This window comes from Saccopteryx bilineata, chromosome 6, assembly GCF_036850765.1.
Source record: "Saccopteryx bilineata isolate mSacBil1 chromosome 6, mSacBil1_pri_phased_curated, whole genome shotgun sequence".
Classification (NCBI taxonomy): domain Eukaryota; kingdom Metazoa; phylum Chordata; class Mammalia; order Chiroptera; family Emballonuridae; genus Saccopteryx; species Saccopteryx bilineata.
In genome coordinates, this window is record NC_089495.1 from 159,583,081 (window position 1) to 159,655,169 (window position 72,089).

A 72,089-nucleotide genomic window follows, 5' to 3' on the forward strand; every position below is an offset into this window, starting at 1 on the left:
AGTGGATGGCTCTTCCTCTAGGGGTAAAAAGTGGAATTTACTAATTTAATAGAGACCTAATTTTAAATGCGAAAAGGAGACTTTGATAGAATGAAAGAATTCATTTCCATTTTGTAGTGTGATCTTATTTGAGTGTTATCATTCCCATTTGTTACAAAAAATAACAGAAAAAATGCTTATAGAAGAAAACACAAATATTTCTAGGTTTCTAAATTTGGATTTTAAGAGTTTGCAAATTTTTAAAAAACACAGTTAAGTTTCTAGTAATTTTTGGAAGATGATCTTTTGCTCCAGTGCATTAGGGCCTCCTGGAGTTCCTGAACATATTTCTATTCACATGTATCTACAGTCATGGTCAGGATGGAGTTATAATCCTGGCATAGAGGACAGAGACTATGTACTCCTGCCATGCTTCCTCTACAGACTCAGGTATCTGACACCCAGTTTGTCTCTTTGGCTCTAATTATGGTGATATATTTCTAGTTTTCTAAATATAATGTATTGTTTCAAATTTATTAGCCAGTGCTCATTGTGTTTCCTTTCCTAGTAATGTTCTTCCCCCTCTTAGTTTTGTCTGCCTAAGAACATACACACATGTTTTGAGATTCAACTCAAGTGCCATCTACTGACATGAAGAACCAGGACTAGAATACCAAAAAGTCTTTGAAGAATTTTAGTGACAAGCCTCCTGTCCCCACCCGACATCCAGCCAAACCTGAACCCATTTTTTTTCCTATGCTATAACTATTATACCTGACATTCTTCCCCTGGAACCTGTCCATGTTTCTCCCCATAAATCTATAAACCTCTCAAAGACAGAGGCTGTTTCTGTTGACTTTTTTATCCTGGGCATATATTATTATACAACATGAAGCACATATTAGGTGCTCAGTGAAGATTGTTGAACAAACACATAGACATCTTTCAGTCCAAACATCTGCCAGATCTGCTTACATGTATGATATATGCATAAAATCAGTATTCTGACTTACATAAAATGATAAACACTGAGATGGAACCCAGAAATCTTAGTCCATGACCACTGGGGGAACTGATTTTTTAAGATAACTTGATACAAATAGTGTGGTTTAGGGGATAGATGTGATATAGAGACTAAATGTTATTATCTTGTTTTGAATTATAGTTGATTTGTGCTTTTAGCAGCATAATTTTTAAAAGAAGCATTGTTAAATTAGCTCTACTGACTATACAAATATAAACTGGTTTTTATTTCCACTAATGTAATATTTTAACTAAACAACGTGGTATTTTATGCTTAAGAAGATACCTGGTTTTATGTCTGGGGCAAAGCATGTTTTGATATATATATATATAATATATATATATATATATATATTATATATATATATAGTTTGATATATATATAGTTTGATATATATATATCTTGAATTAATGAATGAATAAACTCATAAATGAATGAAAGTAAATAAGTTCAATCCATTCTTTTCAGTTTGCAGATGATAACATTGATATCCTAGTAGTTATGGAACAATGACAAATCATCCAACATTGTGGCTCTTGGATCAGTATCCACTATGTTGAATATATGTCATAAATATTATAATACATATTGACATTGGATGGATGGAACACACAGTCAAGGGCATAGAACCATTCTAAAGACACGAAACATTCATCATAAAGCTAATATGAAACTCACATTTTGCCATATCCTGTAGATACAAAGAAGAAATGAATATTGATCGTGTTCAATACTATTATAATCAAAACCTCCCATGAGTACAGACTCATAGAGGAGAAAGACAATAAATATTTATAGTGTAATATGAAACTTTAGGAAAATACAAATGAAGAAACATTTCTAAGTATATCATATTTAGAAAGCTACAAGAAATGTATAATTATTGGAGCTGCTTCTTGAGGAATATTTGGCATTCATCCAAGTAGATGAGATGGAGAAGAGCATCTCAAACACAATCACAAATGCCAGTTCATCTGGCATCACTGAGATAATAGAACCATAGAACAGAATGCTTTAAGAACAGAACCAAAGCTGACCTCAGCAGAGGGTACAACTACCACGCAAATAGAGAAAAACATTTAGTTCCTTCACAAGCCATTCCAGAGTGGGAAGCCAACATGTCAGGAGACATAAAGAGCCTCAGGAAAATAAGAACAAAGAAAAGCCATCTGTTAGAAGGGGATATGTTCTTTCCTATGTTTAAAGTGTTAATCCTAATCCAGAGGGACCCGAAACATTGAAGACACGAACAAGGTCCGTTGATTCCACACCAAAGCTTTATTGTCTAGCTTGGCCAAGCGGTGGCAACTCTAACAGTGGTCTGAGGGAAAGCGCGCCGGCCCTTCGTTCTACTTAGTTTTTATAGTTTTGTAAGTGGGAAGTACAGAAGCAAAAATTGTAATTAGGAACCCCTTACCGCTATTGGGTATAGTCATACGTCCTTTAACATGATAGGACCACGTTCAATTTGAAAGCCATACATTATTTTGGAGAAAACAAAATTTACATACAAGCCAACACAATGGTAGAAAGATGTCTCTTTACATATTAAAAGGCATTCCTATATTATCTAGTGTTTATCTGCCATTTCTCTGTCCAGAGTCACACGTGTTAACCACACGCATTTACATAGGAGAGGTAGTTTCTGTGGGGACAAATGCCTGCAAATGGTTCATTGTTATAAGAAAAGGTTTATTTTGGCTTTTCTCTCCCTGGCTAGCCATTCACCCCTTGGCATTTACAATACAATGCCAAGGGCTATCCTGGTCATGCCAATCATACAGTACAGAGACTATTTCTCACAATTTCTCTGCACACCTTAACCCAAATTAATAAAATGTTCTTCAAGCCTCCTAAAATATTAATATTAATTCTGTAGCTTTTGGTACTTTACAACACCTGCGGGTGAGGTGGCGCAGTGGCTCCTCAAAAGCATTACATACCAACAACACTTGGTTAGAAATATCACAACCCAAGCTGATATGAGAAAACAGTCAGTAATGCACTATAAGTTCCAGGTTAATATCCTATAAAAGCTTACTTGCTAATTTGCTTGTTTTATTTACTCTGTCAAATTCATTTTTGCATAGGTTCTTTTAATATTGTGGTGGAGATATTATTATTTTAATTTACAGAAGCATTCTTTATTCCAAGGGATAATAAAAAGAAATGAGGTTTCAATGGTATCTATATGTACCTGAAATCAAAATTCATGTTTCACCACAGCCTTAGAGAAAAATCACACCAATATGGGTTGCTTTTCAGACTTGATCACATGCAACATTAGAAATTGAGAAACGCATCACCAAACTGATGTTGTGTATTGACCATATATAAGTAAGCTCCTGGAGTTCAGTCTCAGTGATGCCCTCATAGTCATGAAATATAGGAGCCTGTCAGTGAACTGTCTTATGGAGCAATTACTGAGAAAGGGTTCACCACCCCATTTTACCCCACCCAAGTCAATTTCTTAATAACCACACAGTGTGAGAGATAGGAGAAAAAAATAATAGATTAGGATGAAAAAAAATCAAAATAGGCATTAGAATAAAGAAAACAGGCCCTGGCCGGTTGGCTCAGCGGTAGAGCGTCGGCCTAGCGTGCGGAGGACCCGGGTTCGATTCCCGGCCAGGGCACACAGGAGAAGCGCCCATTTGCTTCTCCACCCCTCCGCCGTGCTTTCCTCTCTGTCTCTCTCTTCCCCTCCCGCAGCCAAGGCTCCATTGGAGCAGAGATGGCCCGGGCGCTGGGCATGGCTCTGTGGCCTCTGCCTCAGGGGCTAGAGTGGCTCTGGTTGCAATATGGCGACGCCCAGGATGGGCAGAGCATCGCCCCCTGGTGGGCAGAGCACCGCCCCTGGTGGGCGTGCCGGGTGGATCCCGGTCGGGCGCATGCGGGAGTCTGTCTGACTGTCTCTCCCTGTTTCCAGCTTCAGAAAAATGAAAAAAAAAAAAAAAAAAAAAAAAGAAAACAGACATCTGAGATAGGTAAGAAAAGGAAAGGAAAGGGCTCAGATTCAGGAGGAAAGAGAGTTATTTACCAAAAAACATATAAGAGATTGAGAAGCAGGCTCCCCATTTCTCTTATTATTACCTTTCACTTCTTTATTACCACCACCATCATCACCATCTTCATTATCATCACAATTATCATCACCACTATTATCATCACCATCATCATCATTACCATGACCATTGGCATAATAATCATCACCATCATCATCTTCATCGTTGCTATCATCATCATCATTTCCATCATTACCATCATTATCACGTAGTACTGCATATTGTTTCCAGCCTTAAGAATAGTTTTCCAAAGCACTGATCTAGACTTACTACTGTTATCCCTAAAACCCTCTAATTATTAGACCTTCTAACTCTCAATTTTCTCATCTATAAATGAGGAAAATATAGTACTGAATTCAAGAGATGTTGAGGAGAATTAAATAAGATCATCCACATAAAGTTTTAACACAGTAACCAATCACAGCATAGATGCAATAAATCTCACTGTCATCATATTCGTACAGAAAAAAACTTCTGATTACTAGTTTTGTGTAGCACGAGGCAGCTCAAAGAGAGATTCGATTGTGTCAGACCATCCATCTGGTGATGGTCAACAAACAGGTAAAAGGACATGAATGATCAATTGGACTGCTTTTTCATCATGTGGAAATTGTCTTTAAATGACAAGATGGTCATAGTCTCCAATGTAGTTCTAGAATTTTCTACAAAATGCCAATGAGAGGCATTTTTTTTTTTCTTGGTGAAACAAAATCCTGGTCCCTTTGAGAAATTAAAGAAATTGTTTTTGTTTTGTCCACTCTGCCTCACTCGATTATTTTTTTAACTCTAATACACCCTTCTTCTTGGGCAAGCTCCAGCCAGACAGATATTTGCCATTCCATTATTGTTTTAAAGTGTTCGCCCCAGACACATAAGCATTGTTGGAATGCAATGGAAAAAAAAATGTTTTAAATCTCAAATGGGGTAATAAACTGCAGCCAGAAGCTAATTGTCCTGAAACTTGAGCTTTTATAACATGTTACTACTGTAGAGGGACCACTCAGCACTCCTTTGGTGGGGTTGTTGTGTAATTGGTAGTAGATTACATTGCAGACATATTAAAAAAAAAAAAAGATGTCAAATCAGACATTTCTTCTTATTACTAAGACCTCAGCATAATTCTCAAAGCAATCAATGCATTTCATCCATTAAACTATTGATGGAGGGTATTAATTCATATAATGTTTAACTACTTACTGTGGACTTTCCCTCTGCCAACTTTCTTCCACCCAAGAAGTCCTGAAATGTTGTCGCTCCTGTCAAAAGAAATGAATCGTTAATAAGAACCAGCAAGGCCAGGGGCGAGCAAGAACCTGGGCCGTGATATATAAGGCTTCACATTCTTCTAATTCGGTGCTGAATTGTGTATGTGCAAAGGAGCCCAGTAGGGTTTTATCGAGTCTGAAAGAAACAGGGGCATATCCATCAAATCTATTTATTGAATGTTTAGGGATCTGAGAATAGGTTTTGTTTTAAAACGATACATTTGGTAGACACGTTAGAGTCAACAGTAAGAAGGACTTATGAGTAACACTCCAAACCAAACTCTTAATCCGCAGGAGGCCAGGAAAATGCAGGAAAATGACCACACTCGCCTGCCCAAGTCCAGGTAAGAATAGTCCTCCGTCCAAAGAAAATTTTGTGATTAGAAATAGTTTGTCTTTCAAGTTTTAATCTTGGTGTTATGCTCATTTCTATTGTATTTTTATTACTTTTATTTTGAGACTCCCTACCTTTTGGGAAACTCCATATCAACAGGGTTTACAAAATAAAGGCGTCTGGAGATTAGAAAAGACACCGGCACAATCACTAAACCATGAGCTCTGAAGTCAGATTCGAGTCCGATGTCCAGTTCAGTCACCTCCTTATTGTAAAATAATTTCAGCCCCCTGTGTTTCAATGTCCCCCTTTGAAAAGACGGACAGTAACACTGACCTCATGGAGACTTGATAAAAGTACAAAATGAACAGCATATGTAAATTGCTGGGCAGAATTCTTGGCACTAAGTTGCCAACCAGTGATGGGTAAGTGATTAGGACAATCATAATAAGGAAAAAAAATAAAACTCACTTGGATCACTATGGACAGTTATTTTAGTTTAAGTCCCAAAGCCGATTTGAAGCCTAGGTCAATATCACTATCCTTAACTTTCCTTCAGTCTTACGTGTGTTTTTTGTTTTAACCACTGGTTGGGCACATTCCAGACTAATTTTTAAAGATGTGCAGGAGTAAGCCTGGTTGGAGGAGGAGGGGAGAAGCCTTGATCTGACTTGTAGCTGGAAAGCACAGCTCATTTAGAGAACTTGGAAATAATGTGGGAAACCTAAATAGTATCAAAACATTTCCAGTCTATCTAAGGATTTTCTAAGACAGGTTGGAACAGTTTCTTCAGTCAAGTTTTGAGTAAATCTTAAAGATAGTAAGAGAATCATAGAATTGAACTTCTTTTGATATGTTTTCCTGTTAGCCTGAAAACAGGGTCCTTATCCTTCTGTTGGTACCTCCCCACCCCCAACCGAGGTTGCTTATATTTGTAGCACTTTTAACATTGTTTAAAAACATGTCCAGATTCTCAGCTGATCCTCACCACAGCCTTGTGAGATCCTTATTATTATTTCATCACCAATTTACAGCTTAAGCTCAAAGTGGATTAAGCAAGTTGCCCAGTTATCTCATCATGGGTATGTTGCAAAAACACACGTACAACACTGCACTACAGCTACCGAGGCCAGAGATATTCACCAGAGGATTAGAAGTGGTTTCTAATCACACTCATAAAGGCCACAGATCAATCTACGCGGGCACTCTTTAATCCTGACCTCTGAGGGAAGTATATTTTGGCTCTGGAAATGTTTCATAGAAAAGCATCTCCTGGTTTGTGACAATCTTCTGGATCTAAAATATTTTTAAATATGTAAAATATAACTGATTTATTAGTAACCACACTCATGTAACCTTAGGTGTATACTGTTTCTCACAAGGAACACTTTGCAAGTATTCCAGACATACTGCCATTCCCTCGTGCATACAAAAACACTTTAAGCCTTTATTAGGTTCTGGGCACTATTCTGAGATTGGTAGATACAATAGTGGGGGAAAGAAAGCAGACAAAAAACTCCGCTCTTTGAAAGCTCGCATTCTAAGCAGGGAGGAGACAAATATACAAACAAGTACACTGTAATATGTATTTGTCTAATGGTATAAAGTTTAAAGAAGAACACAGAGTGAGGATTGGGGATTAGAAAGTGCTAGGATGCTATTTTCAATAAGGTTGTTTGGGAAGACCTCACTGATAAGATCATATGTGATCAGAAACCTGAAAACATGACCAAGTAGGTTGACCTTTTAGAAGGCTATTGTGCCCTGGATGGTTGGCTCAGTGGTAGAGCATCGACCTGGCCTGTGCAAGTCCCGGATTCGATTCCCAGTCAGGCCACATGGAAACATGACCGTCTGTTTCTCTACCTCTCCCCCTCCCCTTTTTTCTTTCTCTCCCTTCCCCTCCTGCAGCCATGGCTCAATTAGTTTGAGCAAAGTTGGCCCTGGGCACTGAGGATGTCTCCATGGCCTTGCCTCAGGTGCTAAAATAGCTCAGTTGCAGAGTAATGGAGCAATGGTCTCAGATGGACATAGCATTGCCCAGTAGGGATCTTGCCAGGTGGATCCCAGTTGGGGTGCTTGCAGAAGACTGTCTCTACCTCCCTGCTTCTCACTTAATAATAATAAAATAAAATAAGGCTACGTAAAAAACTGAGTCAGAGATGATGGTGGCTTGGACAAAAACAGGGACAGCACAAATAGTGAGAAGTGTCAGAATCAGAATATATTTGAAAGTTCTAGCCAGTAGAATTTTCTAACAGATTAAATGTGGGTGTCAGAAGAAGACATCATACTTGGCTTAGACTTTGAAAGGTGAATGTCCACCAACTAAGACAGTGAAGACAGAAGTTTGGGAAGGAAAAACAGGTGTTCACAGTATTGAATATATTTAGTGTTTTTAAGTGTCAGCTGGATACCCAAGTAGGAGAGTCTTGATGCAGGCAGATATTACTAGAGTTTACAGAAGTCCTGGTTAGAGAGAAAAAGTTGAGAGTTGTCTGATAAAGCCATGGAACTTAAAGAGTCCAAGGAGTATTTGTAGATAGAAACAAGACTGAGGTAAATCCTGGGACATTCTCCTGGTTAGGAGTCGGGGAAATGCAATTTGCAGCCAGGGAGACTGAAATAAAGATTGAGAAAGCCGTCGCTCAAATATGTTGGGCCTACTTCGCTATTTCCTCAAGGAGAAACTACTTACCTTCTTTTTTGTTGGAGGTTGGGAGTGAAGAGGAGATGGGTCAATCAGGTAGGGGTGAACAGCTTTGAGAGAATAGTGGATACCATTTGCAGCCAACTCCAAAGCAACAGATAGTCGACCAAACCGAGAAACGTGAGAAGTGTGCTTACGTTGCTTCTGTGGGTTTCCTTCTGTCGCTTTCACCATGACTCAGAAAGTAAGCAGGTTTGCAAATGTGTGAGACCTTGCTAATCACAAAAACCTCATCCTTGACCTCTGATCACTCATTTTCTTTGTTTGGAGCTCCTGTGTCCTTCAGAAGCAGTGACGTCTTTCCAGGTTCCTTTATCTCCACCTCTCTTAAGTCATCGTTTTTCTAATTTTCCCCCAAATCTCCTAATACTGAAATAAGAATTCCTTGAGTGCTCGGTACAGGTTTCAGCGAACTCTGTCTATTCCTCCCAGGTCCCGCTGATGACGTTTGTGTGAACAACTTCTGAATGTACAACTACTGACATTCGGAGACCATCTCTGCAATATGAGTTCACCTGTCTCACCCCTAACACCAAGTATAAGTAGGAAAAAGACAATTGCCCAGAAAGCGAAACACAGAATTTCCCTATGACCCCGCAGTTCCACTCCTAGGTACAGATCCTCAATAATTGAACAGTAGCTCTCAAACACATGTTTATATACAAATAGTCACAGAAGCATGATGCACCATAACCGAAAGGAGGAAACAACCCAGGTACCCACCAGGGGATGAAGGAGGTGCCAATGCAGTACAGGCATACAGGAGAGTGTTATCCAGCCATCAAAAGGAATGAAGCATATTGCAACAATAGGAACCACAAAACACTAAGCCAGACACAAAGAAGCCAGAGTCCATTTACATGAAATATTCCAAATAAGCAAACACACAGAGGCAGAAAGCAGACTGACTGTAGCCAGAGCCTTGGAAGTGACTGTTTAATAGGAATGAAGTTTGGGAGTGTCTGAGGTGGAAGGGAGTTGACATTTTCGCTCTTGATGTGTATGACGGCCGTATGAGACAGTGGAAGAACTGTGTAGTGGTTCTCAATGCTTGGGGGCCTGTGAAAATAGGAGAATTATTTTGAGGACTGCTAAGGAAGAAATCACCCCGAGCATAAGCAAATCTGACTAAGATCACTGGGTCTGTAACCTTTGTACAACATCAGGGTGGTAGACTCCTTCGCAGACCAGCACGAAATTTCTCACAAACCGGCAGTTGAAACACACTACCCACCACCAGATTACATATGTTAAAACAATCACTTTTGTTCTGTGAATTTTACCTCAATTAAAAAATGAGCGGGCCAACTCTAGATGAGAATTATGTGAGCATGTATATAATATACTTGTGAATAAAATAAGATATATATAGTCCTTACTTTGTGTGCCTAAGCTTCTTTTCATTGCTTTCCCTACACGACTCTCACAGACTTGCTGGCAGAAGCCAGAAATGTGAATGGAGTCTCGAAAGCATAAGTTTCCTCCATGAGAAGCCAGGGCCTCTGTGTGGGTTCAACCTTCACCTGACTCCACAGCACCTGGGGGAATGCAGTTTTCTCAGGAGGCTTTCAACTATTTTCAATGTCAAATTTATTATTTTTATTATATTAACTGAGAAGCAAGGAGGCAGAAACAGAATCCTGCATGTGCCCTAACCGGGATCCACCTGGCAAGCCCCCTATTAGACAATGCTCTACGCATCTGGGACCATTGCTCCATTGCTTGGCAACCAAGCTATTTTAGGGCCTGAGGTGAGCCCACACAGCTATCCTTAGCTCCTGGAGCCAACTTGCTCAAACCATTTGAGCCAAGGCTGTGGGAGGAAAAGAGGGGGTGGAGAAACAGATGTTCACTTCTCCTGTGTGCCCTGACTAGGAATTGAACCCAGGACTTCCACACACAAGGTTAACACTCTACCACTGAGCCAACTGTCCAAGGCCGAATGTCAAATTTAAAAGTGCCCTCAGACATCTAAAGCAGTTTCCAAACAGTGAAAAGAACTCTTATAGGTCAATCAGTATATTTCTCAAATGCCAACATTTTTATGTAAAGTATAAAAATGTAAAGCATATTCTAGTGATAAAACTAATGGGTAAAATATGCATACATAGGCACATTCATATATATATTCATATATGCTAGATATGAATAAACTATTTATTTTTGCATGTATGTGTATTCATATGTCTTTATATGTGCAAATATGTCTGCATGCATGTAGGCATGCACATACTTGTATGTAGATGTGTATACGTAACTCATGTATGCGTGTATATGTGTACATGCACAGGCATACATCATATGCATATGTACATGTATACATATATATGTATGAATATATATGCATTCTTTCTGAACCATTTGAAAGACACATAGCCCCTTCACTCTCATGCACAATGTATTATTTCTTAAAACCAAAGACTATTGTATAAATGCATCACAATGATTAAAATCAGGATGCTAATATTGACAGTACTAAAATCTATAGCTTTTTTCAAATTTCTTATACTATACTACTTATACTAATAATGTACTTTTTAGTCAAAGCATCAAGTTGAAATATATAAGAGAAGTTGAAATAAAATTGGAAACCAGAAGTTTTTGAAGATCTTCTCTTGTATCTAGCTCATTGTATTTTTAACCAGCAAGATAATATATTATGCAGCACGCCTGGGGCACAAGAGGATTAAATTCAGGAATTAACTGCATTCAATAACTTAATCCCAAATGTGGGTGCATTTATATTGTGAAACTATTAATCACTCTTTTAAGAACGGAAGGAGAGCCAACAAAAAATATCACGAGGGTCTAAATATCTCTAAGCCTGAAAGTGTTCTCTGTTTACTTTTTCTTTGATCATGAAAATCCACAGGCAGCCATAAAAATTTTACTGGAGCTGTAATTATTTGAAATTTTCAGGGTGTCTTTAAAGTACTTTATAACAACCTCAAGTATCATAACTTGGTATTATACCTACTTTTCTACTCATAATGAAAACAAAAGTTGTGAGTCCTAGTCATCATTTCCACATGAAAAAACAGTAAAAAAAATGATGTTTATTCACTAGAAAATGCACAGCTGCGCTATATTAAACCACATTTTAGTTACTCATCTTTATGACTCTCAAATAGAGATAAGATAAAATCACAAAGACCTCCCAGGTGACAGGTCCAGCAAGGCCACTGGATTAGAGGGAAGCTGGGATCTTCAAGTGACTGACTCATAATCAACCACAAATTATTTATGTTCGAGATATCAGTTCTTTGGCATTTTTAGCAAATTAAAACCTCCAGCCAGTTTCATACCACCATCTATCACCTAGCTGGTATAGCCTCTCAATATAGAGCTGTTGAGGACACCAGTCCTACAAATGCATGTTAATATAAGTCGTATCCAATAAGATATAAAGATATAGAAATAAAATATGACATAAGGTATGTGGTGTGTATGTATATATTTCTAAATAAGTCTTGCTTATTCTTTCTTTTCTCTTTCTTTCTTTTTTCTTTCTTTCTTTCTCTCTCTCTCCTTTCTTTCTTTCTTTTTTTCTTTCACTGATCTTTCTAGCTCATTATCTAGCTATCTAGCTTTCATCTGTCTGTCATTTAAAACAGTCTGCTCTAAACCATTGCAATAAATCATACCCTCTGCTAAGAGTATATTGCATATTTTGCCACGAGGAACTCATAGCTAAGCTTGGATTACTGACCCATAGAGAGATAAATCACAAGTCAGCTCAAGTCAGCTCCAAAAGTTGTCTAACATTTGTCTGAGCGGAGTGCCATGGGATCATGAAGAAGAGTCTGGCTGAGATATCCTGGATTTATCTAGGGAAGGTTCACAGAGGAGGCAACAGCTGAGCTGTAAAATCCTGTTGGCCAAACAAGAGTGTGTCGGGGGGGAAAAGATCGTGGAGGACATTTACATAGATACATATGTGTTGTGAGTAAAGAATTTAATCCATAAGCAAGTTATGTTTCTTCATTGTGTCAATCAGCTTCTCTAGTTATTATTTTTGTGTGTGTGTGCTGGTAAAATATGGCTTTTGAAACAGATCACAATGGCCCCTGGCCAGTTGGCTCAGTGGTAGAGCAACAGCCCAGTATGTGGAAGTCCCACGTTCAATTCCTGGTCAGGGCACACAGGAGAAATAACTATCTACTTCTCCACTCCTCTCTTTCTCATTTCTCTCACTCTTCCCCTACTGCAGTCATGGCTCAATTAGAGCAAGTTGGCCCTGGGTGCTGAGGGTGGCTCCATGGCTTCTGACTCAGGTGCTAAGAAGAGCTTGGTTGCTGAGCAACAGAACAACACCCCAGATAGGCAGAGCATTGCCCTTTAGAGGGCTTGCTGAGTGAATCCTGGTCAGGGCGCACGAGGGAGCCTGTCTCTGCCTCCCCTCTCTCACTAAAATAAAATAAAGAAAAAAAAAGAAACAGGTCATAATGACTATAGAATGGGATAGCAGAGTGTGAGAAGCAATTAACTCGTATAATATATATATATGTGTGTGTATATATACTATAGAAAGATTTTCTATCTTTCTGTCTATCTATCTAAATGTCCTTCACAATATTTTTGTGTAGATATACATATCTCTCTATAAGACACATATGTCATCTAGATATAGTTAGATATAGATAAGTCCAGCTATAAGTATATAGATATATATACATTACTAGATAGAGATATATAATATCTAAATGAGAGGTGATGGTGGCTTGTCATGAGAAATCCATATATATATTTAATATTTATATTTATAATTAGAAGATAAGCTGATTAGGGGGTCAGGAAGAGCTAAAGGGCCCAGAGTACAGGAGAAATGAAGTCAAGTGATTTCTGATTTCATGGCTCCTTCTGGGAAACCTTGACGAGTGCCACCATCCTTTCTACAGAATTCCTTATGCATCAGCCTCTGTGCCCTATCATATGTCCAAATACACTGGCCAAAGCCGACTGTCACAGGAATAGACATCACAGCCAACAACAACAACCCATCTGTGAAATGGAAGACATCTTACTAATTGGTTGAGCACAAGAAAACAGCCCCCACTAGATGGTGATGGATATGTTTTTGAGCCTCCTTTTCCCAACTACCCTGCTCCCCTCCTCTGCACAGCATCTCATCACAGACAAAACACAAATGAGAAGCCAACAGATGGGGAGAGAAGCCATGAGTCACACAGATGATCTAAGTCAAGCTCTGACTTCATCCCCCACGATTCTTCACCCAATCACTATAGCCACACGGCACCATGCCAAACACCTGCCTTCTGCAGGACTCAGCACTTGCTGTACCCTCTGCCAGCAACACTCTTCCCCAAGCATGGCTCATGCCTCCTTTTGATAATGCCTTTTAGACAAGATCACCTTTTTAGGGATCCCTTCTCAGTGAAGGGTAGACCCTCTGGTCACTCTCTGTAACTCAACCGTCCACACTCTTCAAAATCCCCTTCCCAGCGTCATTATTCTCCCCCTCAGCACTTACCACTCTGTAATACATTATCTCTCTCACTTCCATCATTCTTTTCTTTGCCTCCATCCTGTATTAGACTGGAAGTTCCTGGAGGGCAGAACTTGTGTCCCTGGTGTTTATGGCTCCGCCCCCAGTGCTTGGGTCAGAGCCAGGCACTTGGCTGGCATCTGGGCTAGGAATTCATCCCCAGATCTTTGCAGCCCTTCTCTGCCCTCCTCGCATCCTGGGAGGTAGACTCCTGCGGGTGTATCCACCCTCATATGGCTTCTAGTGCTTTCAACCCACCGGGAGGCACTGTAGTAAAAAGAGTGTAGGGAGGGGAAGGAGAGAGAGGTTGTGGTGTCTCCTCTCACCTGATCACCAATTCAATCTTTCATCTCTAGAAGTAGCTCCCTCCCTCCAGAGCAAGAGCTTCCGACAGGTACTCTGTTCCTCAAGTGAAAGCAATCTCTTCTCAAAGTTCTTCCCCTGGGAGAGTGTAATAACTTCCTGCTGCTCCTAATTCCTGGTTCTACGCCCTCTCTAGACATTTTTCCCTGTAACCCTGCCCATGTATCATTAAGTAAACCTTAAAATATTTTCATCTGTACCATCTGCAAGGAGCTCTCTTTGTTGCCAGGACTCAGCCTGATAAGGAACTCAATAAGCATTCGTTGAAAGACTGTTGAATGAATGAAACATCTTGGCATTCTTTGAAAACTTGATTGGCTGGCTCTGGCACTGGAACCTCCATTGGAGAGACAAGAAAGGAGAGAAGGGTTGAAGTCAGCAGTGGGAAGATAACTCCAGAATGCCTAGCCAAGCCTTGAGTCTGTGTACACAACGCAATAGCACTGGTTGCGGAGTAAAGAATTGAATCCATAAGAGAGCTACTTTCCTTCATTATGCTGATCAGTTTGTCTAGTCGTGTGTGTGTGTGTGTGTGTGTGTGTGTTTGCGCAAGCGCAAGCGCATGCACGCGCGCGCGCGCCCGTGCTGGTGAAATACAGTGTTTGAAACAGATCATAACAATTGCTGAACGGGGAGGCAGATCATGAGAAGCAGTTAACTCACTGTGGAATTCCAATTTGCTACTGGACTAACTTGCTTAGCCTCTCTGAGCTGAGCTTATTCATCAATACATCTAACATTTGACAAAAACTTCCTGGAGACGCTCTATGCGTAAAAACAGGACTCACATAAAGTGCTTCTCACCGTGTGTGACGTAGTATTTGCTCAACAAAAATTAGTTTCTTCCCTTGCTTCTTTTCTTCTTCTCCTGGCCTCTCTTCTTCCTGACTGAACTGCCTCAAGTAAAATGAGCTCAGAGAGATTTCCTCCTAAAATGTTTAAATTCCCTGATTTAAAAAAAAATCTGTGTGATAATAGGTCTGGTCAGGAACAGAATGCACTTATTATGTGGTGGGCATTCAGACATGTAGGTACAAGGGGAGATTCCGGGGAAAAGAAAAGAACTCAGAGAGGCCACTCTTTAATAGTCACTCTCCCTACAAAAGCCACCGAGCAGTGCTGCCCACCCTGTATAATCAAGTCGTTACGCTTGATGGTGAGTTACACAATATTCCACAAGCCTCAGAGTTACATTCCACTGGATTGAAACTGAGCCCATTTTAAGATAGTGAACATGAGAAATTTAGCTGCTTCTCTTTGCCATGGGGGAGAAGAGAGAGACTTTCTTGGAAGATTACTGGGGTGCAAATCGTTAGTTATCGCTTTAAAATTTACCACTTTATGTGCAGGTTAGGACATACAGACATATTTCCATTCCAACATACACCTTCCCCTTGTCTTATGCGTGTGTGCATAAATCAAAGAGCATGCTACAAAAGTAGGCTTTGCTTGCCAAAAATTTGACACACTACAGGATGGAGTAACAGAACGGATGCACTTTCAAACAAGATGCGATGTTTAAAAATACACCAATCCTGCAAGCCCATGGACAGGCAACAGCATCCCAATGGCCATGGCTATAGGTGTGCCACATTGATTTTCTTGCATTCCTATGTCCTTTTGGTGCTAAAGCAATGAGAATCATCCCACAAATTAAAAATCTGCAATGATTGCTATTATCTATGGAGTTGCCGACTGGAGCTGATGTGATTATAGAGACAAAATCAGTGCTGACATTTGAAGGTGGCAATAAAATATTTCAATCCCTTGCAAGACAACACAAAACAAAACTAGAAAATTAGAACATCCCAAATCATAGCCTCCACTTGACTCCTGCAGACAGCCTTGCCCCAAACTGTCTTTAACCAGGGCCTACACTGCCTTCACTTGTCAAACACTCACAAGTGTCAGCACAATAGTAACTTCTCTGTGACACTACACCCACCTTCAGGGGAGAATTAACACCTATCTGGAATTATTTGCAGCCCCTATAACTTTTTATTGGACTCATCCGTGCATGTGACTCTCTTTAACCACACTCTAAGCCCCGGGAAGAAAGGAACCATCATGTGTTATCACTAAGCCTTCCACCCTCTCTCATATCTCACGCATGCCAGATGTTCAATAAAATTAATAAAAGCCTGTTAAAATGATTTGCCATGTTATTCCCCTTTTTAAAAAACATTTTTTAATGATTGATTTTAGAGAGAGGGGAAAGGAGGAAGGGAAAGAAAGAAGGGAGAGAGGGAGGGAAGGAGAGAGGGATGGAGAGAATAAATTTATTTGTTGTTGTTCTTTTCTTTTTATTCATTCATTGTTTGACTCTTGTATGTGCCCTGACCAGGAATTGAATGCCAACCTTGCTGTATCCAAACAACGCTCTAACCAACTGCCCTCCTAATAATGTGAGATAAATGGTTGCCTCCTGTCCGTGTGTGCTGCCCTTTGCAGAAAATGGGTCTATCATAACTGGAACAAAAAATTCTGTAGAGTTTCTGGGTTTTGTTTGCTTCTTTCCAGTGGCAAGAATGGATTTGCTCTGCTTAACTACACTTTTACTACTTACTTGACTTTTGTCCCATGTTTAGATTCACTGAGTAACCAGCTGGCTTGAAGCTGGCAATCTGTGAGACCAATTTTAGAAGCATGTTCAGAAGGGTGGAGGCAAATGTTAATGAATATTTAGTCCCTTCTCCAGAGGGTCTAACTCCCATGTGAAAGTGCTGCCCAGAAGGGCTCCGGTGAGACTGATGAATTAATGTCTAATTTTTTTGGAGAAACTCTTGAGATGACATATGTCCTTTATCTGAGAGAAATCCCACCTGGTAGAGGGGTTAAAAAGGGTTATAATGATACCTCATTTATTGGCTGTATTATTGTGGTATTTCCTAATAACAAGTTCATCATACATTTGAATTAAATTTTTTTTCATTTTTATAGAATTTATTGGGATGACATGGGTTAATGAAATTATACAGGTTTCAGAAACACAATTCTACAGCATCATCTGTACACTGTATTATGTGTTCTCCCCCCCCACACCCCCAATTCAAGTCTTCTGTCAATATAATATTCTATGAAATCAAAAAGGAAACGTGAAGGTATAAATGCTATTAAATAATTAAAGAAGATACATTTTCACAGTGCCAGATTAGCCAATCTTTTGGATGTTATTCCCCCAATGCCTCTGAGGATTGTGTCCTAGGCATAGTGTCACCAACAGCTCCCCCCTGGGCGACTGGCAGACGAGAGCTTCATCTCATCCTCTGCTGCTCTAGCCAGAAGGATCTTTTCAAATACAGGTAGAAGCAAACAATTGCACCTCGCCTCTGCTCTGGTACCCTCCCCATTCCACTTACATAACAACAGCCCACGGCTTCCTATTCTGTTCAGTATATAGAGTTGCAAATTCCTGATATTTCTCCAAGGTTCTACATATGGAACCTCCTCTCCCGCCTCATCACGTGGCAACATGCCCCCTTTTCGCTATTCTAACGACGTTGCCCCGTCGACGCCTACTTGCCCTCTTCATTTGTGTTTCTCCACCCTTCGCGGATATCATCCTCATGCAGGGATCTTGCGGAGTCATTCTCGTGCAGCGGCTCTGGAATGGGGCCTGACAACCTGCATTGCCAACAAGCCCAGGGGACGCTGCTCTGCGACTGTCCCTGGAATAGCTCAGCTTCTAATCTACTCGCTCATTTTCTCAAGAAAGCCTTCCCAATCTCTCTGACCAAGATCCAGACCCATGCTTCTACCGTCACAGCACAGAGTGAATGTCACGTGCGGCTCTCATCACCATCGGGACAGGGCCTTCGTGGGATTGGCCACTGTTTCCACCACTAGAGGTGAATTCTCTGGGGGCGTCTGTGCATTTCTTTCCATGACATCCACAAAGAGAGATGCTTAAATAAATGAATGAGCATATAAATCCTGAAATGGCCTTATTATTTAAGTTTCTAGTATTTCTGTTGGGAAAATTAGTTTGTGGTACTAATCATGGTATTGTGATAAACTGTAGAATGTCTTTGCCATGTTCTCTACTTCTCTGCATAAAAAGTAACCATTACTTAAATATGCACATGCATAGCACCCCAGAACAAAGCAGGGCGCTGTACGAAACCAGAAGAGAAAGCTGAGGTCTGCCATTTTTCAACTCTCTGGGCATAACAATATGCACACCCACGCACACAGGGTCAGGGGACAAGTTCTATGAACTGACACTTGATCTGACACTTCTCTTTCTTGGCAAATAAAGCAGTTGGTTTGAAAAAATCACTTATTTTAATAAACAGATGTCAAGACTGCTCTGAAAAAATTGCCTTGTGTTTTATACACACACATGCACACATGCATACATACAGGCGCACACACAGTCCTTATACCTTAGCGCTGTGCTTATTGTAAGATTTATATAGCCTGTCATAGAAATAAAAAATTGTACTCATTATACAACAAATATTTGGCATCTTGAATGGTTTTGGTTTTTTTTTTTAATCTCTGACTGACAAGATGATGTCTAAGGCACATCCCTAACTCTAAGCAGTTTACAATGGAGGATATTAAAATCAATGACAAAATAAGCGAATTTGTATGATATATAAAATGCACTTTCCAATTTAAGAGAAGGGAACCATCACTTCCTGTAAGGGAATGGGGAAAAGAAGAATATTTCACGTTTCACGCAGGAATACATTTTCAAGTAGGAATTTGGATAGTGACTAGAAATTTGACAGGTAGAAGCGAAAACTGGGTGAAGAAAAGGAACAACTGTTCTTAAAAAAATAAAAAGGAAAAGAAAATTAATATCATAAATTAAAACAGAAAAGCCTGCATGTGCTGTGGCATAGTGAGAAATAGGTCATTTCAAAGGCTGGGCTGGAGGGTCCGTACGTAACTGCAGCACAGCCTCACATGCCCTAATTGAGACAGCAGTGAGACCTGAGTGTGAAAAGTCTGGTGCCCAAGCCAGTGCTCTTAATTCTCACGCTCTGTGCCCTCCCTTTGTGCTACAGGGACTCACCCCAGACAGTGTCCCAGTGTCCTGAGTCCCAGGCATCTTTGTCGCTGTGGCCAGGAGTCACCTCAACCGCGTTGCCCTTATTCAGCTCTCTCTGCATCAGAGCGCGAGCGACGCGCTGCACTGGGGTGAGTGAGCTTCCCTTTCCTGGGACCTTACGCTGAGTATTCACATGAGACAAAAATCATCTCAAATAGTCGGTCGTTACAGAAAAGCCCCTCTACAAACCCTTATCTCAGCACCCCTTGTCATCCATCTCTAAGGTCTATTTATTTGTTCCTTTTGCAAAAGATCATAGTGTTTCTCTAAGCCTGTGTGGCAGATGCTGTCTGCGTCCTGCTTGCATCGTGGACCCTTGTTATTTCAGCGCATGCTGCCAACTGCTAACCGCCAAATGCTGCGGATTTTTTTTTTTTTTTTTTTTTGTGCCTCATGGGCTTTCTTTTGCAGCTGGAGCAAGTTTTGCCACCCAACTGGTAAGAGCAATTGACCTCAATTATCATAAAGAAATAATGTTAAAAATGCAGCCAAAAAGTATGCATAGAGCTCAGTGAATTCACCAAATGCTTCTTGGTGCTCCCAGAAAAGCGCCCAGCCCAAGCGGAGGACTGCAGCATGTAGAGCTGCTACAGACCGGCAAGAGTCTGATGGCCAGAAACACAGGTGGAGCGTGCGGCTGAGCAGGCCACCAGCAGGGATGTGAGGCACAGATAAGGAACACCCAGCACACTAGGAGAAAAGAAAGAAAATAAATACACACGGCAACCTTGAGACCAGTTGAAGCTCACCATGTCTTACCCCACTAACCCACCTGTTGTATCTTATTTATCAAACTGCCTTGGGCCACCACCTTGAAGAGTCAACACAGCATAGAACAAAATGACCATGGGGCCCCAGGGACCTGAGTGGTGCAAGGGTCAGCCTATTTTGGTGCCCACCAACATCTCATCACCCTTACTCCTTCAGTGCCATGGCTGATGCCTGTATGTCTTTGCCCGAGGGCCCTCTGTTGCTTCTGGAAGGTGCTTTGCTGTGTGCATGGGCAGCTGGAGTTGTCAAAGTATTAAAAACCCTGGGTATTTGAGAGTCTACCTATAAGTAATAATCATGCAGATTTGTGTCTCTAATTTACCTCAGTTAGTGTAATGCCTTAAAAGTCCGTCCATGTTGTTGCAAAGGGCAAGACATCCATATAAGTCTATGATATCACCTATACTTGGAATGTGAAAAAGCCTAACTCATAAAAACAGAGGGTATGATGGTGGTTACCAGTGGCTGAGGCATGAAAGGAACAGAACAGATGTTTAAAAGTACAAACTTGCAATGAGTAGCAAATAAGCCTTATAGCTTTAATGCACAGCACAGCAAATATATACAACATTGTATTATAATCCTTAAGCTTACAGGAGACTAGAACCTCATTCCAACCATGAAAAAGAAATGATAATTATGTATTATGGTAGAGTTGCTATTTATCACTATAAAAGCCATCATACTACAACATATTCAATATATCAAATTAACATGCTTTATACCTTAAATTTACACAATGTTATATGTCAAATATATTTCTATTAAAAAAAAAAAACCTAGGAACAGTCTTCAATCAGTATAATTGATTAGAGTTTGCTTATAATTTCCCCAGTGACCTCACTCTTCTTGGGGGGTGACTTAAGTCATGGGCTTCGCACTGATTCCCCACTTCCCCGGTGGGATTAATCTCCATTTACCCGCAGCTGTAACTGGCTTGGTAACACACTCTTTACTGGCTGCCTTCCCTTCCTTGTCTCTCTTCCTCACTCTCATATGGGTGTTTTCTGTCATCCTCCAAATAAAATACTTTCACTCAAATCCTGGCCCGAGGTTCTGCCCAAACGAAGGCAGTCTGGTACTTGTCATCTAGTCATACTATTGGCTGTGGCCCAGGGAATGGAGTAGATCTTGACTTCAGGTCAACTATCCTCCCAGAAAATACGGACAGGAAGATCGAAGGCTCATAATTTCACTGGCAGGAATTCCCTTCCTCGCTCTCATTCATGGCCACCTGTGAATCGGGCTGCCACGCTGCTGCAGTCCATTTCTGGCTGCTCTGGGCAAAGCACTTAGATCCTTAGGAGAAATAATAGATTATAAAAAGCAGTCATGCCACTATCAAGAATTGCATCACAGTGCATGCAGTGGTGCAATGGAAACCAAGATTATTTTCCTTTCTGAAATTATTTTTTCAGATGTTGACTAGTTAACTGTCTTCCTCAAAACCTCCCAAAACAGTTGTGTAACATCTCCTACCTGTAACTTCAGCCTTAGGGTACTTTAAACAACAGTATGCATTGATACTGGAAATCCGATCAACTAGTTGTATCAATGGATTCCGCTGACTTCCTATGCTTGAAATTAAGCCACGCATTTCAGATCTTGAATCTTGCAAAGAGCACTAACTGCTAAGGGTCCACATCAGACCTGAGTGTATAAATTCTGAATTGGGATGAACAAAGGCTGGTGATTGAAATAGAGGTCCCCGCTGGGCAGTTGAAATGGAAAGCTCGCCTGAGAAGACCCAGTTTCATTCTGTGCCCAGCCAAGAATGAGAAGCTAAACCCTAGAAAGATGAGAACAGGAAGAACAAAGCCATCTGTCCGAGAAGGCAGGGACTACAGCAGGAGATTGGGAGAAAGGGGTCCTGTTTCAAACAGCTTCTTAGCGCCTGCTTCCACGCTTCTGTGTGGCCCTGGTCTATTTCTCCTCCTTGGCTCTATGGATACCCAGTACCTTACAACAAGTTTCTACCTTTGGCCTTATTTTATTTTTTTACGTTTTTATATATTTTTAACTTAGAAATTAAATTTAATGAGGTGACATTGGTCCAAAGAGTCACACAGGTTTCAGGTGTACTTCTCCACAGCACATGATCTATGCACTGTGTTGTGTGCCTATCACCCCAAGTCAATGCACCTCCATCGCTGTATATTTGGCCTCCTTTACCCCCATGACCCTACGAGGCCCCCTGCCTCTGGTGACCCCCCTCACTTTTGTCTATGTCTATGAGTCTCAGTTTTATATCCCTCATAAGAGTGAAATACAGTTCTTAACTTTTCCTATCTGACTTATTTTGCCTTATTTTAACTTGAAAGGATTTTTCAATTATTTGAAACCAAAAGAGGCTTGATTATCCCAAGCACACCTGACTTTGCACTCAGGTAAAATGGGGACCGTTACTTTCTTGGTTTTTTAGTGTATCTCATTTGCTACATCTAGTATACTTACTATACTATACTAAGTATTGGTCGGAAAAAAATATAATAAACTTTAGCAGATGTACCAAGAGGCATATGTACTTTGGAAAGTCTTTCCACCAACAGTAAGCAGCTGACCGGTGTTCATCCGTGTCATGGGGCTGGAATGCCCATGCCTCGGGTTTATTTTAAATCTGTAATTGCCCACTCATTTAATCCATTCGAAAAACAGTCTTAACCGCCACTCAAATTATCGGTGTGTGTTTCTCCAGGATATGTAGTAGGGTATTAATTCACCTTGAAACATTTAGGCATCTTTATCACTCTCAGATGTTCCAAGTGTGTCAGCCGCGGACAGGGACGAAGTGGCATTTAGAATGGGTAAACCAGAGACCCGAGGTCTCAATCTGTGGTCGATCCAACCCTTCCTCAAACCCAATCGGAAGAGTAGAGTGTCATGGGCTGTTGTTTCTTGACATATGCATTAAGGAAAAACCGAATTTAGCAATCGCTAAAGCCCCCTTGTAATTTTTTATGATTGCTACAGTATATGGTAACTTCTGTTCCCCTCTGGCTGTGATGTGAGAAGCTCCCCCCGCTATGCCTTCCCCCCATGACAGCAATCTCTCGTTGTAAAATGCTAAGACCGTCAGCCAGCAATAATTTGCAATCCAAACAGACTTGACGCTCCCTGACATTTATTGAAACCTCAGACCCCGCGCACTGGTTTCAGTTTTCCTCCCTTTGCTCTGTTTTTACAGACAGACAAGTGCTTAGATTTAGGCTTAATAATGAGGAGAAATTTCTTCTTGGCCTCCTCTTGCTTGTGTTGGCTGCCATGGGGCTTGCAACAGACGGGTGGTTGGAGTTAATTACACTAAATGGTGAGAACATTATGTGACCCCACCGGTCCGGCCCCAGAGGCAGAGTGCCTCCTCACAGACACGGGCAGATGGGAGGCTCCTTGGGCCCGGCACCAGTCAGAGCCCTGCAGAGAGAGCTCTCTGCTCAAGACCAAACTCCTTATACAAGCTCAGGACCCTGGGCTCTTTCATAAGGACAATGTGAAGTTCAAAACAAACAAACAAACAAACAAAAAACATAGGGTGACTGCAAGCACTAGGAAATGTGCACTTTAGCCAACAGAACTGTTCTCACTGGGGGCAGTTGTCTTCACAAATGACACCCACACATCTTTTCAGAAAATAACAATACAAAGACTTCACCACAAACTAGACTCTGAGAAGCCTAAGGGGAACGTTTGTCACATACACTATTTGTAAGATACCTGGTGACATATCACAATGCTTGAGAGCCAGGGACAACTGCATGTTTTCTAGCTAGTACACATTCCTTATTTAATACCTGCAAATGTTCTTGTTGTTGCTGTTTGTAATGAAGGTGGTGACAAGGATAATAGTCCACTCAAGCGCTCTTCCATGAGATAATTGGGCACGCATGATGCTCATAAAGAAAAATTAACCCAAATGCTTAGGCGTAGTGGAGACTCCTCTAGAAATAATTTTTGGAGCCCTCATGACCAGGCCTCAGCTGTGCTGGAAGTGTAACGTGGCCAGATAGAGACAACGTTAGGTTTTCAACTTCATACTGTCGAGAAGATTTTTGTTGTGAGACTTGCATGTCAATACTATGCAGGTAATTTGGAAGTTCTAGAAGTCGCTAGGCAATAATTGCCTACCTGACCTGTCTGGCAATGCTGATTTCAGAAAACAACATTTGCAATACCCTGCTATGAAAAGTCTGCTAGAGGAGCTGCTTAGAGTTGCACTGTCAAATAATTTCTGGTCCATGACACCGTTTGCGGCACCCACCAACATAACAAGGCAGGAAAGCGGAGAGTAGCTAGTCCCCCCCACAAAGAAAGTGGTCTATCCTTCGGCCTTTTTCTATACTACAGACATCCTCCATTTTGCATTCTGTGGGCTATCTTTTTTCCCCCCTTTTTGTCCACAGTATGAAATGATCAAGGGGAAAGACAGATGGTATCTCACCCCCAAGGGTTTCTTGATAATGTGTCAGTTGGGAAACAGTGAACTGGGAGTGGGTTCTAATTTGTGCGAGAGCCCTTGCTGCACCCCTTTCAAAGCAGCATGACTTGCTCTGTTCGGTGATGGCTAGTTTTCCCCACCACACACGCGCTCAGTGTTCACAGCATTATGGGAGTCAGCACGCACAGTCAGAGCACTGCATCTCCTGTGTGAGTGCTCCTCAGAGCAGGTGTGCATTGTGAATCAGCAACACCTCTTCCCCAAAGGTGGTGCTCGAATGATACAGGTACAGAAATTACCCTGGGGTGCTTAAAGCTCGTAAAACAAGGACGACAAATCCTAAATGAAGATTGCTCTGGAGGTTGTTTATATAAAACAAGTGGCCAATGTTGTGTCTTCCCAGTAATAGATAATTATACATAAGACTGGTAGAGTATGCTATTAAAGTATAGGAAAAAAATCAGATGTAGGAGTTTAAGTATCATTTTATCGCAGTCAACTGTATGTACATAAGGAGCAAATGTAGACATAAGCTATACTTAGTACAAGAGTTGGCATATTTTTTTAAGAAATGGCATCCACTGGAGTGATGGCTTTCAGAACTCAAGTGATGGTAACTTTTACTGCAACAGAGTCTGTGAGGCAGGATCAGGGTCCAAGCGAAATCCAGGACTGAACAATGTGTAAAAAGCAAGGTTGGGCAACAAGAAGACAAGGGCAGAGATTAATAAAATAAATGCCATTTCTTACAGAATTTATTAGGGTAAGTCCGGTTAACAAAATTATACAGGTTTCAGGTGCACAATTCTGTAACACATCATCTGCATACTGTCTTGATGTTATTTTAAACCCAAAGGCAGGATTTTAGCAAAAAAAAAATAGTGGAGGAGCATTGCTTTCTATAGTGATTTTTTCCTATTCTTATCTATCTATATCTATCTATCTATCTATCTATCTATCTATCTATCTATCTATCATCTATCAATGGTCAGAAAATCTTCCTAAAGAGTCAGTGCTAAGTCTCAATATTCAAACTTTTGTTGTTATCATTGTTTGTTTTATTTTTGCTCATGGCTTGTTGTTGATTTCCACAAAGAAATCACGGGAGAGGTTCTCAGTGGAGGAAGCAATGTGAGAGAGACAGCAGGGTGAAAGATCTCAGCCCATTCAGAAAACATGAGTGTGGCTATAGCTGGCGCGCTGGGCTGAGGGCTAGTCAGAACCAGCCATCAGAGACGTGAGGGCCATGCCGAGCACCTGGCATCCCTGCTGTTGGGAGCAGTGTGCTCAGGAGCACAACATGGTCAGATTGCAATGGTAGAGAACTCACAGGAGGGATGTTATGAAGGATGAATGGATGGGTAAAAAAAGTCAGTCACCCAGGTCAGCTGGTGAGAAGGCAGGCAGGTTCCAGGACACGAAACCAGGTCTGAATGAAGAAGTAGTCGACAAGCAAAGCAGCTGGGTTGTAACAGCCAGAAATTGTGGAAGAACGAGGAAAGACAAGCCCATCGTGGTAGATGAGCTTCTAACTTGAGTCAGAGTGGCTGGTGGAGAAAAAGAAAATGGGAAAGAAGAAATAGATTTTAAGGGAAAACAGATCTGAGTTCAGATTCAAATGTTATTAATTTCATGTTCTTATGGGCACCTACACTCGGGTATCACATGTCTGATAAATATCAAAGCCAGGATTCCATATTGGTTCTATTGGACTTCAAACAATGGTCTACTTATATGCCCTGTGCCTCCCTATAGAAATAACTTGGAAATAAAGACATGTAATAAGTTATTATAAACCAGTTATGAGATATGAGTGGAGGCAACAGTTGGTTCAGTATATGTATAGAGACAGACCATTATCTATCAATTTATATTTTTGCTTTTAAAAGACTTTTTCTAACATTGCAGAGATAACTGCATATGAGGTACTGAGTATCTTTACAAACAATTTGCAGTCAAGGCAGACTAATGTCTTTACTCACACGGCAAGGAACAAGAAGCTCTGAACAGAGCTTCCTAAGGCTCATAATTGTAAAAATGATGTTAATAAAAATCAGTGAAAGCCCTGGCTGGGTAGCTCAGGTTGTTAGAGCATCATCCTGACATGCCAAAGTTGTAGGTTTGATCCCCGGTCAGGGCACACACAAGAATCTATCAATGAATGCATAAATAAGTGAGACAACAAATCAATGTTTTTCTCCTTCTCTCTCCCTTGTTCTTTCTCTAAAATCAATAAATTAAAATTTTTTTTTAAATCAGTGAAAATAGAAGGATTCACCCAATTTAAGTATTCACTCCTCTGGCAGAATTCTATTTCTTAAGGCATCTTCATTTTCAAGCAAGTAGATTTTATCTTTTAAAAATGATCTGTTATAATGCAAACTTTCTTATCTTTTCAACAATGAGATTTAATAAAGATATAGCTTCAACACTAGAGATTTAATTGCGATTTAAAGATTTAAATGAGGACATAGATCTCAACATTTGAGGAGAGATATTAGAATTTTAAGAAGCGTGAAAGATTTATTACCACACTTAGAAACACGAGCCTTTAGACTGCATGCCCAAGCATGACCAAAGAGCGGGTAATAACACATTCTCATCAGATGCTGTTTATTTAATTTAACATTATTCTGTCAGAGATGTTTTCCTTGCTGGATAGAGCCCATTTTGGGAGGTAGTTTAAATAATCCCCAAATACAGAAAGATATGTTTGTAATAATAGAAGGCTAGAAATGCAAATTCAGAAAGTCACTAAATCATCCAATCTCACTCCCTACAATGTTTTGGAGGTTTTGATTTAGGTTTTGTGCATCTGTTTTCATCTTTCTCAAGAGCAAGGAAATAGTCATACATTCTAGTTCAGAGAGAACCTTAACACGGGACTCTGCCAAGGGGGACACTAAGCCTCCCCCCCCATTATTTTTTCTCCCTGTATTTGTTTTCTTCTTCTTTTGTATTGCTGCAACACACACACACACACACACACACAATCTTTTCCTTTGAGTGTGTAATGAATGTTCCAATGAATCATATGCTTACATTTGAGATTAAAGTAACATCCAGATAGAACTGTACAGAAAAAGATAAGCCAATATTAATGATTTTTTTAATAGAAACAAGTATTTTTGAATATTCAGCTAACAAAAATTGAAGATGACCCTGGAGAGACCACACTGCTTGTACGCCCACTAAATTATCTGTTCATGTTACTTCCATCTTCACCCAAAAATACGTTTTAAAAAATGGGTCACATTACTTTAGTTTATATAGTTTTAAAATATAATTAATAACATTATTAGGATAATAGAATTTAACCTTAGTAAAGCTATCAGCTTTTATTAGGCATTATTAAAGCTAAAACAGCAGGAAAGGAATTAAATTAAATTCTCCCCTGTGATATGATCTCCAATATGAATGTGGAAGTAGTAAAAATTGTGGAGCTAAAAATATTGCTCTATGATTAAAACTTCTGAGCACAATGAGAATAGATAGTGTCAGGAAAACCTTTATAAATTAAGAAATGACCTGCCATAATCTATGTTTTGACATTGATAATGTGGTTTAAAATCTTCTCATAAAATATATTTTCAGTGCGGAGGACCTGGGTTCAATTCCCGGCCAGGGCACACAGGAGAAGCGCCCATTTGCTTCTCCACCCCTCCGCCACGCCTTCCTCTCTGTCTCTCTCTTCCCCTCCCACAGCCAAGGCTCCATTGGAGCAAAAATGGCCCGGGCGCTGGGGATGGCTCTGTGGCCTCTGCCTCAGGCGCTAGAGTGGCTCTGGTCAGAATGGGCAGAGCATCGCCCCCTGGTGGGCGTGCCGGGTGGATCCCGGTGGGGCGCATGCGGGAGTCTGTCTGACTGTCTCTCCCTGTTTCCAGCTTCAGAAAAATGCAAAAATGCAAAAAAAAAAATAAAAAAAAAAAAAATATATATATATATATATATATATATATATATATATATATTTTTTTTCCAGAGATTAAGGTTCACTATTCAGTTGCTCAGCTGGTTTGAAGAGATTATGTCATTTGCACGGCTTGGCTCAGGAATTAAGTCATCCTAACTGGAGAACTAAAGTTCAGGAGCAGGTTGTCAATGAAGCATGGTAGGTAGTTAGGAAAGTCAGAAAAGGCCCACAGGCTGACTTGATTCAATGCTAGAACTCACCTTGATCCCCAAAATACTGTAAATGATTGCATACCCTGGGAAATGGGATGGTAAGATTTTTAAGTTCTCCATGATTTTCTGGGAACTTTTAGCCAAAGATGCATATATCTATTTACTCCTCAGAGTCTACCTTTCCTAACTTCATGATGTCCTCTGATGTCATTGTCCTTCTAGACAGACAGAACTGAAACTTCCTGCTTATTTTTTACTCTTCCTCTTTCCCCTCCTTTAGATTGGTCCATTTTTAGGTTATGTCAACACTAGCATCTCTGAGTTGGAACAGGCATTGAACAACTTTTTTTTGGTAAAGTACCAAATAGTGAATAATTTCACCTTTGTGGGCCACATAGTCTCTGTCACAGCAGTCAACTGTTTTTATGTAGCACAGAAGTAACCACAAACAATATGTACATAGATGGATGGTTTCCAATAAACTTTATTTACAAAAATAGGCAACACACAGACTTGGTTCTAAGGGCCCTATGCTGCCATCAGCTGAACGTTCCCCCCACACCTGCTGTCATACCCTATTTAAACTCTCATTCTTCTCACCTATATCACTTTGCTCTTTCCTCCCTTTCATTTCCTGTCTCTCCCCAGCCAATACTTCCCTAACATGTTGTCACAGGACCCTTCCTTAAGTGTAACTCACTTATCTTGTTACCCAATGGGAAAAGCCTTCTATGATCCCCAGTTAACTATAAAACTCAGTTTTATTGTCCTTGCAGAATAAAGTATCAATTTAGTTTCATGCCTCACCCCTGACCTTGAAGGGGAATACCTGCTTTACAAATAGTCTTACTTCTTCTTGCAATGGTTTTTCTTATTATACTTTTCTTTTTCTCATAATGTAGTTCTCTTCCTACTTTCACCTGTAATTTAGGCCTTCACTTCCTTATCACCTACTCATGACATACTCTGTGCATTATACACAGGAGAGAGTTAAATTTCCATGTGTAGAGGAGATGGCCATGGATATAAAATTTGAGTTTTAAAAAGATCCAAGGCTCTGGCTGGTTGGCTCTGTGGTAGAGCATCAGCCTGTTGTGTGGATGCCCAGGGTTCAAATTCCAGTCAGGGCACGCAGGAGAAGTGGCCATCTGTTTCTCCACCCCTCCCCCTCTCCCTTCTCTCTATCTTCCTCTTCCCCTCCTGCAGCCATGGCTTGATTGGAGCAAGTTGGCCCTGGGCAGTGGGAATGACTCCATGGCCTTGCCTCAGCCACTAAAATAGCTGTTGGCAAGCAACAGAGTAATGGCCCCAGATGGGCAGAGCATCGCCTCATAGTGGGCTTGCCAGGTGGATCCCAGTCAGGGTGCATGAGGGAGTCTGTCTCTCTGCCTCCCCACTTCTCACTTAAGAAAATAAGATCCAAGAACAAGATTTTGGAAATAATTATAATTAGGTGACAGGAAGGAATTTAACAAAGAGAACTAAGAATGGCAGCAGGAAAATTAGGGAAGCACTGCATAATAACTGAACATATAATTATGTCATTGTATCTATGTTCAAGTATCGTTTTGTTGAATGAATGCATTGTAATACACTTAATTTATAATATTCTAATACTAGCAGTTCAAGTTGTTTCATATTTTTTTCCTGTTGTAAGTAACAATGAAGAAGAAGTATATTTATTTACCTAACAAATACTTGAATACTTACTTAGTGACTACCATGTGCCAGTCACTGTATAGTCATCTATGAAACTTACAATTCTTCTTGGTAATCTATTGTCCTGGAAATAACCCCTGAAGATGGGCTTTTCCTCCAATGCCTAAAGTTATACTAACAATGGGAAAACTTTACCACAGGGTTGACTCATGCTGAAGAAGCCAGCGGTGAGAACACTGGCAGACCTGTCCTGTGGGAAAGTGAGGAGAACTGGTTGAGAAAATGACCCAGGAGATGATCATCTGGATATGTTAATCTTTTGGTTTTAGATGCCCCAGGGGAAAATCAGAGATTATATATGATGTGCTCTGTATTGTTGCAGAATATGACAAGATAGCATCGTCTAGTTCACAGGGAAAAGTCCCAACTCACCAGCTTTTTCAGATGAAATGCTTCAGGATGTAACATGGGACTGATTGGCACAGGGGGACTATTGATATATCCTGGAGACATGCCCATGCCTTAATATACCTGATGTTACAAAATGTGTGATGCCAGTGATGAAGAAAAGCTTTGGACTTGAGCACCATCTCAGTAACAGAGGAAAGCTTAGTTAAATTAAAGAGATTTGGGAGGAAAGGATCATGTAGTCCTCTGAGGACAAATACCAATGACAGAATCCCCTGACTACAGTTGACTCAATGGGAACAACTTCATCCCTACGAAAGAAAGCTGCCAGGGTATCTCATAGCTGTTGAGTGTTAGCTGAGAGTGACACATCTGGCAGGTCATCTCTCCTATGAGCATGAAATTTATCACAGGGACCCTGAGTTCTTCCTGATGAAGGGAGAAAGAAGATGTGTGATAGATACACCACAGAATATTATTCAGCCATGAGAAAAGTGGAAATCCTGCCGTTTGTGACAACATGCATCTGGAGGGGCTAACTAAAATAAGCCAGGCAAATAGACGTACTGCATGGTGTCTTGAATATGTGGAATCTGAATAAAAAGTCAAACTCATGGAAACAGAGAGTAGAAAAGTAGTGAGCAGGGCCTGGAGGGTGAGGAAAAACAAGGAGACGCTGATGAAATGGTACAAACTTTCAACTATAAAATGAATAAAGTCTGAGGATCTAATGTAAAATGTGGTGACTATTGTTGATAACACAGAATTGTATAATTGAAATTTGCTCAGACAGTAGAACTTTAACAGTCTCACCAAAAAAAAAAAAAGAATAAATTTGTGCCTAATGACACAGATGTTGGATTTAACAGACATCAAAGCATCTATTGTAAATAATGCTAAAGAATTACAAATATATATACTAAGAATGAATAAAAAAGTAGGGACTCTCAATGGAGAAATGAAAATTATTAAAAAGAAAAGGATCAAATGAACATACAAAGGCTTAAAAATACAATAACTGGAATTTAAATGTTAACTAGATAGACTAACCAGCATATCTGAGACAACATAAGAAGGATTCTAGGCCCTGGCCAGTTTGGACATCAGTAGAGCATCAGCCCAGTGTATGAACATCCCAGATTTGTTTCACTTTCAGGACACACAGGAGTAACGACCATCTGCTACTCTACCCCTTCCCCTCTTCCTACTCTCTCTCTCTCTCTCTCTCTTTCTTCCTCTCACTGTAGTCATGGCTCAGTTGAAGAAAGTTGGCCCCAGGCACTGAGGATGGCTCCAAGGCCTCCCCTCAGATGCCAAAATAGCTTGGTTGCTGAGCAATGGTGCAAGGGCCCCAGATGAGCCAGAGTGTCGCCTGATAGGAAGCTTTGCTAGTGGATTCTGGTCGGAGTGCTTGTGGGAGTTTGTCATTCTGCTTCCCTGCTTCTCACTTAAGAAAAAAAAAAGGAAAGAAAGAAAGACTCTGAACTTGATAAACAAACCAATAGAAATGATCAAGTCTGAGGAAAAGAAACAAAAAAACTTGAAAACTACACCATCCTTAGAAGTCTGTGAGGCTATGTCAAGAAATACTAAATGTATAGAATTGGGAATGGAAGAAGGGGAGGAGAGGAAAGAGCGAAGAAAAGATACTAAAAGAAATAACTACAGTACTGGGAAATCTCCCCAATTTTGGTGAAAGTGTTATCCTTTGTGTCTAAAAAAGCTTCACAAACCCAACCAGCAAAACAGAAAGGAAACCACACAAAGATGTATCAGAATCGAATGGCTGACAAATTATAAAAAAAGAAAGTCTTGAGCAACAAGAGAAAAACAATACATCACACATGGAATAAAATAGTACCTCAATATATGACATTTTAGCAGAAACAATAAACTACAGAAAACTTGGTATGACATGAGTTGGAAATATATATATATATATATATATATATATATATATATATATATATATATATATATATATATATATAACAAAAGTGTTAACCAATAATTCCAGATCCAGCAAAACTCCTCCTAAAACAGGAGGTAAAATAAAGACATGTCCAGGAAAAACTAACAGAATCTGCTGCTAGCAGTGTTGTGCCACAAGGCATCCTAAAGGAAATTCATCAATTGAAGAGAAACAACACTAGATCACACCCCAGATCTATAAGAAACGGTAAAGAAATGTGTAACTATAAACTATTAGTGTACAATACACTAATTGTAGCTTCTCTTAATTTCTTTAAAAGACATAAGACTGTCTAAAGCAAAAATGAATTTGAAAAATCAGAGCAAACACTTTACTGTTGGTTTATAATGTGTATAGGTATGCTATGTATATGAAAACAATAGTATAAAGCTCAGAGGGGTGAGTTATTCTAATATATTGCTCACAACAATTAGGGGATATTTCAAAAATGAATATGAAGCGATTAAAAAAAGGTATTATTTTATTTTAATTTATTGTGTTAACATGGATTCAAGCATCCCACTAAGTACAACCCCTGCCCTCTCCCCCATGTCCCTACCTATATCCCCTTTGCCTCCCTCCCCCCAACTCTCACCCCCTTTCCCTCTGGGACCTGCTGTACTGCTATCTGTATTGCTGTGTTATGTATATATAATTTCACTAATCCCTTCACCTTCTCTGATTCCATCCCCTTGTCCCCCTTCCCTCTGACAGCTGTCCCTCTGCTCCCCGTGACCTTGCCTCTGCCTCTATTTCATTCCTCAGTTCATTTTATTCATTAGATTTCACATATAAGTGAGGTCATATGATATTTGTCTTTCTCTGCCTGACTTATTTCACTTAGCATAATAGTCTCCAGGTCCATCCATGCTATCGTAAAAGGTAAGATTTCCTTCTTTTTCACAACCATGTATTATTCCATTAAGTATATGTACCACTGCTTTTTAATCCACTTGTCCACTGACGGACACTTGGGCTGTTTCCAGATGTTTGCTATTCTGAACAATGCTGCCAAAAACATGGGGTGCATTACTCCTTTTGAGACAGTGCTATGGTATTCTTAGGGTATACTCCTAAAAGTCGGATAGCTGGATCAAAAGGCAGTTCGATTTTTAATTTTTTGAGGAATCTCCATACTGTTTTCCACAGTGGCTACACCAGTCTGCATTCCCACAAGCAGTGCAGGAGGGTTCCCTTTCTCCACATCCTCACCAGCACTTACTGCATGTTGATTTGTTAATGATCGCCATTCTGACAGGTGTGAGATGATATCTCATTGTGGTTTTAATTTACATTTCTCTAATGATTAGTGATGTTGAGCATTTTTTTCATATGCCTATTGGCCATCTGTATGTCCTCTTTGGAGAAGTGTCTATTCATTTCTTTAGCCCATTTTTTTTATTAGATTGTTTATCTTCCTGGTGTTGAGTTTTACAAGTTCTTTATAAATTTTGGTTATTAACCCCTTATCAGATGTATTGTTGAATATGTTCTCCCATTGTGTAGTTTGTCTTTTTATTCTGTTCTTATTGTCTTTAGCTGTGCAAAAGCTTTTTATTTTGATATAGTCCCATTTGTTCATCCCGTCTTTTATTTCACTTGCTCGTGGAGATAAGTCAGCAAATATATTGCTGCTAGAGATGTCAGAGAGCTTACTGCCTATGTTTTATTCTAAGATGTTTATGGTTTCACGACTTACATTTAAGTCTTTTATCCATTTTGAGTTTACTTTTATGAATGGTGTAAGTTGGTGGTCTAGTTTCTTTTTTTGCATGTACCTGTCCAATTTTCCCAACACCATTTATTAAAGAGATTGTCTTTACTCCATTGTATGCTCTTATCTCCTTTGTCAAATATCAATTGTCCATAAAGGCGTGTGTTTATTTCTGGGTTCTCTGTTCTGTTCCATTGATCTGTGTGCCTGTTCTTATGCCAATACCAAGCTGTTCTGAGTAAAATAGCCTTGTAGTATAACTTTATCAGGAAATGTGATACCTCCCACTTTATTCTTCATTTTCAAGATTGCTGAGGCTATTCATGTTCTTTTTTGGTGCCATATAAAATTTTGGAATATTTATTCTATGTCTTTGAAGTATGCCATTGTATTTTAATAGGAATTGCATTGAATTTATAGATTTCTTTGGGTAATATAGACATTTTAATGATGTTTGTTCTTTGTATCTGTGAACACGGTATATGCTTCCACTTGTTTGTATCTTCTTTCATTTCTTTTATTAATGTTTTGTAATTTTCCAATTACAAGTCTTTTACCTCCTTGGTAAAATTTACTCCTAGGTACTTTATGTTTTTATTGCAATAGTGAAGGGAATTGTTTCCTTAACTTCTCTTTCAGACAGTTTATTGTTGGTGTATAAAAATGCCACTGATTTCTGATTACTAATTTTATATCCTGCCACCTTGCTGAATTCATTTATCAGGTCTAGTAGTTTTTTTGACTGAGACTTTAGGGTTTTCTATGTACAGTATCATGCCGTCAGCAAATAATGATCGTTTTATTTCCTCTTTTTCAATTTGGATGCCTTTTATTTCTTCTTCTTGTCTGATTGCTGTAGCTAGGACTTCCAGAACTATGTTGAGTAAGAGTGGTGAAAGAATATCAGAAAAGCAAACAACAAGTCAAAGACAGCTGTTTGATTATGCAAAAGAGATGCAAAACCAACTTTCATTTTATTGGTTAAAATGCACTATTTATTCAAAAGACTGAAAGTACTGGAGTATTTGTGTGTTCCCTGATCCCTACTTTTTGCGAGCAGTAATGTAGATTTTCCATCCTTTACTGGAACCACTTCATTTTTAACTCAAAACACATCGGAATACGTTAAAGCTACCTACAATACCATAACAGCAACCATTAAAATAATAACATGAAGAAATATAGGTTAAAATTTAATAGATGGGTTAAGATAGTCAAAGACTCTATATAGTGTATGATTTCACTTATAGGAAGTTCAAAATATAAAAAACAACAAAACAGTGGTGATAGCAAACAAATCAGTGACTTCCTTGAGCCTGTATTGGTGCCAGTGAATGACTGAAAAAGGACACGAGGGAAATGTTGGGAATGGACAGAAGTGGTGACATCAGCTGTGTCTTAAACAGTGTCAACTGCAGTAGTAACCAACACAGAAACAGTGGGGGAATTTTCATCAAAGAACAGCAGGCCACCATATTAGTGTTTTACACAAATACCTTCTGTTCCTTAAAGTCCTCTGTACATTCATAACTGTCATTTGCTTTCAGACTTGGTCACCCATATGTTGGGCAAATAAGTTTGTAAAATGTGATTTTTATGTTTACTCACTTTGTTAAAAATGGCATTACCCACGTAATGATGCTGCCAGGTGAAACTGCTAATTACCTTCCTGCTTGGGAAGGGCCATTGTTATGCTAATGTTGCTGGAGGAGCGGTTTTCACACCAAAAAGTTTTAAGAAGGAGTAAGGAGAGAAAGGAGGTCATGTTTTTGCAGAGTGAGAGCAGGTAGGAAGAGTGCTGAAGAGAAAGAAGCCAAGATGGAGGGGAAGGAGAAAGAAGCCAGTTTGTGCAGAGAATAAGAAGCCATGTTGGCAGATGGAGAACCAAAGGTGATTTAACTAGTGGAGGCCTTTGATTCTATGAAAACCTGGATGAGTCAGTGGCTTTGGGAACCCTGAATGGGAAGGGAGGTTTTTTCCCACTGTGTGTTTCTCACTGGCCGGGTGCTAGGCTAGAATAAAGGAATGGCCCACCAGTTTTTGGCTCTGCAGTTTCATTACCATCTGTTTGAATGTAATGAGAATCTGCACCTGAATGGCCGTGACGGCTGCAGCTACTGGCCATACACCCATCCATTCTCTGTGACTGTCCCACAGAAGAAATGAAAAAGGTCAGTTCAGCTGGCACCTCAACACTGCTCTTCAGGCCGCCTCCTGTTTTAATGGGTGCAGCTCCTCCAGTAAACCTGTTCACTTTGTGTTGTTGACACTTTACCTCTGCGTACAGGAAGAAGGTCATGGACAGGAAACGTACACCTGGCCATACTGGCGCTTAATCCTCAAGACTCTCCCTGGAAAACACCGCATCGACATGTTCCATTGTGGGACTGAGCCATTTTGCTGTGTTTTACTTTGTTTCCTTGGAGAACAATGCTTTTTTGGTTTGGGCACTGTATTGCCTGGGGAAGAAAGGGAAATGTCTGTTACTGCTTGCTAAACATCTACCACATCACTGGCCAAACCACAGGAGCTAGTCTCTCGTCTGGGAGTTAGCTTCTCAAGGAAGGAGTCCCGAGGCTGGCATTCCTTTTGAACATGGCCTCCCAGGTCTCCCCGCTTCCACCTCGGAGCTCTCTGGGTGTACCTTCAATATAGAGCATCTCGCTTTGGGCTTGGTGCTTCAGCAATCTAGGTGTTTTATATAGAATTTTCTGTAAAAGGAGAAATAACCACTAGTTTCAGTTCCTCTGTCTTGCAGTGGCAAGTAGATGGGGGACAGACCACACATTTCCAAGGTCTATTTCAAAGTTGTTTTGCCTCTGCCTGTGTTATTTCTGCACCCCTCATTCTTAAAATAGCATTCATTCATCTATTCATTCACTCTTGCAATAAACCTCTTAAAATACTTTCTATAAACTAGTTTAAGGCTCCAAGGAAATAAAGGTGTGGTTCTTATCCTTAAATAACCTATGGTCTGATATGGATTCTGTCCATTACAGTACCAGAAGTAAATAGATAGAATTGAGAAAAGTTTAATGAAGACACAGTTGACAAAGGATTAACAGAAACCACCAGAGAGGCATGATAAGCACTCCACAGCTAGAAAGATCAAAGATCCATAACTATCCTAAGACTGAAGAAACAGGGCTGTACATGTACTGTAGGGTTGGACAGGTACTGTGCATGAGGAAACACACGCTATAGGAAGAGAGTGATGCTCTGTTCTTAGGCGGAGAAACACAGCCACTGGAAGCTTGTGGCCAGCATAGAGGGAACTGCCAAATGAGCTACCTCACTGTCATTCCAACCCCTCATCTCTTGCCAATGATTCCCATTGGTCAAAATGGAAGTAAAGGGCAAGGGAGCTTGGTTGATGTAGTCAATAAACATGAGCCTCTTAAGACAAAGAGGCAGGGGCCCCGGCTGGGTAGCTCAACTGGTTGGAACATCATCCTGATACACCAAAACATGCGGGTTCAATCTCTCATCTGGACATATACAAGAAATCAACCAATGAAGGCATAAATGGTGAAACAACAAATCACTATCTCACTCTCTCTCTCTTTCTAAAATTAATAAATAAATGAAATTTAAAAAAGACAAAGAGGCAGGAACAAGGAAAACGTAGAACGAACCCGAAGAAATGAGGAGGAGACATCCAGAATACTGACAATGAAAACTTATCCTTAAATCTGCTCTAAGAGAAGATAGACGTAGTTACATATATAACCAAATAAACTGATGCATCTATCTATGATGCATTTTTTTTATGGGTAGGAAAAAGACACCAAGGCAGAGCAACACATTTATAAAATCAGAGAAGTAAGCAAGCTGATTGGATTCTATTGTTTTTACAATAATTAGTCCTGTAAAATGTGACCCATTCACAGTTGTGCTCTTTTTTATTTTTCAGACGGAACCCAAACTTCAATTTGAATTTTCCTAAACAAACACTAAGTGCATATTACAAGAGTATGAAAAAAGAACGGAAGAACTAGACAGAAGAAAGGAGAAATGAGACAGAGGAAAGAGAAAAAAGAAAAGACATGCTGAGGAAAAATGGCAACAAAAGGGAAATACAGTGTGTTCGTAAAGTCATGGTGCACTTTTGACCGGTCACAGGAAAGCAACAAAAGACGATAGAAATGTGAAATCTGCACCAAATAAAAGGAAAACTCTCCCAGTTTCATACCTATTCAGTGCAGTTCGATGTGGGCTCATGCACAGATTTTTTAGGGCTCCTTAGGTAGCTATCCTGTATAGCCTCTACAGACTCGTCCCTGACTGATGGCCTACCAGAACGGGGTTTCTCCACCAAACTGCCGGTTTCCTTCAACTGCTTATCCCACCAAGTAATGTTATTCCTATGTGGTGGTGCTTTGTTATAAACGCGCCGATATTCACGTTGCACTTTGGTCACGGATTTGAATTTAGCGAGCCACAGAACACACTGAACTTTCCTCTGTACCATCCACATCTCAACTGGCATGGCCGTGGGCTGCTTTGCTGTATACACAGTGTTATGTCATCATCTGCGCATGTGCACATGCTGCCACATCATCCTACAGAAACTGGGAGGGTTTTCCTTTTATTTGGTGCAGATTTCACATTTCTATCGTCTTTTGTTGCTTTTCTGTGACCGGTCAAAAGTGCACCATGACTTTATGGACACACTGTACTTTGTGCAACTGTAGATAATTTTGATAACCCTACCGGACGAGAAATCGTCAGTTCTAGCAAATAGCAGCTCATCCTTCCACCTCCTTTGCTCCTGCCTGGTCTCTTTAAGTTGCTGTCACTCTGAGTTCTTGCCTGTCTTTTTCTCTTCTTGCTCAATCTAATATCATCACATCACATATTCTGAATATCACCTTTATGCTTACCATAGCTATATATTGTATTTCATCGTTATCTTTTCCGCGTGACTAAGACTCACCTAGCTATGATATTATTGGACATCTCCACTTGCACCTCAAATTCAATTTGTTTAAAATCATATCTGCCATCTTCATCAGCAAACTTTCACCATTTAGCTAAGCCAACAAGAAAGCAACATCACAGAATAGATTTTAACCCTCATTTTCACACCTATTCCAGATCCAATCAGGTGTTGCGCCTTTTGCATTTCTCCAGGTTCTCTGACCCCATGCTTTCTACTGCCTTCACAGCACTGGAAATACTGTCCACACTTTCTTCTTCCTTGCCATCCTCCATCACTTGTCCCCAGCCTTATACTTTGCCTGAGCAACTACAACTCAAAACCCTGGCGTTCATCCTGCATCTTTCATAACCTCCCAAGCCTGATCTGAATAACCCTCTTATGATCTTAAAATGGCATCTTAAACTCTTCTTATTGTGATACTTCACAGTATATCATGATGGTCTAGTTTTGTGTATGTCTCCTTCACCATGTTAAATCTCCAGGAGGCACAGGGTTATGTTTATTTTGTCCTCACTGGCTTCCTATCCCTACTCTTATGTCTGGGTCAGCACAGACCATCAATAAATATCACTTGAATGAGATGTTATTTGGTTTGGTATTTTTTGTTGTCTTTCTTTCTTTCTTTCTTTCTTTCTTCCTTTCTTCTCTTTCTTTCTTTCTTTCTTTCTTTCTTTCTTTCTTTCTTTCTTTCTCTCTTTCATCTTTCTTAACCATTTAGTTATTGCATCCAAACATAGAATCCTAATTTTAATAGAAGATTTTCCTAAATTGTTTTTATACAAAATAATTGCTAAGCCCCTTTCTCGTTGGAAATCAAGCTCCAATTAAGTGAATTCTAGACTCTTGGGCATATTAAAATGAGTCTATGACATGTTTCTTTGGCCCTTGTGAGCCTCAGATATGAAGAGCCATATGATATAATCAAGTTCTGCTTATCAAAGTGTACCCCTTACAAGTACCAGGCAGGTTCACAGGTAAACCATCCAAACAAAGACCGGGAAGTACTGGTGTCTATTTCAGAACCAGGGTCTGACCTAAAAGTTTGATGGCGAGGCTGCTTAGATTTGGTTGGAAGTCATCTCAGCTGACCCCTCTCACCTGTGCTCTGGTTTCACTTGGAGGTACAAAGACAGCTCCAATTCCCCTGTGACCTTTCGAAACGCAAAACCTATCTTCTGAACTCACTACATTTTGAGATGAGGACGCAGCCACTTTGGGCGCCTGGTGCAATGAGCTTGCTCAGAAAAATCTCTGGGGAAAAAAAAGGACAGCTGAACCATGTGCTATATTAACAAGCTAGAACTTGGGGTGAGTGACTCCTGATTCATTCTCTGGCATCGTCACTGGTAAGAAGCTTTGCCTCTCTTTCACCTCAGCTGAAGCCGCAAACACTGTCTGATCTTGCTGACACTCAAGTTGCTCTCAGCATGATGAATGCAGAAACGCTGGAGAGGCAACAAAATAATGTAAGCCATGATCTGGAATCAGCTCAGGGGACAGCCATGACTCACCTGGAAGACCTGGTGAGCTCAGGGCCAGCCAGCAGCCTGAACATCCTGAGTCTATTGCTACCACAAAAGGATCTAAGTCTACCTGTGCAGGGGAAGAGGGGACAAAAAGCACATTTAGGTTCTGAATGTATACAAAAGGCATCTTCTTCGGGCTTTCATTTTCGTTTTTGTTTTTGGTGGTGGTAGTGGAGGTGAAGGTAGAGGAATAAAATGGGCTCGTTCCTGGTTAAAGTTTTCTTATTTCGGTGTTTCAATGAGTCATCTAATAAGTTAGCCCATATCTATTGGATACTTACAGGGGGTGGGTGGCAGTACAGTAAGTAGGAAGGGGCTATTTTATAAGAAATTATTAAGTATGCCTCTTAATCTTTGATCATTATCCATTGATATTTGGTCAAAGTTTAGGTAGAGACGATGGCTATGAGAGCATAATAATTCAAGGCAGTGGTCCCAGTCCCCTGCCTCGTCACAGGCTGTCTGATGATCCAGGATGTTTCATAGGACACACTGTAAACCCTCTGCCCCAGAGCACCAGATTCAGTGAGTCCGGAGTGAGGTCCTGACCCTCCATTCCAAAGCCCTCTTGGAAACCTAATGTAAGGGGTATGCTTACCTTTTCTATTCCAGATTCCATAAGCCTCTATATCGAATCAGATTTTTTTTTTAAAAAAACTATACTGTTCTGTAGTATAACTTTAGAGATTACCAAAGTGCTGTTATAGTTATTTAAATAATTAACGTATATAATACTCCCTTTATGTATCTTCAAATGTATTTGCATACACATCTCTTCATAGAGACACACAGAATCTCTCTCTATGTACCTGCCCACCCCATCATTCAATACCATATAATTTCTACTATGACAACTCATTCAATGGTTTAGTGCTATAAAGTGGTAGCTCTCCCTCAGAGAGTCATCTGATATGTAACTAGAACAATGCTAAGTAATGCTTCTCCTCTTTACTTTCTTTGACAAGGTGATGAAATTTGAGCAATCATTTCTTTATTTGAGGGGTGGTTATATTATTTTCCATTGCTATTCATTAATTGGCTCCTTAATTTTATGGTTCTATTGTATACATGCTTTTAATTATATCTTCATTGGAAATGGATGTGGCATCAGTTATAAATGCATGAGGTATGGGTAGACGTGAATCAGCCCGTGTGAGAGACACGCTGGGAAAGACAGCCAAGTTCAGTCATTGCATGCCAGGCTACACTGATTTGCTATTTTGATAGTATCTTCACACTACTAAATAATGGAAAAGTTTGATAACTCAACTTTCATGAAGTCCTCTGCCCTCCAGAGTTACACTTTCCTTTAATAAATAACAAGTAAAAAATATGGGACTCTCCACCCAAAGGACCTCAGCGTGTTCAGGGCTTTTGAAACAATGGCCGAGGGTCCCTTAGAAAGACTTCTGTGTCCTGATGGTTGTTTTTCCCCTCTGACTCCAGGCTTCTGTCCTGAGCTTCCCAGCCAGTAGTCATCTCAACACTTTCACCTGACTGCCACTCCCTCTGACTGCTGCTCCACACTTAGCTTTCCAAAGCGCAGCTACCACACAACAGGGAATTAAGAACGCCTCCGTCTGCCATAAGACAATTACAATGTCAAAAAAAGAGAGAGAGAGAGAGAGAGAGAGAGAGAGAGAGAGAGAGAAATGTAGAAGTATCTCTTCCCATGCCATGCCTCACAGGATGTTCTCTCCAGGGCCCCTCTCTCATTTTCATGGCTGCCCACGACACGATGGTTGGTCGCCCACTCTCCTGCCCAGCATAAGAGCCCTCTCTCACGTGACCCTCCTCAACCCCATTCCAAAGCCTCTAGCAGACATGATCCAATGGAGTAATATCAGGTACAGTGTAAACTGTTCCAAGTGCAGCTCCCTTCTCTCCCCCAAAACAACACCATTTGTATCACAATTAGAAGCATCAATGTTCTCATTTCATGACCCAGTGAGCCCACCTTGGGCAAAGAAGGTTCTGCCAACAGGCACCTTCCAGGAACACTCTTTCTCCATGGAATTCTGAGTCTTATGAAGAAGAAGATCAATTTTTAACTCCAAATGATACTGGTTACCTGGTTGTAGTTATGACAGACGCAAATCTGAAAATTTAAAGATGACAGCTTACAGATAGATATAACTGGAAAGGGCTCTTTTCATGAAGACCTCGGGAAATTTTAGAAATATAACAGTGCTGCTCGGAAGCCTCTCTGTGCAGTAACAGAGAGAAGAGCAGTGTCCTCCTATGTTAGATCTGAGCACAATTTATTGCTGCGGACTGGGAGACTCAGACACCACAGATAAACACAGGTATATATAGACATCAGCAGTGCCCTGAGCTCCAGGATGCTCTGCAGTGGTGGTGACATCTCTGTATTAGAAAGTTGACCCATTGGGAGTATCGACACTATTAGCAGGTAGTTTCTCTGAAGTCACTTTTGAACCTTCAACCAGTTTGAGGAAGAAATGTGAAAGTGTCTGTGGGCATGGGTGCCATGCTGAAGGGTTGGACTATGTGCCACGGTTCAGCAAACTCCAGACACCTAGGCAGCAGAGCCTGAAGGGTCTGGGTCAGAACAGGAGAGACAGAGTTACCTAACTTGAAATAGCCATGATCATTCATGCCTGGAAGCCAGGAAGAGCATCCTTTCAGGATTCCTGGAAGAACAAAGTTTGTTGGATATTTTGACAAGGCTTTGCAGGGGACCACAAGTCACATTGTATGTAGGAGGGCATACTTGATTTTTTTTTTTTTTTTTGTATTTTTCTGAAGCTGGAAACGGGGAGAGACAGTCAGACAGACTCCCGCATGCACCCAACCGGGATCCACCCGGCACGCCCACCAGGGGCGATGCTCTGCCCCTCCGGGGCATCGCTCTGCCGGCGACCAGAGCCACTCCAGCGCCTGGGGCAGAGGCCAAGGAGCCATCCCCAGCGCCCGGGCCATCTTTGCTCCAATGAAGCCTTGGCTGCGAGAGGGGAAGAGAGAGACAGAGAGGAAGGAGGGGGTGGGGGTGGAGAAGCAAATGGGCGCTTCTCCTATGTGCCCTGGCCAGGAATCGAACCCAGGTCCCTCACATGCCAGGCCGACGCTCTACTGCTGAGCCAACTGGCCAGGGCCCATACTTGATTTTTATGGAAATGTGGCCCTATTCATATCTTTAGGCTGGTACAGTATGAAGAAACAATGGTTACATGGTTTGTACTGACTGGGGCAAAGTCTTAGCTATTGTTTTTTTCTATAATAGATGGTCATAGATAGGGCTGCAAGAGCCAGTTAATGTTAAGTGTAGTCAAACCAAGATGAAAAGTTATATCTTAAGAACACTGATGAACAACGTTTTAGCTTTCTGCAAGAAATTTCCCAAGAATCTGTCATGGGATGCTTCTCCTGCTTCTGGTTTTTCAAACAGCTTTATTACTGATCTGGACTAAATAATGTATTGTGTATGTGTGAGTGTTTGTATGTACCTGTGTCTACCATAGCAGCATAATTATTTACTTGGCTAATGATACAAATCTGGAAGGGACATTTAACACTCCACTTGACCCAAAGATTTAACACCGGCTCACTAACTTGGAATGATGAATGAACACTTATAAGAGGAAATCTCATGGAGATAAATTCAAAGTCGTTTTTCCCTTCAATGAATTACACAATCTTGAGCTGAAGAAACGAGCTCTGTGGTAAGAGCCCAGTTTCCAGCCTGTGCCTGGCCATTAGTTGGGTCAATTTAGACACAGTAGATCCTGAGTGATAAAGTAAATCCTTTTATCTGTATATGACTAGGCTATGAATAGGTCAACTCTTCAATCTTGAAGACTATATTATGAGTGTAAAGTTTGTCTGGCTTTGCCTATTGGGGGAAAAGCACAGGGTTTGGATTAAACCAATGTCAATCTTATGTCTAATGTTTAGTAGCTACATAAATGTGAAACCTACTTTAATTCTCTGAGCATCAGTTTCCTCATCCATAGGATGGTAATTATAACTACTGTCCAGAGTTTGAGAAAGTATAAAATAAGATAATGCATATGAAGGTCCAGACAGGATATTGACACAGTAGAAAATATATCATATGTTCATTTGCTTGCCACATTTTCTTATTTTACAGTCATGTCTTTTTTTCTTTTTAAAGGAAAAAGAAGAAAAGGAAAGAAAAAATAAAGATTTAGAGAGAATTTTCATTGTTCAGAAATTTAAATGAGCTAACAATATAATATTCATCGCCTCATATCCTAACATTAACTATTGTTCACAGTGCAGAAAAAGAGTTCTCTGTTGATTTTCATGTCCAGCAACGAGGTCTCAAATCAGGTGCTCATACACTAAGAAGAACCATAACAAACTAGAGCTTATTAAAAGAAACATCCTAGGGAGAGAAAGGAGAGTTGTGGGAAGCTAAAATAGACAAAGAATCATTGAATAAAACACAGTTCAGCCTGGGAGACATATGAGGTATAGAGGAAGACTGAAACATTTATAGAATTATTTTTGATAATTGATAGTCCATGACATTGAATAGGGAATAGACTAGTTTTGTGTTGCCTTTGAGAGCCAACCTAGAACCAAGTAATATCTACTGGGGCCAGAAGGTGGGGGGAAGATTTCAACTTAACATAGAAGAAACATTGCATCCATGAGATAGGTCTCCTATTGAAAGGATTGCTTCACAGCTCAGTGACGTCCTACTCACTATAGACCTCAAGAAGATACACATGAACTTTAATCAACATGGAAGAAAAAAATTTTTTCACTGGGTTAGAGGTTGAGCAGCTACATGAGATTCAGACTTCCTTGTAACTTTGAGACACTAATTCCAAGAAGGAAGTGGGTTGACAGGGATTACATTCTGCAAACTAGTTTCATCAGAACTGCTATGTTGTGACCTGAAATGTGAAGGCGTTTTTTTGCAAACAATAAGACAGCCTTCCTCCCAGCACAAGAATTTCCCCTGAGGAATTCTCGGATGCTGGCACCTTTTGAAATCATGCTTTGGCAACGTCCATGGGCCTGGAGCACAGAGACCCAGACCCCATCTGCTGGCTTCCTCCTTGTCACCCTCCTAGTTCTCGTTTAGCCAACACGCACTACTTAGCCTTATTAATTAGTTAGAATTACTGTATATTTACCCAGATTTTCAACTCCCTGATCCTCCTCCTCTCCTCCTTAACTCTGCAGTGCTCAAGTGCCTGCCCAGTATGGGCACAATTACTTAAATATAATTGTTGGCTTTGGCTTTGGCTTCAACCGCAGACATTGGGTTATTTTTTATTGTCGTGTCTTGAGCAGTGACAGAGGAATGTGGTGAGGGCTGAGACACTTGGGCAGTAAAACATACACTTGGAGATCTCTGGTTCTCTCACTACAGCTAGAGATATGAAGCATCGTGAGAAAAACTACAAGTTGATGGCTGGGACTGTGATAACTTCCTTTTCTCAAAGACGAGCTTCTCTGGCCATTCATTGCCTATCCCAGGGCTTCTTATTAGGTGAAGTGTTCAAATGTGTTTTCTTTTTAGAGAAACTGATGTGCCTAAGAAGGGTCCTAATAATCTGCATTTGCTAATATTCACACTTTTTATACCCCTCTCCCCTTTAGTGTGGTCTTGACCCATTGACTTGCTTCTGATGCACAGACTATGATAGCAGTGATGAGATGTCACCTCTGTGATGGCATTACAAAAGTTCCCTCTCTTTTTTGTCTCTGATTTTGGTGAAGCAAGTGGCCAGGTCCCCATGGCATGGAACTGGGGCCAAGGTCTACCCAAAAAGCCAGCAAGAAACTGAGACCCTCCAACCAACAATCAACAAAGAATTGAATTTGCCCACAAAGTGTGAGGTTGGAAGTGGGCCTTTCCCCAGCTTTTACCTTTGAGATGAGACCCCAGCCCCAGCCGACACTTTGCAGCCCACAGACTGTCCTGAGACACAAAACTCCAGTGGACATGCTGGGACTCCTGACCCAGAGAAACCATGAGATAACAATATATGTTGCTTGAAGTGGTTAAGTTCTTGGGGAATAAGCTAGGTAAAAGCAGATAACTAATGCACGGGCTGTAGTAGATAAGAAACCAAGCCAAGAACACAGATAGTCGAGGTGGAACGTATTGATGTTGCCGCAGATTCATCTCTAGGGTTCCTTTTAAACTCAGTGTCTTGAAAGAAATTAAGGGCTGTGTGTGTATCTTTGACTAGTTAGAAGTAGAAAAATCGAGAGTTCAAAGACAAAATTCATTATTTATTAACTATTATTCAGAAAGTACAATAGGCATCTTTGGAAACTTCATGTGATTTCATCATAACTTCACTAGAAAAGCAGAACCAATAGGAGGCATATATTAAGGAACTTACTGAAATGAATCAGTTCCCATGACTCTGGAACCCGGCTAGGAACCCATAGGGCAAACCCAGGAAGGACAGACGGAAACTCTCAGATATAAACTGAGGCTACAATGCACAGGTAGAATGAAGCCCACCCAGGTGATCTAAAACAATCTCTCTGACTTCAAGTCAGCTCTTGTATACTTGAATCCCATCTACAAAATACCTTCCCGTACACACCTAGATCAGCATGTGATTAAATAACCAAAGGCTACGTAAAACTGACCATCACTTCATGTAATTCAAACTTGACATCTAAATTGACCACGGATCATTTAAATTTAAAAAGAAAAAAAAGAAAATGTGGTTTATAAAAATTTGGAATGTTCCTAACATACTAGTAACTCTTTCCTGTGAGAATTAAAGCAGATGTTTTGTTTTAATCTTAATGGAAAAAACATATATATTCTGCTCACAAAAATTAGGGGATATTTTATCTTCATATTCATTTTGTAATAGCCTCTAATTTTTGTGAGCACTATATTTGAAAAGCAAACATAAGCCAGTTCTATGATAAAGCTTAAAATGTGGTTTTTGTTCCCCAAACTGTTATTTTATTGTATTCAGTCTTCTGTGAGGCAGATTTGAATTGTTCACTTCAATTATATAAAACTATTCAAATATTTAACTTGATATTTAATTATTTTCTAAATTTTCAATTGCTGACATGGAAGAAAATTTTAACTAAATGTTCTGTACATACTTTTATATAATTATTTTCTTGATAAAAGGAGGGAAGTGTAGTTCAAAAACCTGTCAAATTGTCAAATCAATTAATAAAGTTTCCTTTGAGTTGTGTACTAGGTACTAAAACTTGTTCTTATCTAGAAATTGAGGGAAAGTGGTAAAATTTGTTCCCATTTTTCTAGTCACTACAGATACTGACCTTAAATAAGAAGTGACTGGACCACTAACTATAAACTCCGGGTGGTTTTACTCCCTATCGTCACCAAAAGTTAAGGTTATTTTATGTACTCATTTGTTTAGCAAATATTTATTAAATGCCAGGAAGAGGTCTAGACACTGGAAATAGAAAGATCTGGCTCTTTATTTTTAAGCTGAAAAGAAACAAAATTTGAATGAATACAAGCAAGATGGTTACAGAGCTAGAGAGAAGGCTGAATTTCTAGCAAGTAATCATGACTCTTCTGGATTCTTGTTCTTATAAAGATACATCTTCAAATACCCCATGTGAACAAATTATATCAAGCATTTACATTCCTTGAAAAAAGAAGCATTGATGTCACCCCATTAAAAAAATAAAATTAAAAAAAAAAAAGAAGCTACCAAAAAAAAAGACAACAGTGTGGTAACTTGGGAGGAGGGACTGGGGGATAAATGGTGATGGGGACGGAGACTTGACTTGGGGTGGTGAGCACACAACACCGCGTACAGATAATGTATTGTAGAATTGTGCACCTGAACCTGTGTCATTTTGTAAATCAGTGTTACCTCAGTAAGTACAATAAAAAGGATAAAAAGATAAGTGGCTAGAAAACTCAGAGGGGAAACATGAAACATCAAAAATAAAACGCAGCAGAAATGGTAACTATCTGGGTAAGTATGATAGGCTATTGAGTTATTTAGAAGTATATAAGTTAAAACCAACATCTGCTGGCAAGTTCTGGAGTCTGTGGAGGTAGGACCTCTGAATGCTGAGCATTTTCTGCTCCTGCAGAAACAGCCTTGAGAGGCCCCCAAAGGCAACTATGTTACACCAGGTACAATGAGCAGCTGGAAACACGCCCAGATACCAGGTGAGGGGCATGCTGAGATACTTTTGTTATTGAAGAGACCTTGGCTCATCTTAGAATGTATAAAGACTTTATCAGAGACAGTAACGTTCTCCCAAGTTTCACACAGGTTGCAGTGTGTGGCATCCACCTTGTGCAGGATGTGGGTGGATTGTACTCATACTTTTCCCTCCCTCCAGTTTCCACCCCAAATACATGAGAGAAAACAGCTATCCTAAGTGATATAAGGTGACCTACTACATGAGGGCTACCTGTAGATTCTTCAAGTGGTTGGCACCAGAAATCATTTTGTTCACTTTAAGTAAAATACGGATATAAATATCGATCAATAAAATAAAACACTCTGGTAGCAGCAGGAAATCTGGAATAGATTAGAACATATCTTTTTCTTATAATCAGACTCAAGGCTTAAAAGCATGTCCATCTCTTAATGACTCACAAAAAAAAAAAATTCATTTTTTTAAGGGTTCCCCTCCCCCCTCTCCTTAGAAAGGCAGCAGGGAGCCAAACCAAGAACATTAACATTTTAAAAAGACAAAAGAAAGAAAAGGAAGGAAGAAAAAAGGGAAGGAGGAGTGAAGAAAGGAGGAGGAAAAAAAGGAAGGAATTAAAAGGAAAGAGAAATGAAGAAGTGAAGAAGTTTGCATATTAGACAAGATGTTGGACATGGTCACAGTTCTTGGACCCGTGGCCCTGTTTCTTCAGATTGACTACAATGGATGATGGAAAGGATAAAAAATAAATTAATTAATTAATTTAAAAAAACCATTTTCAAGACTTTCAACCACCCTCTGTCCTTCCTTTGCTGGCTATCACCCAACATTGTAGTCTTTGTCCTATCTGGTCATTACATTTGAAATTAAATAGCCATCTGAAAAGTCAATCAACCTCTCTCTGTCTCCTGTCTCTGTCTCTATCTCATCCTCAAGGTGTCTCCAGTATTTCTCTACTCTTTATATTTAGTCTTGGATTAAATCTGTCAGGTAAACAGTATAAAAAGCTGACCCCAACCCACCAGGCCTCAGAGCACATGTTTGGTAGCTGTCAGCTTTTGAACAGGATTCTGGAACTTGTCCTTGAAAGCCAGTGCAGTGGGAATGAATGGGCTGATGTCAGTGTTCACACAGGCCTCCTACTCCTGACATTCCGCTCCCCCTCCCCATTTATGTGGGCAGAAAACAGCCTTATCTTTTCCTCAAAGAATGTGTGAGTCTGTTGGGGCTTTAATAGTACCATTTCACTTTTACAAGATCAGAAGATCTTAAAAAAAATAAATAAAAGGATGAAACCTTCCAAATTGTTCTTTAAAACAGATTAATATTCCATAATCTAGTCTCCTGTATTGCAGAACCTTAGTTAACCGGGGTCAGCTACTACAAGTGGAGTCGCTCACTGCAGAGCACACATCACACTCACACACATGAGCTACTATGAGGATGTTTTCAAAGGTAAAAATGTCCCCCAAATTTGGCAGATGAGATGTGATCGGTACAAATCACTGTCATGTCCTTCCCCCATTCTTTCCTATAAACCTAAGGAGTTATGCTCCTCTCAGTCTTTAAGGGCAATTTTCTATGTAAGCTGTGATCTATCCTCCCTTGCGAGGCTACGAAGTGTCTGCTATTAATGTTTTCCCCTTTACATCTTGTGTTTTCACCCTTTTCTTTTTACTTGATTCCTTCTTGAAACCCTAGCGTCAGGATCAGTTCTCCAAAGAAGAACATCTTCACTAATCCTGGGTCCCTTGTACTCACACCTCTCTTTTTCATCTTCTCTTTACACCCTAAGACTGGTGCAAGCTCTCTCCGTAACTCCTTGGCTCCCAGTCCCTCTATAGTTGGTTAGTTGTTAAAATGCTAACTCTTTTAAGCACACAGAAAAATGTAATGAATGACATAATGTACACTTCTGTACTTCAGACCAGCTCAGTCACATGTCAATCTTTTTCCACTTTCTTGTTCAGTCTTTACAAAAGGAGGATGCTACATACAGGTGCAGCTAGGTTCCCTGGTTGCTCCCTCCTTTTTTGAAGAGTGTCTTACTCAGGTGTTACCTTCAGAAAGGTGGCCTACTAGAGACAGATACCTATCTATCCCTTTTTGGAAAGTTTCTCAGGAGATGAAACATTAAACAACTGGAGATTAGTTACTCCACAGGGTATAATGAAGGTCAAACGTCTTTCACTGGTGTTAAAACTTAACTAACAGTGTGCAGTAACACGTGTGCATATGCATTTGTGGTGTGTATTTGATGTTTTCTAGGTCTTCCCAGCCCTATATTTCCCCAAGGCTCAGGGACAGCACTCGGAAATGTGTTTCATGGCCTACGTGATGGTGTTCTCTCTTCCATTCTGCTTCTGAAGTCAACTCAGTGGCCCCTGGAGTTTCGAGGCTGTTTGTGGTACTTTATAAACTGTTGTGGGAAACTAACACCCCTTCCTTTAAAGTACTGATCCCCTGTCTATACCTAAAATCCCACCATCACGCAGGCAATCATGTGGGTTCTGGATTTGATTGCTTTAAGAAGTTATGTTGTTAAAGTCAGTTAAAAATACAAGCTACATGAAGTCCAGGGTCCCTGTACGTTTGGTCCCTGCTTTATCACTAGACCCTGGAATAAAGCACAAACAGTCAATCAATGTTAGGGAACCCCCAAGAGGTTTTCAAGCATTGGTAATAAAAACCGGATCCCTATAAGCTGTTGTTTTTCAGCAAGACAGCAGTCAAGAGCTGGTCACTTAAGGAGTGTGAACTTTACCAAGGAGGAGAAAGGGGTCAAAAGGAATGCATGAGAGTCCTGATTCCTTACACTTGGAAGACTCTCTCGCATAACAAATGCACATCATCAAATGTGCCTCTAAGCAAAGGCCCCAGCCTACTTCAATAGCAACGAGAGGGGTCCGGGAGCTTGGACTTCATCTCTTCAGTCCCCAGGCCAATTTCTGACATCTCTGGACAGGCCTAGGCCTCAGTTTCCTCATCTGTTAACCGAGAAGCTTGGATAAGTGATTATTTGGGGCTCAAGATCACATCAGCATCAAAGACTCCTGCAGTGAAGTGCCGATCACCAACAAGGAGAGTCAAATGAAACTTAACTCACTTTAAAGTTCTGTCTGAGGACTGGCCACCTAGGCTTGCATCAAAATTAATTTCCATCACTTTTGGGAGTTGGAGGAGGGTACAGGGGGATTAGCTGGTGATGGAGGGAGACTTAACTTGGGGTGGTGAGCACAATACACTGTACAGGTGATGCATTTTGGAACTGGGCACCTGAAGCCTGTATAATTTTATTAACCAATGCCACCCCAATAAATTCAAAAAATAATTAATTTTCATTTCCGGAACATATCATTATTAAATGATGAAGCCAGATATATATATATAAACAAGAACTACCTAGGTTTGAAGCTCCTCTGTGGTAGCTAACCCCTAATTACAAAGTATGTAGGTACGCACACATGCAGGTTAGCAAGAGAGTTAAGCTGTTGACAAAAAGACAAAGATCATCTTTCTTTATACTCCTGTTCCAGGTGAGAACTGATGGTACAGTGGAGTGTGAAAAACCCTGCAGCAGCGTGGCTATCTAGAAACATCCCCGGGATTTGGAGTTCATTTGGCATTCACTACATCATCCCCACCCAGGTGGGGGTGTCTCTAAATAATGGAAATGCTGACCGGCCAAAAGTAATGGACATACTAATAAAAATCCGAGAGCAAAGTTCTCCCTGACAGGTTCTGCCAGCTAACCCCTCATAGTCTTTCTTTTGTTTCTAGAAATGGCATGAAAGCCACCCAGTGAGGGACAGGAGAACTATACAGACTCCTGTTCATCGTGGGCACTCACAACCTCACCACCAAATGTAGGTTTTGACTCTCTGCCCAGCACAGCTTTGAAAGTTTTGCCACAAAGTTCTAATTGCTAAGTAAATGTTCTCTCAATATTTCTCCATCAGGGGGAGAAAGACAGAAAAAAAAATAGAGAAGAGAAAATGGGAGAGAACCTGTATTATTTTGTTAGCGAAAGTGCGTAATCTCGGTGCGTTCTTAGACTGAGATTTTTTCCTCCTGCCTATGAAAGTGATGGTTTCTTTATTAAAACATAATACTTTCTGCGGGTCAGGGACTTTCTGTAAAAATGTCATCTCTTTCCCAGCTCACAGCCTTCCCTCCTCTAAGCCTACCCCTCCCACATAAAGGAAACTCCTTTCTACTCAGTACTACTTACCAAAAGGCATGGCTTCCAAACTTCTCTTGATATTTTACAAACTGTGACTGCTTTACCTCTTGGAAATAAAGTTGGTTTCCAACCAGAAGTGTCGATTATGGACCTTCTGAGACCCTCTTACCCTCATGGCGGACACCAGCATATGGAAAATGTGGGTCTTTCCCTGAGGGGGTTCTTGATCTCTCTTGGGAGGCAAGGCGAGCCAACAGGAAGGTTGATGCCAAACTTTATACACAATAAGGAAAGACATGTAATAAGTTTTACATTCATGTGGGATTCAATATAATCAGGAGCATAAGCAAGGATAGAATAAAGAATTCATTTAAAACCTGAATGCTTTCTCTACGCTTTATGTCTTGACTACTATGTAATACTTTCACTTAAACCACGGTTTCAAAATCTCACCACTGTTGACAGTCAACCCAGATAGTTTTTTGTCGTGGAAGGCTGGGTGTTGCAGAATGTGCCACAGCATCTGTGGCCTCTACCCAGTAGATGTCAGTAGCCATCCTGGTGACAACCAGTCCCTAAGTCAAGAGACTGCTACATTGTACTGATTTGCTTTTGAATCAACTTGTCAGTATTCTCTGGTAACCTCGTGGCAATAAGAATGCAAAAGTTGTGGTAACTGCTGAGTTGGTAGGTAGATCTCGATTAGGTGGAAGTCCTTCTCCTTTCATTCAGAAACCTCGCAAATGAGAAACTGAGTCAGAGAGTCAACTCTGCATTGAGGTTGCACGGATGTCAACAAGTGGTTCTACAGACCCTGGGTGGGGGGGGAGGCCCCCCGATCATTTTTGATTTAACTCCTGAATCTTCCCGAAATGGAGGAAATACCAGTTCATGTAAAATCTATAAATAGTTGTATAAGTCAAAGTTTCTTTTCAGACAAGAAAAAGGAAAAAAAAATTAAAAAGGGGATTAAAACACCCTCAGGAGAAAAACATGATCTTTTCCTCCATGTTTGAGTTGTCAGTTTTGACAAGAATGCTACAAGCTAATTAAATTTTTGTTAATTTATTTTGTCTGATTCAGTGACTGCCTGTCACACAAATCCCTCAATAAGTAAGATTTCTCTCTGCTATAAACTTTCTCCTCTTTCTCTGAAATACCATTAGGTAAACGCACGAAAAGTGGACCTGTTTTACTCAAATAAACACTAAAAGCACTTAAACTCAATCCGCCCTCAATACTTCAACTCCTCATGTCTGTTTTGGAGAGGACCTAACTCTTTCCAGCTTATAAATCTCCAATGGGGACCATTACCCTGTAAAAAATAAAAGCCTTTATGCAGATAAAATACAAAGATGAAGTTAAGAAATTGATGGTCGATGAAGCAATGATCCCTGGCATTCCAGTTGGCCTTGACATTCCTGAGGACTATTTTCTGACATTGTTTCTCTTTGAATGAGAATTTGAGAATGACACTGTGTAATCAGTTCAATCCTAGTTCTCTAGGGTGGCTAAAGTCTTTTTCTTCTTCTTCTTTTTCTTGTCAAGAGTGATATGAACAAGTCACATCAGCAGTCAAGAACAGAGCTTGATGTTGGAATCAGTATTGACAGATTCCACAGCTAGGGTTATCCAGTTGATCTGTCTTTTCTGCACCATTTTCATGGAAGGTTTGATTCTTCCTCATCCTTTGAGATTTAACTCAAACATCACCTCCACTGTGAGTCCTGCCTAGACTGTCATCACTCTAGTCTTACTGCCATGGACACCCCTGAAGAATAGGTCACATTTAGTTCCTGTCTCTCTACTTGGCAATGTCTTGTTTGCATGTCTGTTAGGTAACTATAGTCCTTTGAAAGCATGTCCTCAAATCACTCACTCAGAGAATAAGAAGGAAAAATGAAAGGGCAAAAGTTGAACAAAAAGAGGAAAGGGGTGGGAAGAAAGAGAAGAAAGAGGCTTAAAAATTTTTTTCTGTTAATTTGTGTGAGAGAGAAATGATGAGAAAGAGAGAGAGAGAGAGAGAAGCATCAACACATTGTGTCACTTAGTTGCTCCATTTACTTATCCACTCATTGATTTTGCTTTTTGTATGTGTCCTGGGTGCAGGTCAATCTTACAATTTCTGGTGGACCAAGTAGACCCTTTATCCATGGAGCCACCCAGTTAGTTCTCCACCCCCTTTTTAAAAAAATATTTGAACTACTGATCTATCCTTTAGACAAAAATAAATTTAGCATTGACACTTCTCTGCCTCTTTGGAGCTCATACACTACTTTGTCTATACTTACTATCATTATACAGATATATATTCCATCAGTGTATAGTCACTAGACCCTATTTAGGTTTGAGAATAGTTCAGAATCAACATTTAGAATCTCATCAGAGTCTGGTTTGGTTGTTGCTGTTTTCTTGTATATTCAAAGCAGAAAATTACTCATTACACATAAGCTATGATAATATTGCAAAGGGAACTAAGTCATTGAGTTCTTGTTTGTCCCACTTTCCTATATAAAGCTTCCTGATCCTCAGAACAACCCAGCAGGGTAGGTATTGTTATCATCTGCATTTTAGATATGGGGAACACTGAGGCAAAAAGAGACTAAAATTAATTGCCTATGGTCACACAGTTAGAAAGTGTCAGAGACCAGACTAAACCCCAGCAGACCCCACACTCTGAACAGCATAGTGATCAATTTCATGATTGTTAAAAGTAGCTTCAGTAGAGTCAACCAGTAAGTGCTGTATTTGTTGACATCTGATGAGTCAGCTTGGTGACACATTTATGATTATGATGTAAATTAAAATAGGCTGTCAAGCCACCATGCTCTGAGCCCTCCTTTTCTGCTCTCATGGTAGATACACTCTGCTGTCTCCTCATCGTGCTTTGTGGATATCTGTCCCTCTTTTCTACACTCGAAGCTGCATCGGAATTTATTCCTTATCCCATCTCTCACAACTGTGTTTGCTGAATAAAATAAAATTGTTTAAGATACAGCAAAAACATTCTTTCTCAAAGTAGAATTCTTAACCCATGTATGTGTTTATCTAATTCTATCCACTGCCCTATTCAGTAAATATAATATTAACTCATTTTTAGCATTATAAACCTCTTTTAATTTTATATTGGAATGAGCTTTGTCGGTCTTTGGGAATGCCTTTAGAAAAACCAGGTTGAGGATTTTAATCCAGAGAGGTAAGCAGGGGCTATGACGCTCAGAGAACCAACTGAATTCTTCAGACACACTTATGAATTTTTTTTCATTTGGGATTAGTCATTTTGCAGAAACCTCAGATTCAAAGAACCTTTTAACACCAGTAACAGGGTTTTGTTATGTTGTCTTGCATAATGTGGTCACTTCTGCATAAAGGCATCTGTATGTTTTAATTCTTCTTGGCAGCAAAACACTCCAGTACGTGACTTTGCACTCATAGGCACACTGGCACATTAGCAGCCCCTGCTCCCCCACGCCTCACTTCTCTCCTGTCTCTGTACCTGGAATCCGCTCACAGAACATACTGCACTCTCCCTCAACCCAAACGGAAGATCCAGCAGCAAGAAGTGACAGAACAGTCCATTACCAAAAAGACGCTGTCCCAGACGTGCTGAGTCACCCTGTGATATGCACGGATTTTCGTAGGTCCCAGGAAGCAGAGTCCCCATCAGCATGGTCAGCACAGCTCAGGTGAGGCGTGCTCCCAGGTGATGCTCGCTCTAACGGAGTCCTTTTCTTTTACCTCACTTGACGTCTGACGTTGTTCATGGCTACCCTCCATTTATTCCAAGAGTTTTTACAAGAGGAAAAAAAAAAAAAAAGCTTCTATGTACATACTCATTGAACAAGCATACCCAGCTCTCTAAAATCATAATTGGATTACTGTAGAGCTGCGATGGACCTAACACAGCACCAGGAAAGAGAGCGTTTCGGCATGAGAAGAAGGCAGGGAGCAAGGCTCTGCACAGTGCCAGCCGTACCTGACCACCTGGCACCTGAGAGGATGGGGAGTGATGCCCATTGCTCTCCTGAAAGTCTGCCCTCTGCTTCTGTCTTCCAAAGAGGGTCAGGCTCATGACTTGACGGCGTAAGCTTGCAGAGGAACATAAATGTGAATAGCTTTTCCTCTAACCAAGCTCCTCTCCAGGAAGGACGAGGCGCGGGACGAGCTATGAAATGCGGAGAGGCTCTGGGCAGGGCTCAGAGTGCAAGGCTCCTTGTAGCAGTCACTGAGTTATCCATATCACGGGGAAAGGAGTATGACTGTATGCGTATAATCTCCATTTCCTCTCTGACCTCGCGCGGACCCTATGGCTCTGACGAAAGCCGCCTGGGGAGAAGTTAATGTCCATTCCAGACCGGGACCTCCACGGCTTTGGAGTGTCTTCACAGAAAGCTCCTAACAGGGTGGCTTTGCCCAACTGAGCAGTGAGCCCTGCAGTTGGATGGGAAAGAAAAACACAGCCTCGTCTCCTCAGACAGGACAGGAGGCAGGGATGGGTCGGAATGGCTCCCCTCCCACCGACATAGTCTTCTTTTTCCCTCAAACCCACCCCAGTGGCTTTTCATGTTCAGTAAATTAGTCTCCGATGCGATTAGTCACTTCATAAGTGGCCTTTTTTGGGGGGGAAATTTGCCAGGACAACTGTTGAGTGATGTCTCAATTTATGGCCGAAGAGGGACAAGGCATCTCTGGTAAGGCCATTAAGTGGAGAAAGACGAGCGTAAATGTGCCGTTTTCTCTTTTCGGTGGTAACTTTAAAACGTTTTTAAGTATCTTTGGCCCCACCGTCCTGGTGTTCCTGCTGCGGGGGCGGGGCTCCCGAGGAAGAGAGGAAAACACTGAAACCAGCTCCTCGGATTTCTTCCCTTTGACTGTATGAGATACTATTTTTTATTCCTGCCCTCTTGCACGGAAAATAATAATAATAATAATGGTCTGCTCTCAAAACTTGGACTCCTGAAGACTTAATAAAGATTCAATAAAATTCCTCAAGGAACTCTGAGGGGTGACTGCCCGAGCAAGACGCCAGGCAGAGACCCTGCAGACAGGCGATGGGGCCACCTGGCCTCACGTCCTCTGCAGCAGCAAGCGCTCCACGTCGGTGGGGTATTCAAGGGCACGGATCTCTGGTGAGCTTTTTTTTTTTCATTGTATGGTGACGACCATCCAACGTGTTCCTGTTCTAATGCCCTTCCCTCCTTGGGCCCCTCTGACTCCTCACCAGGCAAATGGAAATCAGAAGTGAGCCAGGGCCTTGAGGTGGGAACTAAAAATATTTCTATGTGCGACAGCGCCCGAAAGGGTATGGATTTGGTCGCAGGCAAAAACAAACTCCATACTTCCACACAGGGTAGAAAAAAAAAAAGAAAAGAACAAAATTGGCCAAAGCGTTCTGAGATTCACCAGAGGAGAGCGTGGGCTTCCTCGGCCACTGCCCCGTCTAGACTTGGATCCCAGGGCTGTGCTTTCACTCTGCAGCCCCGCCTTACGGATCCCATCAATCACCGGCTCCCTGCGGAGGTGGCTGGGGCTCAGGAATGGAGGACCTTGGCCGGCTGTGGACTTGGGTCTTTCTCAGCACCTCCGCTCCAACGGGAGTGAGTGGAGCCTTTGCCTTCCCCCACCCCACCGCGTCCAGTTGACTTCTTTTCACTGAGTGGAAGGCCACCCAGGCCTGTCGATTGCCCTGCCACACGTGACATGGCGAGGTGCAGAACAGCAGACCTACGGGACTTTGCATGACATGAATAAAGCACTACCATTCCTATTTAATAATGATACTTATTATTATTATTATTTTAAAAAGAAAGATCTATTTAGAAAGCCACAGAGGTAGAAGAAGTGAGTCGTAGAAGAAATGGGCCCAGGAAATAAGTTATAGAAGCAAAAGAAAGGCCCTTGGGCCCTGGCCAGTTGGCTCAGTGGTAGAGCGTCGGCCTGGCGTGCAGAAGTCCCGGTTCGATTCCCGGCCAGGGCACACAGGAGAGGCGCCCATCTGCTTCTCCATCCCCCCCTCCTCTCTGTCTCTCTCTTCCCCTCCCGCAGCCAAGGCTCCATTGGAGCAAAGATGGCCCGGGCGCTGGGGATGGCTCCTTGGCCTCTGCCCCAGGCGCTAGAGTGGCTCTGGTCGCAGCAGAGCGATGCCCGGGAGGGGCAGAGCGTCGCCCCCTGATGGGTGTGTGGGGTGAATCCCGGTAGGGCGCATGCGGGAGTCTGTCTGACTGTCTATCCCCGTTTCCAGCTTCAGAAAAATACAAAAAAAAAAAAAAAAAAAAAAGGTCCTTGGAGCTCAGGAGAGAGAGAGGCAAGGAACATGCGCCTGGGGTGAGGGGGAGAGGGAAAGGTCCGCGGGTGTGTTCCATCCAGCTACCACGTGATTTTATTTCTAAAAATATATCACGTAACCCTAAATCCTGATTTTTATTTTCAAAAAATATTCTTTTTAATTTTAGAGAGAGAGAAACATCGATTTGTTGTTCCACTTACTTATGCATTCATTAGTTGTTTCTTATATGTGGCATGTCCTGGGATTGAACCCACAACCTTGGTGTATGAGGATGATACTCTAACCAACTGAGCCATCTGTCCAGGGTCCCAATTTTTAAATATGGTCCTGATGAGAGGATGGGGATGAGATTCTCTTGCAGGAAGTTGTGGAACAATGTATGTTAATTATGAGACCTGCTATAATGGGGCAGGGCAGCTGTGGCTATCACCCAGGCCGACACCTATGTGCAATGATTTAAAACAGGGGTAAAGCTACATGCTGTCTTACCTCATTCAGGAGCATCTGTTGTCTTTTGTTGTGTATTTGTGTATAGTTGGAGGGAAGAGATACAGATCTCACAACTGTGGCACTTAGCACTGATATATGTCCTGCATAATCAGTTGTCAATGCAGAACCTAACGCATCACCTTGCTATTAACAAAACGTTTCTGAGTATTACTGCCAAATGGTCTCTTTTTAGAGCTAGTCTCCGGGAGCAGACTCAGGACACAAGCACTAAAGATGGTATAAATAGGCAAGGAGAGTCCAGAGCTTGGCATAGACACGGGAAGCCCACCCAGTGAGTAAGAGGCAGAAGGCCAGCATTCAGCATTGGACAGGATATGCAAGGGCAAGAACATATGACACTGATGAACTTCACAAACCAATGAGCTCAGATCCTGTATCCTGTTACCCAGATCTTGTTCCCTCTAGATCAGTGGTCCCCAACCCGCGGGCCGCGGACTGGTATCGGTCCATGAGCTATTTGGTACCGGTCCGCAGAGAAAGAATAAATAACTTACATACTTTTGTTTTATTTATATTTAAGTCTGAACGATGTTTTATTTTTTTAAAAATGACCAGATTCCCTCTGTTACATCCATATAAGACTCACTCTTGACGCTTGTCACGGTCACATGATACATTTATCCATCCCACCCTAAAGGCCGGTCCGTGAAAATATTTTCTGACAGTAAACTGGTCCGTGGCCCAAAAAATGTTGGGAACCACTGCTCTAGATGAATTAGTAAATCTCACACACTTCTTATTTGATGCTCACATTCTATGAGATGGTCAGGGCAGATATAATTATCACCATTTTATACACAGGGAACTGATCTAGAGCCCAAGGTCACCCAGCATGTAATCGGTGGAGCTGGGACATGAATAAGTCTCTGAACCACTGGGAGCCCAGTGCCTTTCTCAGCAACTAGTTTCTGCAACCTTCTAGTTGAGATGGCTAAGCTGTCCAAAATAGCCATACACAACTAAAATCCTCCCTTTTGATCCAAGCACGAGTTTCTCAAGAGGCCCATGACCCCACTCCGAAACATCACATGAAACAGTGTGGCACGTTCACATCTGCTTCCATTTGTGGGGTAAATCCTTCACGTTCGCCAGTGAACTGGAATCCCAGTGAAGTTTAAGAACGACCATCTGATGAAATGTGCTAAGTTGTCCCTGCACTGAATCTTCCTACTGTCTCCACCCCAGAGTTCCTGAAGAGGCTTTTCAGGGCCAGGAGGAAACAGCACAGCTCCTGTAATTGGCTCCCTGTCTGCCTTGGTAAAATCTAAGGCACACCCCCAAAAATTCAGAATCTATACCGAAGACCCGCCTGCCCCCAGCAACCCTTCCTTGAATGGAAGAACACAGCCATGAACAGAAGAAAAAGCAAATGGTGGCTTTCATGCCTAACCTTTTGAGCAGTATGTTTTTCTCAGTCAAATATTGAGTTCTTGGAAAAAGTGGCGAATGGACTTCACAAGGATCACAGTTTGAGACAGGGTGGGCAGGGGTAGAAGAAGGTGAATTGAGGCAGTGGGCAGAGAGATTGCTCATTGACAGGATGTGGTTTGATGTTTATCTTTCAAGCCACCAAAGGCATAAACTGGCCAGGTCTGGCAGGGGCTGGCATGTTGCATTTCCCTCTCCGTGCCTCTGCCAAACCACCTTACTCCTGACATGTAGAACATTCTCTGCCTTCGCTGGGGCCTCCCCGGGGATCAGCAGCAGGGCGGGAATGCTTCCTCTCCTAGGTCAGGCCGTCCAGACAGGGTCCTTCAGGGCCCCGGTCTGTCTGTCACAGTCTTTTCCATCCTCAGTTACCAGGGTTCCAAGTCACGAATGAAAATACCCCTATAGCTGTTTGGTTTTCCTGTGACCCAGCAGTCCAGGAAAAAGGGATGTCTACCGTGAAATGACTCTTGTGTGTGAGACACAACGCAATCTGGTGGGACACCGGCAGGGCTGGAAACGCGGAAGCCTTTTGTTGTGGTGGTTGTTGTTCACAGCCAGACTCCATCCTTGGACACATAATATAAACCAGCAATTAAAGGAGAGTGAACTTAAATGGTGCTGTTGCCCAGCCTTGTAAAAGTTGCATATCTAATGAGAAAACAAAGGAGCTGAGACCCTAAGTGACTAAAAAAACAAAAGCCACATTTACGGCTAAGCTCTTGTAAATGCACTGCCTGCATTTTCTGTATTGACCGCACACCTGGCTTCAGCTGACCTTCCCAGTTCTATATGCCATTTGTTCCCATTTTCAATATGATTCCTTCTCATTTCATTTGTATCACTATATTGCGTATCTCTCCAAAGACTCCTTAAATCATTTTTTAAAGACATACAATGTGGGAGGGAGAAAAGCAAGGAAGGGAAGAAAGCTGGGTGGCAGTCAGCAATACCCGCCATCATTTCATCACTGGGGTCCATGAAATTGCAGTCGGTGCTCCCTTCTCTACACACTTGTGACCTAACTTTCGGTTCTGCTTTACCCAGTCCTCTAGGATCGTGGATGGCACGGACAGCCTTCAACACCCTGGCTCTGGATTGCCACTGGCTCTCGACTCTGTGTAATGTCACCATTGCTCCACACCACAAATCTAGATTTTGACTCCTAGAATTTTTCCATCTCTGAAGTCATATCTCCAGATTTGTCATTTATGTCACTGAACCCTTATGAGGATTTATTGGTTTATGAAATGGGGGGGGAAAGCCCATATGGAAGAGAGACTTCAGGACTAGAGTGCTTCTGTGACTTGATATGTTCATTGTGGACCCAGTGTATTCCCGTATCTGTCCCCTGGCTCCTTCAGTGGCAAACTCAGAGTGGTGAATTGTGTATATTGCTGGGTTCCACGCTGTGTGCCACACCATCAAGGAGGAAGAGAGCACGTACCTTCCTAGGAAATTCCAGAAAACCATCTGCTTCATGCTTACTGGTGCAAACTGGGTCCCATGATGAGCCCAGAACTAGGAACATTGACTTCTGATTGGGTTGCTCTGTGCTGATTAGCAGACACATACCTAAACTCCCAGGGCCAGAAAGAGAATTAGCTCTGCCTACCATGTGCAGGCTGCAAGAGGGAGGCATAGATACCCAAATCAAAGCAGAGGTACTTACAAAGAGGAGGGAAACAGATGTTGGGCTGCAAACAAAAGTGGTACGCATCACGTTCTAAACACTGTTTCCCATTCTTCGACCTCGCCATTAGTTTATTCTAATACTCTAGTCCATCAGAATCTCCACTGTTAAGCTGTCCAAGACAGTAGCCATTAGCCATGTGCACCTATTTAAATTAGTTAAAAATATATAGAATTAAAAATTCAGTTTCTTAGCCCCACCAGGCACATTTAAAAAATTTTTTAATTCATTTTAGGGAGAGAGAGAGAGAGAGAGAGAGAGAGAGAGAGAGAGAGAGAGAGAGAAAGGGGGGAGGAGCAGGAAGCATCAACTTTAATATGTGCCTTGACCAGGCAAGTGCAAGGTTTTGAACGGGCAACCTCAGCATTCCAGGTTGATGTTTCATTCACTGCGCCACCACAGGTCCAGCTTCACCAGGCACATTTTAAATGTTCAATAGCCACATGGCTAGGAGACACTGTATTGGATAACACAGATCAAGGGAGGGAGCCCCACACAGCCATCTAGGCAGGAGGTAGAAAGGATGAGAAGACTCACATCTTTGTCACAAATTTTTTTCATTTTCATATTCTTTGTGTCTCTTAATACCACATTTCCTTCTTTGAACATATGATGCTAATGCAATAAACATAGAAAGGTATTTAAAAAGGCAAATTAGGTTTAGTATGAAAATTGGGAATCTCAGTAGCAGGATTTCCCTTGTGGTCAAAAACACAAATGTTTGAAACTTGGATTTTTAGTAGTGTACCTACCTTGCTACATGTCATGAAGAAAATAGCTACATTTGAATAAACATAAAAGAGAACATGTGACATCACTTTGACAGGTTTTCTTTACAAACTCCTTTAAAAGTTGAAAGAAACCGGTAAGAAACTGCGTATCTCTGCACTTCTCTCCATCGTCTTCACAGTCCCAGTGCCCTGCAGAATACCAGCGACTGTCATGGCAGAGAGACTCGGTCATATAAAAGCACGGTTCCACAGGATCCGGAGTTACCGATATAATGACCTACTGATCATTATGCAAGAGTTACATTATATATTTAAAAAGTTGTTTTGAGCCTAACCAGGTGGTGGCACAGTGGATAGAGTGTCAGACTGGGACACAAAGGACCCAGGTTGGAAAACCCGAGGTCGCTGGCTTCAGCGTGGGCTCATCAGGTTTGAGCAAGGCTCACCAGCTTGAGCCCAAGGTCGCTGGCTTGAGCAAGGGGTCACTCCATCTGCTATAGTTCCCTGCCCCCATCATAGCACATATGAGAAAGCAGTCAATGAACAACTAAGGTGCCGCAATGAAGAATTGATGCTTCTCATCTCTCTCCCTTCCTGTCTGTCTATCCATATCTGTCCCTCTCTCTGTCTCTGCCAATAAATAAATAAATAAATAAATAAATAAATAAATAAATAAATAGTTTTTTTGAACTTTGAGGGAGAAAATTGCACATTAGCTTTTATGTCAATCACAAGGACTTAACTGTCTTCAAGCAAAGCATACAATTTATTAAGACCCATGAAAGTATCAGAAAAGTTAACCTTAAAAGTAAGGCTGTCACTGGTACTCAGCTGACCTGGCCTTCCCCCAGCACCCCCCAAAAAAGAAAGGAGACTGTACTTGTAAATGTTTTCATGTATAATATTTACATTGCGATCAGTAAGAAACAAATGGGCAACTTGGACCCAAATGTCTACAATCTGTGGGCAGATGTCAGCTTATGGGGTCACTTGAATGGCATTTTATGGCTGAGGACACACGGTTCAGCTTGTTTCAGTCCGTTTGAGCAGCATGGCAGTCCCATCACTCTTTGCTCTTGGGCATATGGTGGGATGTCATTAACCCGGGAGACCGTCAGAACCAGGAAAGTGGAACCATATGTGTTGTAGCAGGAAAAAATTTATTTCCCTCGCTATTCCATTGCAAGTATGAATGTACAATCTCTGCCAATGGTTCTCCTATAGATTAAACATTCTGTTAACACGTGGAGACATGTACTGTAATTAAATAGCATTTGAGTGCTCAGACTTAGCACTGGGTCGGTCAGGGAGAAACCTACTGGGTTTGAACTAGAGAACTCCAAGATGAAACACTGGGGCAGATGCACCGAAGAACACAGATGCCTTTTTCATCAGCGTGTTCAACTAATGCATTGCAACGAAGGGAAAGCTCTTGGTCTGTCATTACAGGGGTCATATCGACCAGGACCTTGGATACTTGACACCATCTGGAGCCACTCCTAGCTACTATGAAACAAGGCTCCTTAATGAGTGGAGTTGGAATATGCTCCTGAACATTACAAGTTATTCTTTTGCCATTTAATGTGGATGCGGGATCCCATTGCCAAATGAATCCGTGAAGTTATCATGGCCTGATAAGTTATTTTGTTGCTACTCTGGACCCTCTTTGTCCTAACTTCAATGGACTGCTTTGTGTAACTGAAGGTGGTTTTTGTTAACAATGCCTTAAATGTTTGTTTTCTTTTAAAATGCTGGGTGCCCTCCTGTAAGCTTCGGGAATAATGACTAATATCTATGAAGACTCTCCTGGTCTCTCCAGGCAGCTGACCACCTATCTCAAAACAGTCACACTACTAGAACTTGCCAGCTGATTTTTCAGTGTTTGATAATCAGGTCAGATTCACATTACATAAAAACGAGGATGGCTGATTGTTCCAAATGATTTGAACGGTGTCATTTAAGTGAAGGTGAAGTCATGTAACCATATCTGTATTGATTCTTTGTCTAGTTTCCCTCCTACCCCCACCACAGGCTTCCCTCAACTATTTACGACAGCAAATGCCATGTGTCTTTTCTCTAGACAGAAGCTGAGGGAGATGCAAAGGCTGAAGTCAGAATGAGTTTGGAAGTAATTCCTAAGGTGTCTTCATGCAAATACCTTTTTTTTCTTTCTTAGCTATTTCATATTCCAAAGACTAAATTCCCTTTTTTAAACATCGGATTCGTAGACTAGACCTCCATAAAAAGATGATTTGTGATACGTTTTGCAAGCTTATGAAATGCATCTCAATGCAGCTTTGTATGATGTACATTTATATAGTTTCTGTTTAATCTTCTTTGTCATAAAATGGTTCAGTGCATCATAAAGAAAGCAACAGGGCCCTTACCCATGCTCCATTTTTCTAACAACACTGAGTTTACCTTCTTTTGAAAATGATTCCTATGCATAATCCTAACCTACTTTGGTTAAATTTCAAAAAGATCAAACCTCTTCGTATCATGGTGATTCCATTTTCCACCCATTTAAAAATACTAAGGCTAAACACAAAGAAAACATATTCTATGATCCTAGTTCTATGAAATGCCCCAAAAGCAAATATATAGAGGCGGAAAGTATATTTGTAGTTGCCTAGGACTAAGGTAGGGATAGAGAGTGACTCTAAATCGGCACAAGATTTCTTTCTAGGGGTATAAAAATGTTCTAAAATTAGATCGTGGTGATGATTGCACAATGCTGTGACTATCCTAAAATTTATAGAACTGCATATATAAAACAGGTGAATTTAGAGGATTTAAATTATATCTCAGTAATACCATATGGTTTCAGTTATATATGGAACCTAAAAAGAAAACCAAAATAAATAAACAAAACTGAAACAGACTCATAGATACAGAGAACTGATGGTTGCCAGATGGGAGGGGTGTTGGGGGACTGCGTAGGAAAGGTGAGGGGTTAAGGTGTTCAAACTGGCAGTTACAAAGTAGTCCCAGGGATGTAAAGTACGGCATGGGGCATGTACTCAATAACACTGTAATAGCTATGTACGGTGCCAGGTGGGTACTAGACTTATCGGAAGGATCACTTTGTAAATTATAGAAGTGTCCAGCCACTATGCTGTACTCCTAAAACTAATATTGAATGTCAACTTTAATAGAAAAATAAAAAAATAATAGGAAAAAAAATGTATCTCAATGAAGCTGTTAAAAAAATAGGAAAGGCTAAAAGCAAGTAAAAGAGTTGAAGGTGGCCCTGAATGGTTGGTTCAGTGGTAGAGCATTGGCCTGGCATGTGGAAGGCCTGGGTTTTATTCCGATCAGGGCACACAGGAGAAGCACCCATCTGTTTCTTCTCTGCCCCCTCCCTTTCCTCACCTTCTTTCTTTCTCTCCTCCTCCTCCTGCTTGAATGGTTTGAGCAAGTTGGCTCCAGGCATTGAGGATGGCTCCATGGCCTCACCTCAGGTGCTAAAATATCTAGGTTGCCAAGCAACGAAGCTATGGCCCCAGATGGGCAAAGCATCACCTGATAGAGGGCTTGCCAGGTGGATCCGGTCTGTTGGATGCATGCAGGGGTCTGTCTGCCTCCCCTCCTTTCACTTAAGTAAAAAAAAGAGTTGAAATTTTTCTCTCCTTTCACAATATATAAAGTTATATACTTTTTCCTTACTGACTAATTACACAGTCTATTTTAAGAATATTTGAAATATTATGTCCTCTGGGATCAGTCACCCTGTTCATCTTGTCTATAAAAATACATTATTTTTTTTTAATTTATTCATTTTTTTAGAGAGGAGACACAGAGAGAGAAAGAGACAGAGAGAGGAAAGAGATAGAAAGAACAGAGGGAGGAGCAGGAAGCATCAACTCCCATATGTGCCTTGACCAGGCAAGCCTGGGGTTTCGAACCAGTGCCCTCAGTGTTCCAGGTCGACGCTTTTACCCACTTCACCACCACAGGTCAGGCCTTGTCTATAGAAATAATGACCCACTATCTTGGTTGGCTGGTGCCATCCCTCATGCAGCCATGGACCATTTCAGGTCAGCTGTGCTCAGAGGGAGTGAATCTGCTGCAGCTGAACCAGATGGTGGCCACACCAGTCTTCCATGGGGTGTGATAGAAGTGAAAGAAAGTGGATAAAAACAGGCAAGGTGTCTCCCAGGCATGGCTTTGATGAGGTACCAAGTCAGGCTCACCTCATTCTACTGGTCAAGGCAGGGCACATGACCGAACCCCAAATCCAACAACGTAGGAATACACTCCACCATCTTATGGTGGGAGAAACGGAAAAGTCCAACTTTAAGGGGCATGGATGCTCTAGGAATCATGAGATACTCTGGCCGTATTTTATAAAGCAGGGTTCTGGGGAGGACAGGGATGTCATCTAATGGAAAAACTAGTCAACAGGAGGGCTCAGTCCACTTGATTCACTCAGAAACCCTCTTGGGATTTCCTTGTCCTCTTTGGAACACGGGTTTCCCATCCAAAGAATAGAAACAAACATTTTTGCTTAATCATTTTGTAATTGTCCAAGAACGTATCAGCCAATGTGTGACTGGTCCCAGGGCATCACCATGACACCTGTAAGTATACAAAGCTGAGCGGTCTGTCCCCCAACTGCTAGGTGGGACAAAAGCCATGGGTTAAAGCTTCTCTTTTTTTGTCATAAAAATAGGTCATAGAAATCTGAATTCTTTGGAAATGGGGTGTTCACAGATATTAGAAGCACCATTTTCCCCTTTGAAGAGTTCAAATAACCTGCTCATATGTCCTCTGGTCCTTTACTACTTTCTAAAACACTGAGCTATTTCCCCAAGACGTAAGAGTGTTAGTCCAAAAAAATCCACCAGGGTCTGGCCATTCAACAGAGGAGATAAGGAACTGGAGGGAGGCCTCCTTATACTTGAATGGTTTGATTTTCTGAATATTATGGTGATCTGTCATTTCAATGGCTAATAAAGTCTTGGGCTTGTCATAGGACATATGGACACCACAGACCCATCGTTTGCTAATTTCCACCCTCACCCCCCCACACACACACACACACTCTCCCTATGACACTCTCCTAATTATTCTAAGTGTCCCATCCTGGAAGAAGATTATATGGCACCTAACACTTTCCTCCCTTCCTGACCCTCTGTCTCTTGTTGAGGCCTCTGATGCATGTGAAGGTTGCTGACTTCAATGAGATAAAGCCTTTCCCATCTAAAATACATGCGGTTCATTGCAGAATGACCAAAATAGTCACTATCTCAGAGCTTTAAAAAACGTGAAAATAAACAGTAATCCAAGTCCATTTGGAATCATAGGAAGACAGAGGGTTTATTCCTGCCCTGACTTTGGTGACTTCGTTATGGTCTGACAAGGTGAAGGGACCCTGTCTGGGTAACTGCTGACTTCTCCTTCTGTACATATGCTGGAATACCATGTGCAGGTCTGCTGCCATTCAATGACCTGTGACATCGGTTGTCCTATGGCAGAGCTGATCTAATAATACCGCACATCCATTCTTCACAGAATATCTTATTACCCCTATGGGTATTTGTTATTTTTGCAAACTGACCATGGGCCAGACTGGTCAAAGACTCAGTAAGACCTCCAAAGCAGCTTCCCAGGGGTCCCAAAGGAAGGTGTGAAGATTAACAGCCTTGAGTTGAGGCTGTAAGAGGATGTACTTAATTAACAGCGACAAGGGATGACTGTCTTCATAGCCTTTGTAGATGTTATTGAATTGCACATACTGACATTGGTTTATTTTTGTTTGCATTATTGAGTAAACCCTAGACACTCAGTAGACCTACAGTCTTTCCTTCCTTGATTCAGCAGGTCATATATGCCACTGGTGTCTCCTGAAATAAATTGCTTCTAGGGTTGTTGGGGGGGGGCTGTCTTGTCCATTCTGTGTTCTTTCACGTTTTTTCCTTGAGCTTATAGTACATTCTACCCCTCCTTTGCCCACATCCCCTTATTACTATCTGACCAATGTCTTACCAATGATGCCAGCAGGTTCTAAGGGTGGTACTTTCCTTACCCCTTCCACCAGTCAACCAAAAATATTCTAGGCTTCTACATAAGATTTTCTTTGGTGAAAGTTTTATGTCAAAACAACAACAACAAAAATCCCAGCATTTAAGGTTCTGGCCAGGTTGCTCAGCAGATAGAGTCTCATCCTACCACGCTGAAGCAGTTAGTGGCTTTGATCTCTAGTGAGGACACATATGAGGAGCAATCAATGAGTACACAACTAAATGGAACAACTAAGTAGAAAAACCTGTTTATGCTTCTCTCTATCTTTTTTAAATCAAGAGGAAAGCATTTAAAAACTATATTAGGAGACTACTTGCCCTTGCTGTGTGGCAAGAGGTTTGATATGAAAGAATATCAGAAACAGACACATAAATTAGCTGAGAATCAAGTGAATCCTGCATCCTATAATTTAGTGTGATTACTTCAATATCTGAAGGTTTGAAAAAGAAAAAAAAATCCTAATTGTATTCAGAAGAAATGTATTTTATATGTTTATATGTTTAATTGAACCAGGAAGAAATATATTATATAAACCAACACTACTAGAATCAATGAGGAAATATGTATATATTCAAATGTAAATCTCATTTCTGATATTGTATGCCACATGCATTTTAAGATACATATCAATAGATGTTGACATTGCTCCCCTGTGTGTGTGATATTGGATGCACCTAAAGAAGAATAAAAATATTTGAACATGTTATATCCTTTATATAGAAATATGGCTCTTTGAATAAAGGAAGATCTCTTTTTAAATGGATGGAAAAGCCAAAATTGTATCACAGTACCCTCCAAACAAAACTTCAGTTGACTCCAGCTCTAAAAATAAACACATTTGAATTCACCTACTGCAAATTAGCAGCATAAATCACACCATGACGTCTATTTACTTCTGCGACTTTAAGAAATCCGTTCTTAATTTTTAGGAAAACAACAGAGGTAACAAGAACTTTATCTGAAACCAGAACAAATTATCCCAGTTGTTTGAGCTCCTCAGGTCGGCTTATGGGCCAAAAACAACACCTTTTCAAAATGGACTCATTTCAGTGTATACAATATAAATACATGCATTGATATCTGTTTATATTACGTTAGCAGTATTGACCTATCCATTTTCATGAAGGTGTGCTATTTCAGGTTAGAATAGGAAACAGAGAAAAGAGACAGTCATAGCATAACAAGGTTCATACCTAGCATTAGGGACAAAATGGGGTAGCCGTGTTTATAGTTGCACTATTTATAGGCATCTAAGAGGAAGAAAGAGTCCAAAGGAAAACGGAGGATGGAGACTGAGGACAGTCCTGGGCACCATAGAGAAGCCTGCCTCCAAGGTGACAGTGTCCCCCTCAGCCTCTTCCCAGGGCGGCGTCTGAGCAGCTGCATTTCTGAGGCTGAGGATCCAGGTTCCTGAAGTTCTATTCTAACTCCTGCTTTTAGGAAAACAACATTCCTGCTGTAGGCACCAAATATTCATGCACACAGTTCATAAAACATCTTCCTAAAGGGCGCTGGAAGGGGAGAGGGAAGTGGGTGGGGGGAAGCACTGGGCTGGAATGAATGGGCCCTTAGAAGAGAGGGAGGCTTGCTGGTGCCAGGAGCCTGCTGGTGGCCTCCTCCAAGCACTGTGGGGCACCTTTCGGTGAAGTGCTCTGGGTAAATATTTGAGCACCACTCTTCCTCAGAACTTTAATCAATACTATGCTCATTGGCAGAATTTTCTATCGTGTGAATGTTATCCAACCGTTCACATCTCCCTAGGACTTTCCTGGAAAGGGGAAGGGTTGAATGACATTTTTTCAGCACAGATTTTAAACAAGGGAAAATGGTTGTGACTTTTCCTCCATGACCCTCCAGAAAGTTTTCTCCAGGAACTGGGGGCTTAGACTATTTCCTCGACGTTCTAGCAGTGAATCTATCTGAGGGACAGGTGCAGAGGGGCATCATATGGAAACAGACCACCGGGAAAAGTTTATCACAGGGAAGAAATCACCCGAATCACAAACACACATGACGTGTCTGTGTGGGAGGGGGGGGAGCTGGATATTTTCCCATTATCATAGCATTAAGCTTTTATTATATTTTCTTTCCAGGATCTCTGACTTTATGTATCTAGAACTTGGGCTGGAAGAGAGAGTTCAAGCTCTAAATTGTGAATTTGAAGGCATTAAAAAAGGAGTCAAGTTCATATCTGCATGCTTCCTTCTGACTACACAGAATATATTGCTGCCTCCATAGGATGTCTCAAGAAGT